General features: G+C 46.1%; 5 protein-coding genes across 8 annotated transcripts; 2 read left to right on the plus strand and 3 right to left on the minus strand.

Moving 5' to 3' along the window:
• Positions 1-8,122: 8,122 nt before the first annotated feature.
• On the minus strand, positions 8,123-14,063 carry MGST1 (microsomal glutathione S-transferase 1). Its single transcript, XM_078863464.1, has 3 exons — positions 13,898-14,063; positions 10,790-10,878; positions 8,123-9,297 (listed from the first exon to the last, which is right to left on the minus strand). Exons 1-3 carry the CDS (start codon positions 14,009-14,011, stop codon positions 9,051-9,053), a joined length of 450 nt encoding a protein of 149 aa, XP_078719590.1. The 5' UTR covers positions 14,012-14,063; the 3' UTR covers positions 8,123-9,050.
• Positions 14,064-17,731: 3,668 nt separating this feature from the next.
• Positions 17,732-35,030, minus strand: DERA (deoxyribose-phosphate aldolase). Its single transcript, XM_078863723.1, has 9 exons — positions 34,885-35,030; positions 32,320-32,417; positions 31,751-31,898; positions 30,423-30,518; positions 29,133-29,267; positions 28,449-28,577; positions 27,661-27,773; positions 26,044-26,193; positions 17,732-20,858 (listed from the first exon to the last, which is right to left on the minus strand). The coding sequence occupies exons 1-9, from the start codon at positions 34,913-34,915 to the stop codon at positions 20,802-20,804; spliced, it is 957 nt and encodes a 318-aa protein (XP_078719849.1). The 5' UTR covers positions 34,916-35,030; the 3' UTR covers positions 17,732-20,801.
• Positions 35,031-35,674: 644 nt separating this feature from the next.
• On the plus strand, positions 35,675-41,021 carry TMEM138 (transmembrane protein 138). 3 transcript variants are annotated; one of them, XM_078863729.1, is made up of 5 exons: positions 35,675-35,736; positions 37,464-37,727; positions 38,488-38,659; positions 40,286-40,361; positions 40,525-41,021. In XM_078863729.1, exons 2-5 carry the CDS (start codon positions 37,600-37,602, stop codon positions 40,629-40,631), a joined length of 483 nt encoding a protein of 160 aa, XP_078719855.1. In that variant the 5' UTR covers positions 35,675-35,736; positions 37,464-37,599; the 3' UTR covers positions 40,632-41,021. The 3 variants fall into 3 exon arrangements, with proteins under 3 accessions (XP_078719855.1, XP_078719852.1, XP_078719853.1); XM_078863726.1 differs by having other exon boundaries at positions 40,522-41,020; XM_078863727.1 differs by having other exon boundaries at positions 35,730-35,743; positions 40,522-41,020.
• A 142-nt stretch (positions 41,022-41,163) lies between these two features.
• On the minus strand, positions 41,164-49,250 carry STRAP (serine/threonine kinase receptor associated protein). 2 transcript variants are annotated; one of them, XM_078863724.1, is made up of 9 exons: positions 49,017-49,250; positions 47,430-47,565; positions 46,687-46,768; positions 45,591-45,663; positions 44,959-45,058; positions 44,176-44,313; positions 43,904-44,040; positions 42,879-43,040; positions 41,164-41,869 (listed from the first exon to the last, which is right to left on the minus strand). In XM_078863724.1, exons 1-9 carry the CDS (start codon positions 49,126-49,128, stop codon positions 41,799-41,801), a joined length of 1,011 nt encoding a protein of 336 aa, XP_078719850.1. In that variant the 5' UTR covers positions 49,129-49,250; the 3' UTR covers positions 41,164-41,798. The 2 variants fall into 2 exon arrangements, with proteins under 2 accessions (XP_078719850.1, XP_078719851.1); XM_078863725.1 differs by having other exon boundaries at positions 41,172-41,869; positions 42,891-43,040.
• Positions 49,251-49,875: 625 nt separating this feature from the next.
• LOC144936540 (transmembrane protein 216-like) lies at positions 49,876-56,176 on the plus strand. Its single transcript, XM_078863730.1, has 6 exons — positions 49,876-50,050; positions 52,137-52,153; positions 52,546-52,639; positions 53,300-53,392; positions 53,744-53,945; positions 55,860-56,176. The coding sequence occupies exons 1-6, from the start codon at positions 50,038-50,040 to the stop codon at positions 55,876-55,878; spliced, it is 438 nt and encodes a 145-aa protein (XP_078719856.1). The 5' UTR covers positions 49,876-50,037; the 3' UTR covers positions 55,879-56,176.
• Positions 56,177-63,125: the final 6,949 nt, after the last annotated feature.

Raw genomic sequence — 63,125 nt, forward strand, 5'->3', positions numbered from 1 at the left:
TACGGGAGATTTTCGTATTTATCTTGTATAGTATGAGTGTGTGTGTGTCAAATACTGTTGGAAAAAATGTAAACTTGCCCGGAAAACTACGAGACTTGTCGACTATGTATGAAATATATTAAGTATGTAGATGTACGTGGCACATTGGAGTCACAGAATGTTAATGAGTTAAGCTTTCTTATCACTTATGATATGTGCATGTATTACCCTTTCATTATGCAATTGCTGCTCCTGTTGTTGTCACCTGTGTATACGAGACAGAGGCTGCTGTTGTCACCTGTGTAGACGAGACAGAGGCTGCTGCTGTTGTGTCACCGGTGTAGACGAGACGGAGGCTGCTACTGCCGCTGCGTGCGATGCGAGCTGCAATGCTCGCAGCTCCGAGCTCGCAGCTCCGAGCGGGGGGGGGGGGGCTCGCAGTCAGGGATGACGCTCACACGCAGACTCGCACGCAAAAACAAAGAACGCCCCCCCTCCCCCCGTGCACTCTTAAAAAAAAGATTGTTGGGGAAAGTGATGTTCGCGAGCAACTATTGTAGATGGAACGGCACACGAGGAGTTATGGGTGGCTAGCACCATTGCCCAACCACCTTTGTCTCCCCAATGGCGATGTATAACCTAGACATCGCACCGGGGAAATAATTTTAAGGCGCCGTTGACCGAGGGGATGCACAAAACCGGTTCAGACACCACTCGCCTCTGATGATAGCGTAGTTGGGATTCACACCGATGTCGACTACTGTTGGTCACGGTGGGGCGGGGGGGGGGGGTGGAGGAGGCGGTGTTTAACCATACTTCACCCCGCTGGTTGTTAGCGCATGGGCCGGTGAAGCTGCGGTGAGCCTCTAGCCCAGGTTCAGACATCACTTCACCACTGATGTTAGCCGTGGCCGGGTAACGTGATTCAAGGAGCTCGGTTCATAGGGGAGACCGCTGCTCACCACAGCGCCGTGGTAATAAAATGCTGCACAATATAATTGGGAGTGGGGGGGTGGAAGGAAATAGATAATTAAGTGACGTTCAAAGGATGTCATGTAACCCGGTGGGAGGCCCTTTAACCCCCACGTGCTCGCTGTGTCTCAGCAACACGAGAGGGGACAACACCGACACGCGCTTTCGTTGCGATAAATTGCCACGCGATAAGCCGCTTCGTTCAGCTATCATTTGTGGTCAGGTCGCTTCTGAAAACGAAGCTAGTATCTCAGTGGGCTTTACCTGGTAAGATAGAAATAGTTTAGTTTTATTGGTATATCTATTTTGTCGGTTATTTGTTTACCTTTCAGCTACTTTGTACTCCTATCGTGGTTTTTGTTTGCATTGTTTGTTGTTGATAACGTTCTAACCCGCCCCTACTGGAGATCTGTGAGAAAAAAAGAGCTTTCTAGCTCATCGGATTATCCTCCAGTCTAAATCAAAATTCTGACCGCGTGTCGGAGCAGCGCCGACACTTCATCATCGACACGAGGATCAGGGGGTGTGTGGGGCGGTGTGCGTGGGAGGGGGGGTGTGTGCGTGGGGGGGGGGTCACATGGTGTCAACGTGGTGTCCTGCTCAAGTGATCAATGATGCGGTGCTCAATATCGACTCCTCGCACCAGGGGATGACATTCCAGGCAAGATGATTTTATCGTAATTATTTCCAGGCAAGCTAAGCGGGGCTTGAGCCTGGATGGTGTGATTCCACGGGGGTGACCGCCATGCGTACAACCACTGGCGGAGCCAGTGGGGGGGGGGGGGGGGGGGTGGCACGTGCCCCCCCCAATGATCCGATCGAAGGGATTTCGATCGAATCATTGGGGTTTATTAGTAATAAATCGGCATTTTGCGACCCCCACTGCCACTGTGTAGCATATTATTACGTGCCAGGGACTCAATGAGATGATAGGACAATAGTCAGAGTCCATAATTGGCAATAAGCAACGGCAAAGCGGTTATAAGTGACTCAGAATTGTGCGCAGTTGCGTATACAGTTCACGACTTCCCTGATGATATTTCACCTTCAGCGAGCGCGATGCCGATCACACATGGTTCGAATTCGACCCTCAATCGATGGCTGCGCCATCGCTGCACACGCGTCTAATAAAAAGCAAGGTCAAGTCCTGACTCACTAACAACTCCTCTATCATTTTTCATTGCTGGAGGGGTTGCCCCCTCCTACCTGAAAATCCTGGCTCCGCCATTGCTACAACGCAGACGGTGTGGGTCGTGCAAGCGGAGTGACGTTGAGACCAGTGCAGCAACATACACGGTTGTGCTGTACCTATGGGGCCGTCCATAAATGACGTCACGCACCTAGGGGTGGGGGACAGACATTTGCGACGATGTGTGACGAGGGGGGGGTGGTTGAGAAATGTGACGACACATCAAAATGCGCAACTTTAACAACACTCGTACAACATCAGAGTGCAGCGCCACATTAAAGCGATTTGAAAATTGTTTTATTTTAAAAATGGAAATATGGTTTTGGGGGGGGGGGGGCAGAACTTTGTGACGTCATATTTGAGGGGGGGGTCTGACTTTTTGTGACCCCGTGTGACGAGGGGGGGGGGTCCAAAATCGTCCAAAATCGCGTGACGTCATTTATGGACGGCCGCTATATGTCCCCACGCCTGTAACGCTCCCCACACTGCACTGACCCCGCCACTCACCAACGTGGTGAATTTCCATATTCTTAGTTCCTTCGGTAAAGTCACGGAGATAGAAAATTAAAATAAATTCCCGTTGAGTAACTCCGCCACGCACACAATCCGCGCGGCGTGGGTTGAAGCCCCCGTCCTCATCCAGCAGTAGATAGACACACACACACACAAATGGGGCCTGTTCATGTTGACAGAGCAATTACGGCGGCGATCGGGTCTCGCGTTGTTTCGGACGGAGCGGATCTTGGCTCCCAATTAAATCTGAATGATGGGTGAAGTCGTGCGGCGCGCGTGGGGGCGTTGGAGGCGACGGTGCTTGTCACATGTCGTGACAATCGACGAGCTAGCCGGCAGATCATCTCGTTGAAAGACGAGGGATACACCGTCTCGCGAGTGCTCTGCCGATGAGACGCTGTCTGTCGAAACCGGTCCACAGTTTTGCTTTGCGCTGCGTGCGTATCAACGCCGCTGGAATTCACGCACCTCCCATTAGCAGGGTTGGCTAGGTACGGTGCGAAAGAAGTTCAACAGACATACGCTCCTCTTTCTGTCTCTCAGTGTAATCCCAAAAGCACGCTTCTCTCGATACCACAATTTGAGGTTTATGTTCCATTTGCTTCGTTAAAAGGCCACGTTTGTGATCATGTAGCAGCCTACTTTAATATTCTGCGTTGTCGTCCCCGCCATAGGAATGTGGAATGCTCATCGCTGACCAACAACAGCGCAGAAGGGCGCCGCCCAATGCTCGTTTGAGTAATGCACATGTTCATTTGACATCGGGGAGGGAGCGATAGCCAGATGTTAACTACCTCGCCTGGTATGCAGGTGGTCGTGGGTTCGATCCAGACCCTGACGCCTCCTGTATATTTGGAGTCTGCGTGTCTCTCTCTCTCTCTTTCTCCCCGTAGTCGCGTGGATTTTTTCTCCGGGTCCTCTGGTTTTCCCCTCCACATTTATGCAACACGCGTTCAGAGTATTTGGATGCTGGAAATTACCACGTGATAAGCCACTTCGTTCAGCTGTCATTTGTGGCCAGGTCGCTTCTGACAAAGAACTACATCGCTCAGTGGGCCTTACCTGGTAAAATACCCAAAAAAATATTTTGTTTTAATATAGTTCAACTCCTTGCAACAGGGTTCCATACCAACCCACGCACGGCCACTGTCCCCGCGTCCCTTTGCGAGTTCACGGGGCAGTGATGTAGCTATCGAGTGAGTGTTTCCAGGCGCAGACGGTGAAAATGAATCGAGGCACACGTGCGGGAGGGGCCCTACGAAGAGTCGAAGGAGAGGAGGCGGCAACGGGGGGGGGGGGGGGGGGTACATTGGACAGAGTCGCGGGGGTAATTTCATTCCTTGCACCAAGGCCAATGCCAACCACGCGTCGGCTCCGAGTAGAAACAAGAAGACTCACATTCGACAACAACACTGCCCTAAAAGTAAAAAGAACAACAACAACATGATTGACGGCGTTTAGGTAATGGTCATTCTGCAGAGCTCTTAGATGATCCATCTTCATAGCAACATAGGTAGTACATGTGATGTGAAAAAGAACCAATGCCCTAAATGTTGCCTTCATATATATTTACTTTAGGGGCAGCATCATTGACGAATGTGCTGAGATGTTGTTACTTGTGCTCGTGCACAACTGCCACCGCATTATCACAACAACAACAACAAACACAATTTCCACAACCGAGTCGAGCCAGTCTAGAACCTGCGCTTCCTCCCTAGTCAGTATCACCTCTGCCCGCCTCCCACCCCTTCCTACCCAGCGTCGAGACGACGGCAGGACATATTTGCATTTCAAAAGGTGCCGCATGAAAGACGCGTCGTGGTCGGAAACCGACAAATTGAGTGCAGCAGCAGCAGCAGCATCGTCAATTAAAGTGTCTAGCAATACACTCTCTTTCTCTCTGTGTTTCTCCATTGCCCCTCCGTAACTATGGAATGGATTAGAATGGACGAGACGAATATATTTGCATGTGAATTGAAGTTTCTCAATCGCCGAATCCATCAGCTACATCGCGATGGCCCACGTGGTCCTCCTAAGTGGACTCAGCCTTGGGGCGTCCAAATAATGCGGCCGTGCGCTGTGGGTCGACCCCGCCAGCCCCTGATCTTCTCCATATATATTATAGGCAAAGTTGTGATTACGTGTGTCTGTTCCAAAATGTTTAGCGTACTTCCCGACATGCAACAAACTGGAAATTTGCCATGTGGGTACTTTCCAGACTGTACACCATGCAAAAATTTAAAAAAATAGACTTTTGTTTTTTGGGGGGTGGGGGGGAGCTCAATAATGCAGAAATTTTTTGCACGGCAAGTCAGCTGTGGCGTCAAATCTGTCACATAACCCGCGCATGTGGAAGCGTCACGCATTGTAGTGTAGTGGTTAGCGCGCTGCGCTACGAACCCGGCGACCCGGGTTCGATTTTCGCTCACGGTCAACACCGTCACGATTATTTTAACCGGTCCTGGGCCTCCCCTAGGTAGACTCAGCCTCAAACGAGTAACTGCTGTGGTGTGTGAAGATCGCCACTGGGGAGACAAAGGCGGCCAGGCGTGGTGGATCCAAGTCTCGGGCGAAGCCGAGTAGTACAGCTACTTAATTATAAGAGGTGCTCGCGAACAGCACTTGCACCAACGGGATGTTAGGGAAATACGGGGGGGTGTGTTGCCTTTGTTTTGAAGTGGTGGTGGTCAGCTATAAGACGTTTCTGTTAAAATGATTACCAAAGCTCGCGGTCTGCTGAACTCAAGGCATTAAACACTCTGCGCCATGAATTACGAAACGTCATCATCATAAGCAGCAGCAGAAGCGACGATCTATTCACATTTGCATGGAGACGTTCCCAAGCCGTCACCTTATCGCGATGCAACTACGTCACTCGTACACACGAGTTCATAATGATTTCATGGCTCCATTAAGAGGTTGACGATTGGCACCGGTGAACATTCTCACGCGATATTTAATTGCCACGTGTTCAGCCACCGGACGTAAGGGTTCCGTGTATCAGGACGAATCGATTTCCTTGCAGACGCTGCTGGTTTTTTTTGTTGTTGACAGAAATAACAAACGAAAGACAACAATGATAAATCTAAGAGTTGACGAGACACGCATTGCTTGATAGAACGTGCCTTACATAACAGGCTCACACAAGTGAACATTGCTATTGATCCCACGCAACCGTGTCTAGACGCAATTGAAATCTGACAGTTGTTATATAGATTCGTGTGTGTGGGGGTGGTGCAGTGGTTACTACTGCCCGGCTCTACGCAGAGGTGTGGACTCGAGTCATGTGACTTGGACTCGAGTCAGACTCGAGTCATGAATTTGATGACTTGCGACTCGACTTGGACTTGCATAACAATGACTTTGTCCCACCTATGAGATGTGGACTCGAGTCATGTGACTTGGACTCGAGTCAGACTCGAGTCATGAATTTGATGACTTGCGACTCGACTTGGACTTGCATAACAATGACTTTGTCCCACCTCTGGCTCTACGTACTCGGCGACCCGAGTTCGATTCCCATTCACGACCATCATCGGTAGCGAATATCTGAACCGGTTATGGGGTTATGGGTCTCCCGTAGGTTGACTCAGCCATAATCAGGGAACCCGGCGTGATGTGTAAACAACAAGAACATGCTGCTGGGGATACAAAGGCGGTCTGGCGTGGTTTCTGGCCACACACCAGGCCCTCGCAGGTGCTACTCGCTAACAGCACTTTCCCCAACAATAAGTTGAAGGCTACACGGGGGATCTTTGTCAGCGCTTTGAGTCTGCGTGAGCACGCAGGAACAAGTCTATGGAGCGCCTTTTCATCAGTCCCAGCAGCGCAAGAACGACCATCTTGCAAATTAAATAAATGTACAATATAATTGCGGACACCTGGACCAAAATTATATTGAAAAAAATACGCCAATTCTACGTGTATATATATCTACACAATATAGCATATCCAGATGTGTTCATATTACGGCCTGGGTGACGGCACCTCTTCGACGCCCACGCGATTGGATCGTCGCAGCGCGCGTGTGTGACCCACCAACCCTCGCTGTCTTTCAAGGCCACGTGTGTACAGCCACCGCCGTCGGGAAACACGGGTTCAGTTTGTGGTTATGAAGAGGAAAAAAAACCTCGATTTCATAATGAGATTCACAATTAGCCCGCTAAAAAGGTTGTGGAGCAGAGGGTCAACCTATAACACACGTTGCCGGTGTCCACGTGTTCGAGGCATGAGGACAATTAGAGAACCCAAATTGTAATTTGAATAATCTCTACATTTACGCTCTAATGGAACGGTAGCGGCTTTTCAAATTGGGTCATCAAATTCCAATTACTCTGTGCTCCCCACGGTCGTAATTTGTATTTGATCCCCCACGTCGATATAGCGCGGGCGATCGAGCGCTACGCTTCATATGCCAGCGTGGGTTGGACAATTGCTCTCGTGCGTCCGTCTTGACAGATTTCGGTGCACGAGACGTGGGGTGGTGTCGTGCCGAGACGGGGAATGCGCCCCCCCCCACCCCCCCACCTCGAAAGACGCCGTGACGATTGAGTAATCTGCCGAGTCGTTTACCGAATCGTGCAAATGTTTGGGCCGTGACGCCGGCGCACGACGGCCTCCTCTCGCGAACGACGTCACGGGGATCTTTAACGTCCGCTGTAAAGCGGGCGGCGCGTCGCTGCTGCGCCGGAAATCGCATGCTGGCGGTGATAATCGTGGTGTGAAGCGAAGGTGGGGGGGGGAACGGGAGGCAGAAACTCAGTTTTAACGCGATTTATCCGAGACACTGGGAGCACGCGCGCCATTAATCAACGAATTTATTCGTAACACGACGAGATGAAACCTCAGAGAGAACGGACTTGTGGGGGGGGGGGGGGTGGGGGGTTGGGTGCAGCCGACGCTTGTAAAACCAAAACACCTCTGTGCACAGGCGTAGACCACGTACGAGGTCACGTGAGCGATATCTGGCAGGTTCCAACATTGCGTGCCGTGGAAAATTAAAATATAAAATGATTGAGGTTGTCCGATTATTTACTGTCACAGCGGTGTTGCCGTCGGTAGAATTTGCACAAGCGCGCAGTAAACCGCGTGAGGGTGGCCCCGTTAACAACACTCGTGGACACGTGCATTCGCCTTCCTTTTGCCAACCCACTGCGAGGGCCTCCCCACGCCAGGTGCATCATTGGGGTTATTTGAACATACCGCACCATGCTGGCTGGCCAGCGCGGGTTGGGAGCATAGAAGAACTATGCAACAATGCATTTTTACTGCACTGCTCTCTTTCGGTAAAGTCACGTAGATAGAAAATAAAAATGATAAAAAATTAAAATAAAAAATTTAATTTTTTATAAAAAATATTTTTAACTTTTATTTTTTATTATTTTTATTTTTATAAAAAAAAATTGTAAAAAAAAAAAATCTACTTTTTTATCTACATGACTTTACCGGAAGAACCAAAGAATATGAATTCATGCAGTCATGAAAGTTTTAAGTAAAAATGTAACTTTTTGTAGTTTAGGTTGTGCCTCAACCCTTTCACGTTCCGAGACATCTGCAAGTTGCAGGGCGGGTCCCGTTTATCTCTGAATCTCGGAACGCGCAAGATAGTTCAGCGTTAATTTTATTCAGATAGCGCCGTTGTTTTTAAAGACACTCACCGCAGAGAACTGAACGCAACACGACCACGCTCTACGATAGCTGGCGCCAAACTGTGCCACACGCCCTCCCGCATGGCCTTGTGGGAGCCTCGGTACTGATAAAGTTATGTTATTTGAGTTTTTTCAACCGGTTTTGCTTTAATGACATACACGTACATCACCTGACTGGAATCGAAAGAAAAACTGATGACGTACACGTACGTCATCGGAATGGGAAAGGCTCAAGATAGTGATGCCCCAGGGAGAGCTTGTGTATAAACCCTGCCACCGGGAACGCCGGAGAGATTTGCACGTGGGTATTTTGCGGGGTATTTTGCAGGGGTTTGGCACCACTAGATCCATCGGCCTCTCAGAGCTGTGAGGGCAACGCTTGAAAAGTGAACGAAACATTTAAGAGGGACCCTGTAAAGCACATGAGGTGGAGTTATGCGTGGAGGTAGCATCATTGAGAGGGCTAGCTCTAGTGGCAGGTTGGCAATTTTGTTAGGATTAAAAGGTAGGGTTATGGTCAGCAAGACGGCAATTGCTCGTTGGTTAGGGAGAGAGATACTACTCGTGGCTGGTGGGCTAGTTATGAGTATTGTGAGAGGGTTAGGACTAGTTTATGATTCGGCTAGTTTGTTATTAATGTTTGGTCATTTAATTGGCTAACCTAAAACCACTCTGCGCCTCCTCCACCATCGCAGTCTTCAACCTGGTGCCCCCAAGCCGAATCGGGGGGACCACCCCAACCGCCGGGCTCAGACGTAGACTCGGAGCCTCATCACCGCCACGGCCATGGAGAAGGTGGAGACGACGCCCAGCAGGTAGGCGATGGCTCGCGTCGGCTGGGGCAGCGGCGCCAGGTACGCGATGGTGTGCACGATGCGCGACGCCAGGAACACGCGGAAGTGGAGCAGCGCGATCCATGGGTCGGGCCCCGACAGCGCGTACAGCAGCCCCACGCCGAGGAAGGGCAGGATGTTCTCAATGTCGTTCTGGTGGCACCTGGTAGACCAGAGACACAGACCCATCAACCTCGCCGTTGTAGCCTTAACAGAATGCGACTGTGAAAACCATTCCAATCTGGCTGAGCGACCACTCAAATCTGCCTGCCAGCGTTCTATACCTTCGATGCTCTACGCCGTACCGACAAATACGGGGTGCTTCGAATCAACAACACCACAGGTAATGTGCCTCCTACGGGCTCTGGGGACCACCTGGAGAAGATTCCGGGTACGTGTCGACATTGATGGCGAACAAGTGAATGTTCTTTGGCTTTTTGAAGCGATTAACAATCATTTGTCATCATGTTATAGTGTATTATTCGTTATTTTTCCATTAAAAACGATAGTCCCATATAAGTGTAAAAATAAATGTTAAGCACCCTGCATCTTATGCAAAGATAAAGATCCTCCGTATAGTCTTAACAGACTGTTGGGGTGAATGCCGTTAGCGATGGCAACTATGAAGGCCCCCACGGCGCCCGAGGGAGTGATGTCGCCAGCACCACTCCCAGCCGCCTTTGTCTCTCCGGTGGAGATATTAACACACCATTTGAGCCGAGCCAGGGGAGGCCCACGGCCGATTCGGTTTTAGCGGCTCACCCCACGCCTGCGCTAAGAGGCCTCTCTTTTGCATGACACTTGAAGAGCGACTGACAAGATATTTTAATGGTGTAGGTTCGGCGATCCATCCTACAGCATCAGAGGTTGATCGATGTGTGGCGTCGGTACCTGCTGTGTAAGTGCATCATGGGCAGTGCTCGGTTGGGTGATGAACAGATTGTAACATCACCTCATTTGCACCTGCCGTGTGTCGTTCGAACGGGGTTAACCATAGCCTATTGCTTTCTTCCATACAGGCTGAAGCCAGCTCATTCCTGTCGGATCTCTGATGAGCTCTGTTAAGGGGTAATGGGAGATCTATGGAGGGTGCAGATGTGTGTGTGTGTGATGTGCGTGGGGAGCCGTATTGCAGCGGTTAGCGCGCTGCGCTACAAACCCAGTAACCCGAGTTTGATTTTTTCTCTTGGGCTTCACCGGTTACGACTGATAACAGTGGAGAATATTTTAACCGGTCCCGAGCCTCCCCCTAGGTCGACTCAGCCTCAAATGAGTACCTGGTGCAGTGTGTAAACATTGCCACAGGGGAAACAAAGGCGGCCGGGCGCGGTGCTGGCTGACCATGCCACCCCCTTGAGCCCATGCTGTCCTTTGTAGGTGCTCGTCAACAGCACTTGCTCCAATGGTCTGTTAAGCCTACATGGGTGATCTTTGTCTTTGTATACATTTCATCTCAAGTAAGTCAACCCATGGCACCTGGGCTTGTCCCGTCACCTCCTTGCCAGCGAGCCTTCGACACTTCACGTGATAGCCTCATAGTGCACCTAGCCTGGCGCAGGCGCATTGGGTCTCGTCGTCACCACTTAGTGGCGAATGGCGGGTGTTTGTTGTTGTGTTGTTGTTGTGGTTGTTGTGTTGTTATTTAGACAGCTCACCTCCTGACGCGCTCCACGCTCGGGTCGGTACGCAGGCTCTTCTTTGCCTCCTCCTTATTGCCCATGCAGTCTTCGGGGTTGGAAAACGCCTGCGTCGTCACAAGGGGTGCAAGGAGCAGAGCGACGGGCGTCGTTAGGGCGCTCGCTGTTGCTGCGTCGGCCCAGGTGCGGCTGGTCCACGATTATCGGGCGCACGTTTAACTTTTTGACGACGTGCGTAACCGCCGGTGTAATCGGGAAGTGGCTTTTTAACGTCGAACCAATGGGTTAATCAACAATTAGGATCGCAATTCGGATATGACGTGTACACGTAAAATAAGTGTTTTTTTTATTCTTCGAATGTTACCAACATCTCCACCCGCCAGCCGTGGTGTTTTGCCCGCTTCACAAACGTGTGGACCTCACCGCAAGTCCAAATTAGGCGCGCGACGATGCATTGATCAGTCGATTAAAACCAATTCTGACCATCGCGACGCAGGTATCGAATCGTCCATACAGGATTCGAGTAAGTTGCAGAACAATCCAATAATTTGAATCACTAACCCACACTGACAAACATGAAGTGTGGTCAAACGACCTTACGCGGTGTGGAAAGGCCCTCATCCAGCAGGCGAGATGCTAACTCCCTCGCCTGGTATGCCGGAGGTCAGGGGTTCGATCCCGACCCTCACGCCTGCTGTATATTTGGAGTTTGCATGTGTCTCTCCCCGTGGTCGCGTGGATTTTTCTCTGGGTCCTCCGGTTTTTCCCTCAACATTTAGAAACGTGCGTTTAGAGTATTTGGCTGTGCTAAATTTCCACGTGACAAGCCACTTCGTCGAGCGATCATTTGTGTCCAGGCTGCTTCTGAAAGAGAGCTCAGTGAGCCTCACACCTGGTAAAATACAAATAATAATTTAGTTTTAAATGGTTTAAAAGGCCCATGTTGTGATTATTTTTTCAGGTGACCGCTGCAGCCACTTGAGGCGTTACATCCACCACACAGTGGAAGGAGAAAAAAACAATTTAAAGCTTTTTCGTGACAACCTCATTCAGACGCTGTCTTTCCGACAGACCTGATCTTCACCTGAGGACGGCTGCTTGCGTTGTGGCCGAAACGTCGTGAGAATTGTATTTTATTATGTTTATTTTTATTATTGTATCATTCCCTTCTACGTGACTTTACCGAAAGAACAAAGAAGAGGAAAAAAAAACAACCAAGAACGGATCCTTGGAATTGAATCGCAAATTCCGAATCGGTCGTCAATCCCGTGCAGGCCTTATCTGAACCTTGGCCGAGCCGCCTCCTAGGTGAGCTCGCCATGACGTGAGTACAGCACGAGCGGGACCAGTGTGGTGCACGTCAGCATTGGGGAGAGAAAGAGTGTGGGGACGTGATTCTGACCGCATCACTCACTCACTCACGCGCGTGCGAGGCGCCTCCTACGATCCTTTAATAATAATCGGTGCTCGCTAATAACCTTTGCACCACAAGTTCATGCAGGGCTGAATGGTGGGTGCTTTTTTCTTTTGCACAACTGCGATATATACACACACACGCCACTTTCAGTCTAATTGAAAACACACGCAGAGTCCAAGTGGACTCCACACGCTCCCAAAAATCACACCACCCTCACCCGTTCATTCCAGTCCACAGTCCACCATATCTCAAACGTGGGTCTTGCTAAAACGTGTTCGCAGCAGCTGGAGCAGCAGCTGATGCACGTGCGAATCTAAAGGTCGCAGCCCGTGCAATTTCTTGCTCAGGCCAACCGCTGGAAAATAGGGCCCCCCTCTGCAGGTGTGAAGTCCAGAATAACCACACTTCACCCCGCCGCGTGCGATCTGCCCTCTGATGAACTCTGTCGCGCCAATTTACATTGCTGGGTAGATAAGAGGTGGCTGTGTGGGATACTGGGGTGAGGATTTAGCCAATTTTTTCTCTCCAAACTACCAACACGAACGAATTGGCGACATCTCGATAGATTCTAAGTCCAGCGTGATAACTACTAACACCACTACACTACACCAGCATGCCTACTACGCTACTTGTGCGTGCGGAACGTGAGAGAAATGTTCCAACACATGACCCAGGAAAAGGATTCACTGACTGCCTCGTAACAAAGGATTTATTTTCGTGAGACTTTGGCGCGGGGAATGTAACGCGTCACTTGTGTATCACCTGACACTGGAGTTCTTCAAGACAGAGAACTTTAATTATTAAAGACAAGAAACACTCAAACCTCGGATCTTTATCGATTGCACACTTCCTTGTGTATACATCTACCCATGGGGGCTGGGCAAGATAGGTTCAGATATTACTCGCCACCGATGGTAGCCGTGGCCAGGAATCGAGCCCAACCCGCTGGTAGATGGTATCGTGATGCAGTGCGCCGATCTGCTCCCATAAACACATGAACATATACGTACACGGACAGAGATCTGATCCCTTCTAGCAGTGGTTCTTAATCTTTACTGCAGCCTTGCATCTCTTTGGTTCTCAATTGTAAAAAAAGTGTATGTTAATAAATACATAGGGTTTGATGAAACAGAGTACTGTAGTTGTAGTTACATGCCCGTGCTTAGTTTGTGTTTCGAAACTTTATTACTTTCTAAAAAAAAATCTGCCATGTCTCCTACCCCCAGAAAGGGCATCTCGCACCTGCTGGGGGTGCATGCAGCCCAGGTTAAGAGCCACTCTGCATTATGGCCTCAGCAGACTTTTGGAGCAAGTGCCGTTTTTGCGAGTAGCACCCATGAACCGTATGCTCACGTTCACGCATTCCTCTGCACACATACGGACGGGAATGCATTGTTGCGTGCACAGGTGAACGTGCAGGCACACACAGACATAACACACGGACATTAACAGACACACCGATACTCTCTGCACCTACACGAACGCACATACAAAGGCAAAGATCCCCCGTATAGCCTTAACAGACTGTTGAGGCAAGTGTTGTTGGTGAGCACGTATTAAGGTCGGCACGGCACACGAACGGGTGGGTGGCCAGCACCACGCCCGGCCGCCTTTGTCTCCCCAGTGGCGATGTTTACACACCGCACCAGGTACTCATTCGTTGCTGAGTCGACACACACAGACACACGCACGTGCGGCGTTATTTATACCTTGCGAGTGAAGCGATAGAACCCCGTGATCGGTCCCATCAGCATCATCTTCAAGAGAACCGCGGTGGCGTGAGTCGCGAAGGACGCGAACACAGCATCGTCGTAGAACACCATTGTGGACCTGTCGAGAGAGAGACAACTGCACAAGTGACAATGGGCACTGCGCGCTCAGCTCCACCTGAAAGAATGAGAGTGTGGTCGTGGGTTTAGCGAGATAGGAGGGGTGGGTGGATGGGAGGGGTGGGTGGCTGTGAAATATGAAAGGGCCTGGGAGAGGGGTGGAGTCATTGCGAAATCTCGCGGTGGAACACAAAAAGAAGTTGCAGGGCAGGATTGGGAGGCGATAGAGAAGCCAACCGGAGTGTACTGGATCGGAGTTGCCTGTTTGTGGCACGCAAGCCAAGGTTAGGCAATCGTAAACTCACAGCAATCCGCCTGTGTCTGTTTTATTTTATTTGTGAAAGTGGGGATTGGCACAGTGGCTTGCGCACTGCGCTACGAACCCGACCACCCGAGTTCGATTCACAGCCACCAACGCCAGTGACGATTATACGAGCGGGTCCTGGACCTCCCCTAGGTCGACTCAGCCTGAAAAGTGTACCTGGTGCGGTGTGTAAACATCGCCACTGGGGAGACAAAGGCGGCCGGGCGTGGTGCTGGCCACCCACCCCCTCGTGCGCCGTTTTCCGGCCTTCATAAGTGCTCGCTAACAGCACTCGCCACTATAGTCTACGGCTACACGGGGAGCTTTGTCTTTGTGTGAAAGTGGAGAGCGATGGGTGGCACGGTGGATAGCGCGCTGCGCTACGAACCCGGCAGGAACGATTAGTTAAACCAGTTCTGGGCCTCCCCTAGGTCGACTCAGCCTCAAATACTTAAGTGCACGGTGCGATATGTCAACATCGCCACGCGCGAGACAAAGGAGGCCGGGCGTGGTGCTTGCCACCAACCCCGTGCTTAAATAGGCGCTCGCTAACAGCACTTGTCCTGACCGTCCGTTGGAGGTTGCCCTCCGCGGTGATCTTTGTCGTGGACGCCAATGGACCTCGTGGCGTTAGGCTGTCGCTTCGGTGGCTGCGTCGCAACTTCGCGTATTTGACGTGTACGGTACTGTGTGTGTGTCCTTTGGCAAGTTTCCATTTTAGTGCAAGTCACTCTAGATCTGTCTGTGCAATGCTTTCTGGAACTACATTGTACGATGATCAGTCTTGGAAAAAATTAACCCGTAAAAACAAAGTTTTTCACTATAAATCCTTTATATGCGTGGTGGCTTGAGATGGCTGCCACCTATGGGTCAGATGATTGCCTGCCACCATTAAGCAATTGGTAATTAAATATAAAAAATTTTCCCTAAAAAGTGTAACATTTTGGAATTTTTTTCACGAAAATACATTGTCACGCACAACGAGTCTGTGTGCAAAATGTCAGCTCGATTGGATCACGGGAAGTGGGTTAAAAAACTACCGAAAGATTTGCACGGTCGTAAGCGCGCAAGCAAGCAAGTGAACTTAATATAAAGGATTTTAAAAAACCGCTGGAAGGAAGGCGATATTTTAACGTTGATTTACGTGCGTGCCGTGTTTTCCATTCTTTACGCGACACGGTTGTTTTTTGTGCTCAATTACACAGCAATTGCTTCATTGATGAGCTTGATTTGTTTGTGATTGTGGTGACCCACGTCACTGTTGCAAATCAGATCAACCTCGGTCCCATGAGTTCTCACCTCGCAAAATAAAATAAACTTTACCGAAAGAACCAAAGAGTAAAATAAACTTCCTGTTCATCATCGTCCATTTTCCCTATGATGGGTCCCACTCAAGCCAACTCGTTTTCTCTGCAATGTTTACACGTCTCCCCCCCAACACTGCAATGGCAATCTGAAGGTTGACTCGGCCTCAAATGACCATGGTGTTGTGCGTGAGCATGTTGGGGAGACAAAGGCGGCCGGGCGTGATGCAGCTATCATCAGTGCAACCTTTGCGTGCTGTGCCGGCCTTAATCAGTGCTTGCCAACAGCAGTTGCGCAACACGTAGCAGTACAGGTTCAAGGTAGCAGGTATATGCGTATGTCTCCAGCGTGTGTGTGTGTGATTGGGGATGTTGGGATGTGCTATGGTTGAGGGCAAAGGGATGTTGTATATATATCGGGAGTTCAACCTCAACTTTACGGTCACAGGATAACGAGGGGGCAAAGTTCCATGCGTCCGCTTATCAGTCACGAAGTCCGTGACATTTGACGGTGACACGGGAGACTTGGCAACAATGACGCCAATATTTACACGAGCTCTGGACAACCTACAACCCGGTTCTTTGGCTTCTAAAATCGGGCCCATTCCGGGTAATTTGGTCGTAAGAAACCCCATGCATGTGTAGTGACGTAAATGAAGTCACTGTAGTGGTTAGCGCCAGCTACTGTCGTAAGAGTGGAATTGTAAGTCTTGAGCTTCTCTCTGGCACCGGAGCAGCTATGGCATGGAAGCAGGCCCTAGAGGGCATGGCTCGGAGAACGGTCAAAAGAGAGGGCATCTGAGGACATGGCAGTCTGGGTGACCCCGAGAGGGCACGTGACCGGTGCGAGGGGGGTCAAAGGGGCCTCGAGGGACACGTCATGCTCGGACGAGAACCTTCTGGTGAGTTCTAGAAGGGGGCATGACCGAGGGCGGGGCGAGGCCGCGCTCGGCAGCGTAAAGGACAGGTCCCGAGAGCAATCGAGGCTGTTTTTAGGAATGGAACCCATCGGTGCTACGTCTCTTCCATCCTCGGTCTTTACGCTCAGCATCGTGGTTCAGGCAGTGTTACTGACTGACCCGGTTATAGTTACCCCGTTGTGGTCTAGTTAACCAGTGCACGTTCATGTAGTTACCCTGTTGGGGTGTGAGAATAAACGTGTTGCCTCCAAGTTCAAGTGTATGCCTCCGTAGAACCCTCTACACGTGTGTAGTGGCATAGTGCTGGCTGCTGGCAAAAAAGGGGATCTGCGGCATACGGCACTTCTGACGTCAGCAGGCCACGATAGACACGAGGGGGGACCTCGGGGAAAGGTCACAGGAGGGGCCCACCAGGAACCCGCTCGTAGGTTCTAGAAAGGGGGCGTGGCCGGAGCGGAGTGAGGCCACGCTGACAGTACAAGAGGGCCCCTGTGGGGGGACCTCGGGGCTGTCGTTGGAGTGGGATCCCCGTCGTGCTGGTCAAGATCGTCGCCATCATCGCTGTCGTCTGCACTCGATATTGCATTGCCAGATAGTTGGCGGTCTCGGTTCAGCGCCGTCAGTGTTAGACGGTTAGAGTTGTGTATAGGCTAGCAACAGTAATAGTGTGTACCCACGTAGGGTATTAATTCTAGATTTGAAGCTTTCGTGACTGCAAGGATTCATACTCGTAGGTTTTTTTTCGGTAAAGTCATTTAAGTAAAAAACAATAGAAATAATAATTATTTATATTACTTTATTATTTACCCACGTAGGGTATGTATTTTACCGATGGTGCTCGTGAAATAAAAGTGCATCCAAGTCTTATCGTCTCCGAGTTAGTCACTACACATGTATATGGGAGGGCACGACTCAAAACTCCGCACAGATAACAGGTCGGGAACCTACTTGCTGCACTACCCCAGACACCACCTTGTTGAGGTGCGAGCCGTTGACCTTAGGCACAGGACAGTTCCATCTTTGCAGGTTACATCGACTCCAATTGGTCAATGGGCTGCTGAAAGATGGAGCGATGAAATCGCCTTGTGTAGCAGGTTAAGCTGGATTAAGGCTTTCATTGAGCAATGGATAGATGGCTGCTGCTGATGCTGCTGCACGGAGTGAACATCCTCATCGAAACGAGCAGAAACCGCATAAAACATTGTTCCCTTACAGATCATAATTTTATTCATAGTTTTATAAATTCACGCGAGCCTTTGATTTGAGATAAAAGGGAACAAATTAAACAGAAGATTACCTTATACCCTCATGCAACATTCAAAAGTATGCCGTGCCAAGCTTCTGATCAATTAAAACACGATTGTTTAATGAGATAGCGATGTGACTCGAATATTGCACGCTTTTGATGTACCACTTGAAATATGCTAATGGGCGTCTTAGGCGACACGTGCAGTTTTGTTGGGCTCGGCGGCTCACGCGCTGTGCTGCAAACGCGGTTAGCCGAGCACGAATCCCGGCCACGGCTAAGGTCGGTGGCGAACTAATGACCGAGGCGATCCTCGATCCTGGCCTCCTTTCCCTCACCAAACTCACATTGCCCGGAGTGGCGAAGTATGTGGTCGAACCACCTTCAATCATCGGCAACGCGCGGGGAGGCGTTCCGCATAGCAGTGGATTGACGAAGGGCTGCAAGCAACCGTGCAATAAGACGCAACAACGTGCAAAACGCCCGCGACCATTCGTGCGTATGCAAAAAAAAAATCGGCGAATTTGAACTTCTTTCGCACCGTTCGTAGCCAACCCGTGCTACTCGTAGGTGCGAAAGCCCGTGTGCATTTTCCACATTGTTCGTGTCTTGTCTGACACTTCTGGTTTTCCAGCGTGGGGTATTAATCTGTTGTGATGGGGCGGGTTTTCGTCGTCATTGACGAGAGCTGATTATCGTGCAATGCTAAGAGTGCCAATCGCGCACAGCGGATGATGAATTCACGCACTCATGGCATGAAAAAAGCCACAACTTCGGGATCAAAGTGTTCTCTTGCAGCCGCTATTATGGCGATTGTGAACTCGTCTGGCGCTGCACCACTGATTGAAACAAATCGTCAACAGGAAGGGGGGGGGGGTCCTGAGTGTGAAGAGGCACGAATCCTCAGCCACAACCCTCCTGCTGCCTTGTGGTGCACCCTTGGTATGCCGCTTATACTTTCTGTACGTACATCTTTATACAGCCCTTGTCAATAAAATGCTGAAGGCTATTCCACGAGGGTAATGTGATACTTCACCACGCTGGTCAGTGTGGGTTGGCAAAGAGCTCATAGACGTTGGAGCATATCATCATGACTATCCCCATGGGCAGATTGCCCAGAGGTGTCGACTGCATATTTTATGTTTCCACTTTCCTGTCCTGTACCAATATGGTCAAGTTGTGCGTCGTCTTTCTGGCACCAATCTCTGACGTCATCGTCGTTAAGCCATTCTCCGTTAGGTCTTCCTCTCTTTCCGGTTCCTTCCATTTTTCCCGAATACACTTTCACTGGTAGGAACCTCCTGGTTACACCAGCCCACAGGGGATTATTGTGTCCGTCCGTCCGTCGTGCAGGGAGGGGCTGGGTGGGGAGGGGCTGGTCACCCCGTGGTGCCCTTATAAAACTCAACGTTTAACCTACTCACGCCGGCTTGTGCCCGCCCTCGCAGTCGGGCATTTTTGCGGAATACACCACGCCGCCGTTGACCCTGGCCATTGACCGAGCAACCCAACGTTCCTACCAGCTCCCTCCGCAGGAATGTGTTAAATTTCCCATTTGGGAGCACATATCCAATGTATTTTGCCGCATTGCCCTCTGCTGACAGGATAGCCCCACATCAGCCCACAGCAGCTCACATCACCTGTTTCAAGCCCGGTGGTCACGCATCCCAATATCCAGGGTCAACCCTGCAGGAGTCACATCGCAGTCGACCATTACAACGCATACAAATAAAAAGAATAACATCCCTTCTTTCCCACGTGGAATTCAATTATCAATATCGTTGAAGCAATACGTAATTACACGCCCCATAGCAATGTCCTGTATTTGTTTACTTATTTTCCTTGCTTCCTCTCACACACGCAGAGAGCCGCAGTCTGTCGAGGCTGGGACTAGAATTGCAGATAACTTCCTCCCGTGACAGTGACAATGGCCTCTCTTGGCTCGGCTCTCTCCGAGTGAATTAAAAAACTCCTGAAGTTACCGCGCGTGTCGCAGGTTTGTGCTGCTCAGTAGTCTGGCACACCAATTATGCAAAAGTTTTGCACAGCCTGGCCCTCAAGAGACTGCAACCACAACACTGCAAATTCGGACACTGCTTTTATGCAGGCACGGACACAGGTTATGTGTTGTTTTGTATGGTTGGCTTGCACCACATTGGGATTTTTGCACAGCGCTTTAATACGTTTTTTGTTTGAATATTTGCTGGTTGATTCCAGGATGTTTCTATTGCGCGTCGTCGCTTTGGGATGTTACGTGTTCATACTTTGTTTGTTGCGGTTGCACCCGACTTAACAGCCGCATGGCTCACAGGGCTAATCCTCATAAATGAAACATGAAAACATGCCTGGTTGAACACTAACATAGCTTAATGGTGGCTCAGATTAGGGGCATCCCTCCCACATCTGCTTTGTCTCGGTTGACACAACCGCCCATCCGAAAAATGCACACTCGTTTATGCTGTGGAATGTACACCTATAAAACCCGCAGACATCAAGAGGTAACAAAGATCAATTAAACAGCTCTCCGATGCGTTCTCTCCAGGGTTGTACCACGCATTGTTCGGCATCATATCGGATATTTAGCTCCAAATATATGGGGAGCTTCTTCTGGGAATGAATTGTTTTTTTTATTGATGTTTACTTCCTAAAGGTCCGAGTACTTAAGAGCGAAACGTCAGACATCATGCCGAATGGCACGCGGTAACAACCCCAAAATGCATTGCAGAGCTGTACAGCAGCAAGACCGCAAACAAAATAACCAGCAGTGACAATTAACAAATTTACGTTTGTTGCCCACATTGGTAATCTTTTTGTTTTCACCTGCATTTAAAATGGAAAAAACCCAGCGTCACATGCTGAAACTTAAATGTCAAAATAAAAGGTTAAATCAGGGCAGAAATTAATAATTGGCGAGGGTGGTAGGACTGGGGAGAATGATGAGTGCGATTGGAATGCTGGTGAAGTTGGCAGGCGAGGATGGGGTTGGAGTCCAAAGTCAAGGGGCCATGGGTCAAGCCATGGGCAGTTCGTGGGCGGCGGCGTAGTGGCCGGTGACGTGGTGGTAGATCTGCAAAGACACAGAACGGGGCCGTGTCAAGCTCACACGGAAAGAACCGGGTCCAGAGACTCTAGAGACCACCAGGACGGCCTCCTTTGCAAGAGTGAGCCGTTTTTGACAAAAAAAAAACAATAGCAAAGCCGAAGGAAACAATGCACAGCAATGAAGCGAACAGAAATCGGAAACAAAAAGAACCGACTCGTATGAGAAGTCGAATATATCGCAGAAACACAAATAAATGTTAAATATGAGTAAAAAAGCAGGTATGTATAAATATAACAAGAAAAAGTATGCATATGCTTGGATTCTGCAACGCTTTCCAACATGGATTTGTTCTTGGAATCGCTTGATAAGAAACAATGTAATAAGGGAGAGTATTGCTACTTTCCCCGCAGTAAGATGACATTGCATGTTATGCGCCACGTGACGCCATCTCATTGTGCGGCTGTGGGGAAGTGGGGGGGAGCTTAGTTAACAAAAGAGGTTGAGGTGCAACACTGCAATTGCTTGCTGATGCCCCTGCTGGGGATGTGGGACTGGACATCTGTGAACAAGAGCTTTATAGCTCATCGGATTCCTCCAGTATAAATACATATTCTGATTCTGATGATTCTATCTTAATTTTAGAACTTTCGTGACTGCAGGAATTATTATTTGGTTCTTTCGGTTAAGTCACGTCTAAAGATAAAATAATAAATTAAATTAAATAATAGAATACGACGTTTTGACTGCAACACAAGCAATCATCATCAGGTAAAATGAAATAGCGACATAAAATCTAACCAGAAAACTATAGACAGACATATTAGCAGACAGATATCACCAAGATACATAGCGGGAGCAACACAGGTAACAGAGAGGGGTGATCGTCTCTGTGGGGTGGCCTTAAATAGACAGAGGGGGGGGCGGAGGCAGAGAGAGGGAGGGGGGTTAGAGAAAAAATTAGCATATCAATGAGTGGTCAACAGACGTGGTGCTGCACGGCAAGTAAGCCTGAAAATCAGGAGGACACACTAAAATTAAATAACCTAGTAAAATATCGAAATGTTTCGGACATCTCTCCCCACTGACATCAGCCACTGCCGGGAATGGAACTTAGGTCGCCGCCAGGTTCATAGCGCAGTGTTCTATCCACTGCGCCACCGCTCCGCACCCTTCGTGAAGAGCACTCGAAAAATATAACTCAAACACAATGATCACTCCATTCGTTTAAAACTTGCGGCTCGGGAGCGCGACTGAAGTGCAAAGCATCGTTTAAAGCATGGCCCGAGTAACGTCCCACGACGCGACACGACATTACAGATGCTGCTTGTTGAGAGTGGGCAGCGTTGTAGAACTCCACAGAGCCGTGTATCTGACTGCAAACAGTTCTGGAAAATAAAACCCATGTGTGTCAATGAAGCTGTCTATAGCCGTGGCAGGAGAAGAGCCTGATCACCACCTTCCACCCGTGCGCTGTCAAGCACCGCTGGGGAAGTCGTGCTATTGTGGGGCGAATGTGTGAAAGTGAAACTTTTCGCGCTTTCCTCAGATTCTTTTGGCATTTGTAATTGCAGAGGCCAGACATTGGGCTCTCGATGTGATTGACTCTAAAATGAAGTTGACGGCAGTGGTTAGGAATTGATTGGTCCCATGCACACTTATCAAATGAAATGAGGCTGTGGAGAGAGTAGATGACATTGTGTATTTAGGTAGTCACGTGCGCGTTAAGAGAAATCATATTGACGTAGAGGAAAGGATAGTGGGATTGGAAAGGACGTGTGTCAGGGAATGATGGCCGATGGTCGGGGCTCATGATGCAGTAGCAGCCAAGGTAAGGAACGTGCCTGAGAGGACGTCTACAGCAGAGATAGAGCAATGAAATTAGCTCGTATGTCTTCTTGGTTCTTTCGGTAAACTCACGTAGAAGGGAAATAATAAAATAATAATAAAACATAATAAAATAATTCTCACAACGTTTCGGCCACAACGCAAGCAGCCGTCCTCAGGTGAAGACCAGGTCTGTCAGGGAGACAGCGTCTGAATGGAGACGCTATCTCCCCGACAGACCTGGCGGCTGCTTGCGTTGTGGCCGAAACGTCGTGATAATTATTTTATTATGTTTTTTATTATTATTGTTTTATTACTTCCCTTCTACGTGACTTTACCGAAAGAACCAAGAAGATGAATCCCTGCAGTCACGAAAGCTTTAAATCGAAATTTAGCTCGTATGTATGAACTTCTTTTGCACCGTACATAGCTCACCGTGCTAATCAGGGCTCGTGTGCAAGACCTGCATGGATTGTTGCATCGCGAGGTTGTGAGAGATGGAGATGGCTTGGGGAGGGGCCTTCATCCAGCAGTAGTGTAGATTTGGACATACTAAATAGACCACGATGTAAAATTAAGGATGTCATCTGTAGTATGAAGAGAGGTGTTTGAGGCAGTAGTAATGTCCATGTTACTGCGTAGGTTAGAGAGCATCTAGAAATAAACTTGTGTTTATGGAGGATCTTATTTCCCTCGCACCTCCGATGAGCACGGTTGGCTACATACGGTGCAAATGAAGTTCAACATCCACACACATTCATTGCGCAGTAAGCAACTTTGAAGTTTGTAGCAGATCACAGCTACAAAGATTAAAGGCGGTTGAGTTTGGTGGGGCACACGTGTAGAAACGAACGAGGGGACAGGTCACCGAGGCAGGCAATGGAGTGGCACCCAGAGGGCTCAGCAACCAAGGAGAAGACCTTCAGCCATATGGTGGTGATGAAGACACCGCAGGAACGGACCTTGATGGCCAGGTATCAACCTCATAACTACAGGATCTAGCACAAGCAAACATGCGACGACGAGGCGTGACGGCACCAGCAGCGCTCCGCCGAGATGACCTCTTCACCTTAACGCTGCCGCATTAGCGAGTTTTGAAAATCGGCAGTCTTTTTTCGGGTTCGCTGCGCAACGAGCGTGCAACACCGGTCACGGCCGCCGGTCTCGCACGCTCCGGCATGAACCCTTCGGCATCACAGTCTTAATCTCAGACGGCCTTCCATGTGCCAAGGGTGAGCTCTCTCTCGTCCTCACTAATCAGCTTCAGGGCACAGCTGCCTATAACCCTTTCACCCAGGAAATGTCGACTGTACGGATGAGAATAAATACACGGTGGTGGCATGGAGACAGAATAATCTTATCTTTGGATGCTTTTGGTGCTTCATGTTGAGATGATGCCATGGCTATCTCTGGGAGCCAGTGTTAATTTAGTGAGCGTTTTATTTAATGAATTAATCTATTAAAGCCACAAACTGAGACTTAACTAAAATTCCACATGTTGTCGTCGGCTATACTGGGACTAACACGCCGAAGAAAAGGTTTTCTATTTGGTATTTGAACATCTTAACACCTGTTTTATTGCCAGAAAGAGTAAAACCTACTCTTATTTTTCATACGCCGATTAAACTAACACCAATGGAAGCCATTACAGCCACGGCCGACCCCACGGACAGCGGGGCTGGCCATGTTGCTCTCGTCACATTTGGCACAAGGTTACTTCAAAGTGACAACCACCGCCAGCACTTTGTAAAAAAAGAAAAAAAGAACAATCTGACACTGACCCATCGCATCTCACACTGGCTCTTCAGTGACCACGCGCCCATCACACCGCACCACGAGGTACTGGTGTACATGGGTTAGGGAACGTGTAGAATACTCATTAACTTTTTTGTTGCATTTAGTTTGTCGTCCTTCCCCCGCACCCTCGATTAGCACGGTTGGCTACGTACGGTGCGAAAGAAGTTCAACGTACACACGTACTTTGCTTAGCCCCAGACAATACACCATACCCTGAACCAGGGAGCCTACGTAGCCTTTGTATAATCAGATTATTTGCAGTGGCTGGTTGATTGGCTGTGCGAGCTGTGTCTATAATCTCATTAATTATGCTTCGTGCAACAATGAGATAATAAGGTAGTGAATTAACCGCAAGGTAATGGCACTGTGGTGGCTTTGTGCCATCGTGATGATTGCTTCACACTGTCAGGGTCTTCGCACGCATTCCCTGCTTGCAAAATGAAAAGGCCAATTCTATTTAACATATCAGACCTGAGATCGATCACAACAGGATATTTGTCATTCATAATTCATCAAATAATTTGAATTCCTACGTAATTATGGTCTTCAGTTTACAATATGTTGCTGTAATTATAATTGACCTCAGGTTTGACAAATACATAATGAATGGACACGAAGTCAACTTCGAATATACAATTAATATCCAGGAAGTCCATTACTCCAGTACAAAAATTGTACTTTTTGGTTGTCAGCGTAGGCAGCTTCGAGACAAGTCTTTCCCAGCAGCGTTTGTTGTCTGAGCTGCAGTTGCTGCAGCAGATGGTGTATGGATGGGAGTACATTATACTGGTAGGAACCTCCTGGTTACACCAGCCCACAGGGGATTATTGTGTCCGTCCGTCGTGCATCCAAAAATGGGTGGGGAGGGGCCGGGTGGGGAGGGGCCGGGTGGGGAGGGGAGGGTGGGGAGGGGCTGGGTGGGGTGGGAGGGGTGGGGCTGGGTGGGGAGGGGCTGGTCACCCCTAGGTGCCCTTATAAAACTCAACATTTAACCTACTCACGCCGGCTTGTGCCCGCCCTCACAGTCAGGCATATTTGCGGAATACACCACGCCGCCGTTGACCCTGGCTATTGACCGAGCAACCCAACGTTCCTACCAGCTCCCTCCTTCGCAGGAATGTGTGAATGAGACACGATGGCTGTATCCAACTGTTATTCACTCAATCACTCTGGCCTCTCTGGGTGCTAAGTGAGAAAGGGGCATTGCTCGAAATGTCACCTATTATGTAAAGCTTGGGTTTTTTTTGTCTCACTTGACAATGACAAGGATGCTTCAGATGATGCATATGTGTTGAACTTCTTTCACACTGCACGTAGCCAACCGTGCTAATCGGAGGTGTGGGGGAAGGACAACAAACTAAACACAAAAAGCAGTTCTAAAGAAATGTTTCAATCTAGATTTAAAAGTGCATAGCTCCAGTGGCTTCCTAATATCGGAAGAAAAAGCGTTCCAGACGGTCACAGAAGCCATTTGAAAGTGCGCGATGCAGTGACCGCCTTTGTTCGATGTTGATGACAGATTTCATACACACATGACCAAAAGCAGTGACGAAGAATGTGGACTCTGTGACGCTATCGCCAAGCCCACCTGTCTCTCGATGTCGGTCAGCAGCGAGCTGGCACCCAGGCGGAACAGCTCAGGACTCAGCCATTCGTTGCCCAGCTCCTCCTTGATCAGCACCAGCCAGGCGAGGGCATCTTTTGCGCTCCGGATGCCACCCGCCGGCTTAAAGCCGACCTGAAAGGGAACGTTTGAACGATGGCGCCACAGATCAAGTCCCTGCAACAGGCCCCATTATTCGCACGATGGCCACTCTCAGTGGTTTTGTTTCTTTTCAATTTGATATCAGAATACCCACAATTACACGGGGAAAACACTGGAACGCATCACACACAGCATCTAAAACCACCTTGCTGGACTGCCTCCAACAAGAAATCTTCTCATCTATACATATTCCCAATGAAGGACCCTCGTGAAAAATAATTTTCAGCCGCACTGAAGCTTTCCAGGGTATATAAAGGACATCGTTTTTAGTCGATGGCGCAGTGCACTGCATTATTAACCCAGAGAGTCGAGTTCAATTCCCATCCACAGATAACATCCGTGGCGAATTCAGAATTCCAAGTCTATTTCCCACGGAGTAGAGCCCACCGAGCAAAGAAGCTCTTTTTCAAGGGCGACTCGACCGGCAGACAAGATCAAAGCCACAATTACGGATGTAACAAGAGCAATCATGCTGTAAAATTACATTCACACTTAAAACTTTTGTGATTTGAATAGTCAGTTTAAATGAGGCCAGAGATAGTAGAATGGAGATGCTAAGAGACGAAACTAGGTGGTTACAAATGTTTTGGGGCAGCTACATTAAATGCTTTTGATAAAAATTGTACGCGACAGCTGGGAACTATTAATGTACAATCAGACGGGCGTCGCAGGTTTTTAGGATTGTCTCATGGTAATAACAGGCTAGACCATGAGAGCCACTCTTTGTCGCATTTTGCAAACAAAATTCTATATATCAAGTGCCACAATGCACGTGAATACAAGACGTTGGTCCTTGATGAATAACGTCACGAAGCAGTCCATGAAGAGCCGCGTGCGGCTCCGGAGCCTCAGGCCGCCGACCCCCCTGGCTTAGACCAAACACATTCCTCCTGCGGAGGGAGCTGGTAGGAACGTTGGGTTGCTCGGTCAAATGCTAAGGGTCAACGGCGGCATGATGTATTCCGTAAATATGCCCGACTGTGAGGGCGGGCACAAGCCGGCGTGAGTAGGTTAAACGTTGAGTTTTATAAGGGCACCACGGGGTGACCAGCCCCTCCCCCCACCCAGCCCCACCCCTCCCACCCCCCACCCAGCCCCACCCTCCCCACCCAGCCCCTCCCCACCCAGCCCCTCCCGAGCCTCCACTCCCCACCCAGCCCCACCCAGCCCCACCCAGCCCCTCCCTCCCCACCCAACCCCTCCCTGCACGACGGACGGACACAATAATCCCCTGTGGGCTGGTGTAACCAGAGGTTCCTACCAGTGTCAAGAGCAAATCTACGGACAATAACCTTGTAGATGAAAATAAAATCCGTGGCGAGGAATATATTTGAACCGCTCCTGGAGCAGCCCCCTCCCGCCCCTCCGGCTCTCTTTACCAAGCCACATGGCGAGGACTACATGCGCGTGTGCTCTGTGGGAGCGAGGTGTGTCGCGTGCCTTGTTCCCAGTGCGGTGGTGGTAGTCGCGGATGGCTCGCACCATCACCAGCGCCACGGGGAACGTCGCGTTAACCCCCTCCTTCCCCGTGGACGTCTTGATGAAATCGGAACCTGTGGCAAAATGAGGGGGATGGGGGGGTTCATTGCTTCGTTCCCGCATGCTGTCTCCAAATGCCTTACCCTACCATTGCCTTTTGTCAGAATTCAGAAGCTCAGCAGGGTTGAGCGTGGATAGGTGTTTGTATATGAAACTGGGTGTTGTTGGCTGCTGCGGGGCTACGTTGTCGGCAGACGGCAGTGCAGAAAAACCCATTGTTGGACTGCACCATGCTCTGACGCCGACACTCCTCGCCTTCGCGAAGCTGCAATGACCAGCAGCGTGCGTGACGTGTGGTCAAACAACCCCCACGGCCCGCACGGCATGGTCGAGGGGCTCTCATCCAGCAGAGGATGTAGGAGAGAGGCTTGTACTTAATTCTAGATTTGAAGCTTTCGTGACTGCAAGGATTCATATTCTTAGGTTTTTTCGGTAAAGTCACGTAGGTACATTTTTTGTATTAATAAAAGTAAAATTAAAATAAAATAAAAATCACGACGTTTCGGAGGCAACACAAGCTTCCGTCTTCGTGCTGTGACGGTTCCACCTGAAGAAGGAAGCTTGTGTTGCCTCCGAAACGTCGTGATTTTAATTTTATTTTAATTTTACTTTTATTAATTACATTTTTTTACCTACGTGACTTTACCGAAAAAACCTAAGAATAGGCTTGTACTTGACCACGTGCATACCGGCCATCATGGCGACGAGGCTGGCCTTGTAGACGTTTGTGAGACTGCCCAGGTCTCCGACGGCGAGGATGGTCTTCATGTGCGCCTCTCCGCACGCCTTGCGGCACGCTCGGATCTCCTCATACAGCGCTGCTCGCACACAAACACACGTGAACGCACGCACGCATGATCTTTTGCGTCTTAACAACGCTGTGCTCTTCTTCGACCGACCAGCCCCTTTAGAGTGGCTGCTGGGTTCCGAAATTCTAGCAGCAGGCAGCAGTTCTCCACTGTTAGTAATCACCATCATAGCCAATCTGTTGCTGATGGTTCCATGTCAAATCTCTGCGTTCTTGTGCCGCCTCCTCCACTCCACCAGTCCATCCTTTTCTTGGTCGTACCCCGTCTTCGTTAAATTTCACCAGCGTTGCCATTGCTGTTTGGTGGCATTATTCTGACATGTCCATGCCATAGCAGTGTGCATTCCCCAATTATTTATATTATTGTTCTTTCCATCTTTAAATTCCTTCTAACTAACCTTGCTACTCCGAGTATTTTTGTTTATAACAATTCATCAGATTATTGGAGCGTGGGTGGTGCGTAATTACATGCCTACTTTCGGAATTTCACATTTTGCCCACATTGGCCATCCAGTCAAAACGCCACATCCCATTTTCTGATTGGCCAGCCTGACGCGGCAACTACCTTTCCATTGGCCAGTCAGGGCGAGCGCCCGACTGATGACGATGTCAATCTCCTTAGCTCCGTCGGCGACTGCCAATCGGATTTCTTCGAGCCGGGTCTTGAGCGGAGTCTGCCCGGCAGGAAACCCCGTAGCCACTGCAAGAGATTAAAGGACTTAATAGGACTTTCAATTACCTTTGGCGGACAACCGCACATTAGAACAAACATCAGTATTAACCAATTATAATGGGAAAAATAATTAGGGCTCAAAACCAATTACTGGGCGTGTTAAAATGAGTAAGAGAGTGTTACCATGTTGGAAATGTTCCTCTCCATTATCCAATTAGTGCTGCTAAGATAAGATGTTCGCAATGATGAATACATATCGTTTGCGAGCCGTTTCCACCGGTAAAAACCGAAATGAACACTTGTGCAGCAGCAACATAAGTTCGCACACGCACGCGTGTTCGATTGCGACAGAACGTGTACATTCTCACTAACCATGAACATAATCTAATTCTAGATTTGAAGCTTTCGTGACGGCAAGGATTCATACTCTTTGTTTTTTTCGGTAAAGTCACGTTGCTAAAAAAATAAAATGAAAACAACTAAATTAAATCACGACAGGTGATGACGGACGCTTGTGTTGCGCCTAAAACGTCGTGATTTAATTTAGTTGTTTTGCATTTTTTTTTTTTACCTACATGACTTTACCGAAAAAAACAAAGAGTATGAACATAACCGCTGGGGGGGAGGAATTAATCACAGTGCGGCAGTTCACTTTGTGCGCACTGCTTGTTGAGTGTCGTGTTATGCGAAACCTGTTGGAGCAAATAATAAGGGAAAATGTGCCGAAACCAACAACGCGTTTGAATCGCATAAAAGTGTGAACGCCGGCAAAAGGCCAATTATCCTCGCGGCAGATTTGTTCCTGGAAGGCCGAGCGGCACGCATATGAAGGTCAGGTCAGACAGGGCTAGGGACTGTACAGTGAGTGGAGTGGGAAGCTGGCGAGTACAAGTGAAGCGATCGTGTATGGCGAGAGTGAGACAGCGTGGTGAGAGTGTGGCGAGTGTGGTGTGCGTGGCTGAGTTTGTGACACCGGCGAGCGTGCTGTGAGAGTGTGGGAAACGTGGCGAGTGTGGTGAGCGTGGCTGAGTTTGTGACAGAACAGCAGGTGCGTAGTGAGTGTGGTGAGCACAGCGAGAGTGCGTGTGCGTGGTGCGAGCGTGGTGGGTGTGGTTTGTGGCACACTGGCGAGTGCATGGTGAGCGTGCGGTGAGCGCGATGGGTGGCGAGTAATCTAAATACCGGATGCCACTGGGATGTCGCACCCGGCGGACTTGAGAGCTTTGACAGCGTCGGACACGCGAGACGGATAAACACACACGGCCCCCACCGTGATCCCTGCAGGAATACAAAGTGGGCAGATGCAAACCTCACGCACGCACGACATCATCACATGCACACGTACAGCCTTCTTTGTGGATCCACAAGCCGTGTGGGTGATGAGGGTTGCTTGACCAAACTCCGCCACGCTGGCAGTGCAGGTTGGTGAAGGTGGGGAGCATAGACGCGGGGAGTACGTTTTTTGTTTGCATTCTGACCACAAGTATTGTGGTTAATGCAGACATGATTCCTTGTAAAAGGTTTCAGTTTGGTGTTTTAACATCTTAACACCTGTTTTGTTGGCAGAAAAAAGGGGAAAACCTATTCTCAAATCCAATGTATTTGCAAGATAAACACTTACAACTTGGGCACATGGAAAATACGGTTTACACAGCTCACCGAGGTCATGTGACCCATACTGCCGCCCTCCTTTAAAGACAAGTATTCCCTGACACATTCCTTCAATGGGGTCAATGTCCCAACGTTAATGTGAAAATGTGGGCAGTGGTTATGTCCACTGGCAGAGCTAATTGGTGCAAACTCCACATTAATATTACAGGGACCAGTTTTTGTGTAGGAAACCACGACTAAAATTATGACACAATGATACTCATTTTATTGATCTTATTGCGACGTCGGGCTGATTAAAGAATCCAATTCATACAACAAATGGATCAACACATTTGTGAATCATGATTCCATAGTTCTCACTCAGATTGCAGTAAATTAAAAAGGTTGCCAAAGATGGAAAAAAATCCCTTTATTTTATTTTATTCACCCCACTATATTCTTAGATGATAATCATCATCATCATTTAACTCACCATCATGATTTATATACATAACGTTTATTATATGACTCAGATTGCATCATTGATGGATATCACTTACATCATTGATGATGATGACATCCTTAGAGTTAGTTATAATCTATCATTCAAAAGTGATTAAACATGTTAGACATAATGATGCATTCATTGGTCCATTGACTAAAATTGATATGCATAGAATAATGCATATGTGAATGGAATATTTTAGTATGTATGCAAATGGTATGCGGATGTTATAATAAGTTAAGAAAACAAACGCTTTTTGATCGAATCATAACCACAAATGAGAAAAATGTAATCGTGGGGGCAGTGACTCATTAACTGCCTAGTAGTGAACATGTACAAAAAAGCATGCACACGTTTAAGAAAAAACATTCGTCTTTAAATCCAGAGCCACACACACAACCCACCACAGACCCACCTTTATCCTGCATGCCAACGGCCTTCAGGAGGTCCTCGCGGATCGGCCACTTGGCCTTGAAGCACAGCCTGTGCACGTTGGCCGCCGTGTCGTCGCCAGAGAGGGTCGTCAGGTCGATGCAGGTGACGGCCTTCAGCAGCCATGCTGCCTGGGAGGTCACCAAATGCTCGGGTCAGCAGCTTCGCCAACCAACTTCACAGGACGAGGGGTTATTCACCGTGAAGGGGGGGGAGGGGGTTAACTCGAGAATGAAAGTGATTCTAAACCTGGAATTTAGCCAAATTGAGCGCAGCAACTAATTCTATATGCAGTCATCGGTGACCAGGCTGAGACCATCAACTTACTTACACTTGAGAACCTAATTTAATCACAGGCAGCTGCCTGGATTCAAACTCAGGCTCTCAGTTGTGCCAGATCAGCACTCCACTGAACCGAGCCACTGAAGCACCTTAGGGCGAGCACGTCTTGACGAAGGTTAGCTAAACCCAAGTTCTCAGTGGCGCTGGCTCAGGGGCACTGATATGGCCATCCTGAACCCCCGCTGCACACCTCACCGCTGCACACCTCACCTGCCACTGCTTCTTGACGGTACGTCGGGCTTGTAGCTGCTCGGCACGCAGCTTTACGGCCGGCAGGTTGACCTGCACGCGGGACACCCAGTCCAGGTCTGCAGGCAGTGAGCACACACACACAAATCCTTCCCGTTACATCAGTTTCGTTCATTTAACCAGTGTTGTTTGCAAATTATACTTTACGCTCTTTTTATGAATGTGTGTTTCCACGAATTGTATTCCAACTGAGCTGTTGGTGTCATGTCATGAAGAATCCATTCAGATCTCGAGTGGAGGCAAACATCACAGAGCTACTTCTGAAATCTATTCATGCTTAGGTTACACTATATTTATCTAACATTTAAATGCAAAAATATCTCAACGTGCTCAACAGCAAAAGTTTATTGAGATGTGGAGTAAAATAAGCGCAATAATGCAATGGACATTCAATGACAATTATCGCTCATGGGACCTTGTCACTGTCTTAAGTGTGGCAGTGCAGTTTGGTGGGGATTGGTGGTGGTGATCGTGTGTAGTGTGGGTTGGTGGTTGTTTGATGATTACGGATGGCTACGTGCGGTGTGGGTTTGCTGGGGATTGGTGGTGGTGAAGGGGGTGTTGGCTACGTGCGGTGTGGGTTTGCTGAGGATTGGTGGTGGTGAAGGGGGTGTTCTGGAATTGTGGCCATGTTTTTTTGCGATCATGTTGCTGGACTTTCACTTGTGGACTCTGCCGATGTTTCTCAGTGGCCATCTGTTAACTGTGCACGGACCGGTTGGAGTTGATCTCTGTGCTTGTACAGTAAAAACCCGGTTTACCTCCGGGATGCATTCCTGAAAACTGCGACGGATATCGAAACGACGTAAATCAAAGCAATTTTTCCCAATCACCAAAATACTGCACGTAAATTTTATATCGTCTTCTGCAGAACAGTCCATTTCTTTATGCGCGACGTAAAGTAGTTTGTGTGCGGGGTAGGTGGAGGCGAAGGCTGAGAGGCGACAGATACGAGAAAGGACGGACGATGCTGTCAGCAAGTGTAGGTTTAGTGGGCGCAAATCAGGTAGCGACGTTAATAAAGTGACGCCGTATTTGCGAAATAAAAGGGGGGAGCCCTAAACCAGGGGTATTACAGTGATGCCATTTACCTCTTGTTCTTATTTCCCACCTCTTTCCCCTTAGCGATGCTACGTTTTCTTCATTTATTTTGTAAGCCACTTTGAATACATGTTTATTAATCAGAGGGACCGCTGTTTCAAAGGTAAACAAGCACACCGTAGCTCACCACATTCATCATGAACAATGCATTATAACACGATGAATATATAACAGGCTGACGTTTCAAGCAATGGCCCTTCTACAGAACAGAGAGAGTGATCTACCCACCAAGGAAAAACTAGCGTACGATACATCTCAAAGGTTAAATTTTGATTTAAAGCTTTCGTGACTGCAGGGATTCATATTCTTGGTTCTTTCAGTAAAGTCACGTAGAAGGGAAACAATAAAATAATCTAAAGAAATTGTTTTATTATTTTATATATATTTTTTATTTCCCTTTTAGGTGACTTTACCGAAAGAACCAAGCCTATATATCTCAAAGGTTGATTAATTATATACAAATTTCCCATTTGGTACATTGCTTGTTGTGAAATGAGACATTAAATGCTCGGAAGGTCGTTGAAAGGGGGGTTATCACTCAGTGTAAATGTTATCCGTGGTCGAGAATCAAACCCAGGTTGCTGGACTCGTTGCAAAATGCGCTAACCACTCTACCACTGCTCCATATATATAGTTCTTGAAAGCACAATTCCTCTGCACATGCCATGCATGTTAGAACTGATTGACGAATCACCGAGGTCTCTCTTGAAAGCGAGATGTTTAATCTCAACGGACTCTCACCTGGTTCAAAAGTCTCCTACCACAAAGCGCCTATGACCCAGTTGACCACGTAGCAGACTTTCGCGACTAATATTATCCATGATAGAGGTCTGTTTGCGTTAGTTTGCGCCAATATAAATCCGCCACAATGCCGCACATGGTCACTGCGCCCACCTCGCCATCGCTTCCTTCCTTCTGCCAGATATCGTAACCACGGTGGTGGGAGCGGTGGCGCAGCAGTTAGCGCATTATGCTACGACACCCGGCGGCCCAAGTTTGATTCGGGGCCACGGCTAATATCGGTGGGCGCATGACAATCAGAACTGGTCCCACCCTCCAAATATTATTGACTAACCGGCGTTGACCATCGTGGTGAAGTATGGTCAAACAAGCCCCACGACCGACACGATGTGGGGAGGCCTTTATCCAGAGCAGTGGCTCAAAGGCTGTTGCATGATGATTATTATTACGAGCTACTGTTCGCACACAGTAGCCCACTGCTTAAATCGCGGTTGTTCGGCAAAGGCCGAAATTGCCAAAAACGCCAGGAGCCCAGCACCAAAACAACAGCACCGTGAAAGTTGTAAGTCTGTCAGGTAGAACGAACAAAAACCTGCAGCAGCAGCTGTTGGTGAAGCGTCAATGCGCGCCGAGACGGACGACTGATTGTACCGATTTATATCGGGGAGAAAGTGAAGTTCCTACCGAGTTCCAGTCCCAAGTTGCGAGCCGCCATCGCCTCGACCGCTCGCCACTTGACACGGCCGCCTGACTCCGGAGCATCTTCCAGAAGCGGCAGAGGTCTACCGTGGGGCCATTAAAACATTAAGACATCTACCGGTAGAGGCAGAGTCTTCCAGAAGAGATCTACCGGTAGACACAGAGTCTTCCAGAAGAGATCTACCGGTAGAGATAGGGCTCTTCCAGAATACATCTACCGGCAGGAATATACTCTACCGGAAGACATCTACCGGAACAGGTAGAGAGAGAGAGCGAGATCTAGATTTGAAGCTTTCGTGACTGCATGAATCCATACTCTTTGGTTATTTCGGTAAAGTCACGTAGGTATAAAATAATTATTGTATTTGAAACTGGAAGACGTCTACCGGTAAAGGAAGACGTCTACCGGTAAAGGAAGACACATCTAACCGGTCTCTTCCGGAAGATACCTTCCATGCACAAGAAGCGATGTTCGATCGCATCCCCTGCTTCCAGAACCGGTAGCCACAGGGGAAAAAAAACGGACGGTAGAGAAAGTGTCAAAGTGTCAACCAATCGCGTTGCGGTATGAAGGGGGTGGGGGGGGCGTGGATCGTTCCTACGTCTCTGCGCATGCGCGGTAGCCACGGCAACGGCGGTGACGTCACGTAAACTGCTTAGCTTGGCGACGCGAGATTTCATAAAGCGTATAGGCGCAACCCTCGAGTACGGCGCAGTTTGATTGGTCCAAGCTCTTCACGTGACGGTGCCAGTCGTGGATCCCATTGGTTGTATTTGTGAAGCGTGATTTGTGTTGACTACAAAGTGTAAAGTGTCCAACGTGGGATCTACGCTGAGGTATTTGGTAATGATTTGATGTTTTATCATTATATTATTGGATATGAATACGGATAACGCTGCGGCGTAATGATGTGGTGTTGTGTGCTTGCGTTAACGTAATTGTAAGCTTTGATAGCTTTAGGAGCTTCCAGAGAACCGCATCCTTGAAGTACCGCCGCTCCGCGGGCTCCGAGGCGAGGTTCCCGGCAAGGCGCTTAGGAAAAGCGGGAGGCTTCGGCCTACGAGGGTCGGGGTTCTGCGAAACTTTAATGAATCGGTGTTTTAATTTGCTTCTGCGTAACGGACTTCAATAAAACTGGTGAACATTAATTCACGTGTATTTTTTTAATATATACTACGTTTAGCTACAGGTAGTATTATATAGATATCCAGTACTCTATAGCTTTGATACACTTTATATCGTAATGCGTTCATTCCTCCAAATCAAATTTTTCGGAAAATATTTTTTTGCCGCTGTGACTTTAACTTTTTCGAAAGCGTGTCACCTTATCCGACTCCACTTCTAATCTATATTTAGATTATGCATGCAGTCTTATTGTAGCGGTTTAATTTGTGTCATTCACTATCATAATCTTTATTTAGACTACAGGAGGAATCCGATGATCTATGAAGCTCTTTTTCACAGATTTCCAAGTTACAAAAATACGAATGTTCTGGTCTCTCTCTGTGTTATGAACAAGGACCATTGTCCGAAACGTCGCCTATTATTACTGTATCTTCTTTTTAGGGCAGTGTTATTGGCGAATGTGTTGAGTTGTTTCTTATCTTTGCTTGTACACCACTGCCAACGCAGTACTATATCACGAAATATTTTTTTGTAATGCTTAAATATAATGTATATTTCAATATAAGTATTTTTTAATATGTACATTCTGCCAGAGGAGTATTGTTTTTACAATACTTACGCAGGGTTGCCAACATAGAGATAAATGTATTCCGCAAAAAAAGCCACATACGGCGATCAAAATAATTACCGTCGCAGTCATCGCATTCACCGTGTCACTCGCGTGTGCAACAATAGGTTATCTTTAACACTGAGGCTTTCGCGACCAATATTATTCATAATAAATGTTTTTGGTTTAGATCGCGTTATTTATAAATGTGTCGTAATCCTCCACCACCCGACACGGCCAATCAGCAAAAAAGTGTCACGTTGACAAAAGACAAATAGTTCACTACTTTAGCCCACCGGTGTGTTGAAGAGTGAATCCACAACATTTACAGTTTTGTGTTTTTTGTGGATTCACTCTTCAACACACCGGTGGGCTAAAGTAGTGAACGATTCGTCTTTTGTCAACGTGACACTTTGTTGCTGATTGGCCGTGTCGGGTGGTGGAGGGTTACGACACAATGTTATCTTGTCAAATGACCACGAGACGGCGCTGCCATTAAGCTGTGTGCCCCGCCACTGGTATGGGACTTAGGATTGTGTAAGGGAATTAAGGGTACTTAGCCAAAGATGCGCGCCATGGCTCTACAGCCTATATTTAGCCCGTGTCAGCGGAGCGCGTTACTGTTGCATGCACGAACATGGCTTCACTTAGTTAAGTGTTTAGTTAATGCAGTGTGCGCCAGCTTAGCCTTAGCCACGAATGTTACATCGCCAGATGAGTACACGAATGGATGTGCACGGGTAGGCGCGGGTTGTGTGCTTGGAGGTGCCGTTATTAATGGTGTTATTTGAAGAAAGTCAAGAGAGTACCACCTGCCCACTGTCGTTGCAGATTTTTCATATCAAGAGGGATGAACTGTGGCCGATCGAGCCGTGTTGGGAAGCACAGGACTCGCGCGAAGAACGATTAGATCGAGCGGTGGGGGTTAACGTCAGACAACCGTCCGCCCGCGTAGAGCGCAGGGACAATGCTGCAGGTTACGAACTATAGCCTGGTCCTGACCGTGCAGTTCCTTCTGATCATTTACGACCTGGTGGTGAATTCCTTCTCGGAGCTGCTCTACAAAGAGAAAGTCATTCAGCTCGTGCTCTTCATGTGAGTGCCGCGATGTGCAGTGGTTCACCCGCGTTTTATTGTTTGCTGCAATTTCGTTGTTTGATGCCAAATGGTGTTGTGCAAAACGATTTAAAAGTGTGTGTTAAACGTTGAATTTAAAAAAAACGACAGATTGTATTTAATCGATGCAAATATTATGAAAGTACCTCATGCTGTTAGCATAGTTAGTATATATAATCTGTGTTCTCACTAAGTATGAAGTGCTTATGACCAGGTCACCCACAACATAAGCAGATTTGAGCCTGGATTGTGATTGTATGGGAGACCACCATGCATGAAATAGGTGTCCACTGCTAGGGAGCTACCTTGTTTGGAGAGGACAGTGTAGCAACATACATAGCTGTACTGTAGAGTACTTTGTATGTTCCAATGTTGTCCCCGTCTTCACCACCCACGCTGACCAGCATGGTGAAGATAAGAAATCCTCCAAAGATCTGCACGGAGTGAGCAGGTCCTTATCCATCGGTGGATTTACAAAAGGACTGTGCACATATATTGAGTGGTCATGAAGACAAAAATGTAATGCAATAGGGACCTGGGATAAAAACTAAAACGTAATTGTGCAACATTTCAGTGCAAAAAACAAGCATAAATGAACAAAAAAGTATACGAAAATTTTCCTTTAAAATAATAATTGATGTGATATTAGCTGTGTATTAAATGTTTTCTGTTTTGTAATGTATGGAATTGTGCTGTCAATGTTAACGTAACATAGTTATGTTTGTGTTCTGCATTGCAGTATTCAGGATGCTGGAATCCTCTTTAACGTCATCATCATCTTCCTGATGTTCTTCAACACGTTCGTTTTTCAAGCCGGGCTCGTGAGCGTGCTCATACAAAAGTTCAAGGCCACCATCCTCGCGTCGGCCCTGTACTTAACCCTCAGCATTGCCTTCCACGTCTGGGTCATGGTGCGTTGAAGCTCATGATTGATTTTACAAGCAACAACAACAAAGTCAATGGATATGCTTAGTTTATAAATGCACTCGTATCACCGGACAAAAAATATGATGGTAAACGAAAAGTGCGGAGGGGTGCGGTCAGGGCAGGGACCATGGGAGAGCGCAACACTTGAGTCGCAGTGTGGAACAAAGCAACTGGGGCCCAGCACTAACAACAATTGGACAGCAAGGGCAACAATCATCACATTTTAGGGCATCCTCGGGGTGGCTGGGGCCCATTCGGGAATGAGCCCCACAAACACCCACGTGCTGAAGAGTAGTGACAATGCATCGATAAATGTTTTTAATTGCTTAAGAATCAATGTGTTTTTTACGTGCAAGTTTTAAAGGGTTCACATAGCCACTAGCGACCTCTATATTGTGAATGACATTGTCAAAAGAAATATTCAACCGAATAACAAAAGTTCATCAAATCACCGAGAGTGAATCATCAAACCTCCACTGGGCTTTATCAGATTTTTTTAATGGTGTAAATCCTATTGTATTGAGATATTCATCCACACGTGGAGTAATATCCACGTGAGTAGCCTGTACCAGGGTTCTCAGGTTGGAAAAAAAAAACATTTCAAATTATTCTGGCCTAGACCCTTCACGATGCATGCGGCAGCTGTGGTCATTAGTCTTGTAATGATTCTCCAACCTCACGTTTGAAAGAATTTACGATTCAGGGGTCATAAATCATGAACCGATTCTCTTTGCCATTGTGGTGAGTGGAGCACAGGGTTAGGCAACTAATGTAACAAGAGACATCTAACTATTATAAGACCCACAATGCATGTGAATACAAGAGCCTCATGCAGAGGATGTATTTGAACTACTGTATTATGTATGTGCATTAAAATTAAGATTTTTGCTTTTATAATTGGATGCATGTATCAAGAATTGATGTTACGAGTCCATAGATCGTTATATGCCTTGAAAGACAAATGTAGCCTCTCATGGTGTGTACTCTTAATTGCTTATTGATGTATTATACAATGGTAAAACAATCTCTGATGAGATGCCATGCAATTTATCCCTGTGACTTGTAGAATAAAATAGTTTATGGGATAGGCCAATGAAAGTGGTTGAGGAAGAAGTATGCGGGGCAAGTGAAGGAGGCCGGGAGTTGTCGTAAAACAAGGATAGAAGACAGACAAGGATATAAGAAGCCAAATGTAAAAGTTGTATACCGATACACATGGAGACACACGCATACAAATTGACGCACTGCTCTGCTGATAATATAATGGACTGTTTACTTCCTATTTTAGGGGGGAGCACTGCCATGCATTTTTATTTAGCGGGCAGGATTTGGCCACGAATGCCATTGGTGCCATCACCTCTCCCATGCCTTTTTGACTCCTAAACCTCTTGTTATTGCCCTTTCCACATTACCTGAGAGGTTTATACTTAACCCCGGAATACCCTTCCATTTTATTTAGCTTGTAAAACGTATTTTTCGGAGTTTTAGAATGAAGTCACAGAACCTTAAATAACAAAAATGACTGCATATGCTGTTTCTGTGCAGCATCTTGAGATGTATTTGTGTGCTATGTAAATCAAACTTGAATGGCATTTTGTTCTCACCTCAAGCATGTGCGTTGGCCTCCATCAAGTGTTTTCCAGTGGACTGATGGACTGCTAGCACTCTTCGTCTTTCAAAGACTTGGTGAGTCGAGCTAGCTAACTTTCAGTAAGCGCAAAATGAGATTCCGTATAGTTCAAGATAAACACTTTTATATTTTATCCCTTGCCGGTCTGCTGCGGCCTCGTCAATGACCATTAAAACATTGGTTAAAACAACCATCTGTATCCCTTTGCACGTGCAGCAGCGGTATTTTATTACTACTTTTACAAGCGGACAGCACTCAGACTGGGCGATCCCCGGCTCTACGAGGATTCCCTCTGGCTCCGCAAGGCCTTCTCAAGGACCAACTAAAGCCACCCCACCATCACTGAACACATTCTTCCCATCATCAAAAAGAACAAAAGCTTGCATGGCGTTTTTTCATTGCCAGTTGCGAGCCGACAGATTTTAAATAACTTTTCAGAAGGTATGTGATGGAGACATTTTTATAAAGTGTAATTATATTCTGCAATGTCGGCTTTTTAAAAAATCACGTTGATTTATGTTCCAGGGTTATGGGTCATGGATTTTAAGTGTAATTGACATCTGAACTGTTTGTATTTAAACACTGCTAATTGTCCATTTCAACCACTAAATGTATTTTCTTTAACATTTTTGGAAGTTACATAGTGTATAGTGTCAATAATTTAATGTAAGAAGTGCTAGTTTATTTTTTACATATTTGCCAAATATCCTTAATTTTTGTATTTTGCATATTGCTGAATAAATGTGATTTGTATTATTCTATTGACCAGATCGTGAAGGTTATTTGATTACTTCATGCTGTCTGCTGTGGCGAGGCCTGCACCCAGTAGTGGATTGATAAAACGGCTGCACATTATATTCATTTGATGCAAACGGTTTCAGAGATGCCGTAAGTGATTTATTGATGTTGTTGTACATAAATTCCAGATGGCTTACAAAGGCAGACTTGTGCACTGTGTACACCATGATTATATTGTGAACAGAAAAGTGCCATTTTCCCTGTCCAGTGACAGTTGCACTTAGCAAAATATCTGTGCGTGGGCAACATGTTGCTCTCATTTATAAAAGGTCACTGCATATTGACAATACGTGTCAATACAGGAAACAAATGTGACCTATTCTTGCTTTACACCACTGGACTTCAAATCGATGTCCAACACTTACATAAGAAAAATTGAATTCAAATTAACGTTCTTAAATGTTGCTCGACCAATGCACACTGGTCGGCCTTCCGGACCAATATTTTGCACAGCGAGCGCCTGCGGTTTCTTTATTTTTTTCCTTTTTGTAGACTGCTCGAGTATTGCACAGTCTCTCATCGCACTCGTTTACAACCGATAGCAAACAGGCGAGTGTTTAGTGCCCCTGATTTTGCAAGATGTTTTTTTTTTATCTTCTTGCACCCTTGTTCTTTGCTGCCGCCTCCGCCCCTGCTGTTGCTCCAGTCGTGAGCAGCTGTGTACTGAGATGCAGGTTTACACCAGCTTGTGTCGCTCAGGCTTTCATTTCTGGAGTGCCATCGGGGCCACCAATCACCGTCTCACCGTTATCTGCAGTGAGCTCCTCTGTGGGAACATGGGGCGGTAAGAGTGCAGAGGAGCAGAAAACCGGCTTTGCTTGGGCGATGTGTAACGTACAGTGTGCGGAAAAGCATATGCAATGTCATCAAGTTGGTGTATAAGTTTCAAAATAATTATGCAGGCGCTAACATTGCACTTTAACGTTCAAAAGGTGCATATACAGTCACGGCTATAAAATCATTGCCAAATAAAATGGTCAATGTGATGTACAATTTTCCTTTAAATAGACCAACAAAAATTAGCTTCGTGTTTTAATATCCCTCCTTTTACAAGTGATTATTAACTGCAGACAGCAGCTGTTATGGGACCATTCTTGTAGGTGAGATGCAGCATTAGATATTATGAATACACATGGTACATTGTATTGTACTACATGTGTTTCTACCAGAGGCCAATAGGTATCTGGTGAGCACAGAGTTGCATCTTTACGAATTTACTTAAACATCATTGCCCATGGAAGAGGGTTCCAGACTGCCGCAGAAGCGCATCTAAAAGCGCGCGATTCGGTGACCGTCTTTGTTCGATGGCTAGCCAAAATCCGCTGCGAGGGTGACCTGAGTTCGCGTGATGGTTTATGCTCCTTGACGAGATCAAGTATTGTGGTTCATTTGTGGCAAGCGCTTTGTGTGTAATGAGTATGCGGTGGAGGTGATCTGGTGGCTCACAGGGCAGGGTGCTGAGCTGGCATCGTTGAGATGCTGGGTTTGAATCTGTGTTCCAGCCGTCCGTGATTATACCGCGTCCTCGATCAAGTGCAGTGAGTTTAACCAACTTAACTGTTATTTTACCAGGTAAAGCCCAGAAATATTATATTAGCTCACTCTATTACAACTGATATAACATGGGCAAGTGTTCAGTATCTGCCTGCTGTGCCTCACCATTGATGTAGGAAACATCGGCATATTTTCACCAAACGGTGGATAAAAAGGCAAATGTTTGCAACACGTTAAGTGGTCGTCCCGTAGAGTTGTGTTGACATGTGTGTATATAACACCTGTCTGCTCACCAGGCAGCAAACACTTCCACAGGCCGTACGTCTTCCCCACGGCCGTTTGCCACAGTCGCAGCGTCCCGTCCTCCGAGCCGCTGGCGTATAGTTCGCCGTCGGGGCTAAACCGCACGCAGTGCACCGGTCCAAAGTGGCCCTTGTACGACTCTGCACGCACATTGACAATGCGAGATGGCCACAAAAAGACAAGTTGAGAAACACCGATATAAACAGCAACACAACTGTCAGAATGACCTTATTCTGTGCAGCAGGTGTACTTGCAAAAAAGCAGATTTTCTGCCATTTCAAAGGTGTTTACTTTGGTACATACTATAAAATGTCTAAAATGTCATGGTTTACGACCCTCCCAATGACTTTTTTCCCTGCAGATTCACTTACGTGTTTACAAAACACGAATATCCCCCGTATAGCCATTCGGACTGTGAAGGCAAGTGCCGTTAGGGAGCATCTGTTCAGGCCCTAATGATGCAGGAGGGGGTGGTATGACCAGCGTCACACCCGGCTGCAATTATCACCAAAGTGGTTATTTATACACAGCAGCAGGTAATAATTTAAGCCTGCAGGTGAACTAGGGTAGGCCCTGGACTGGTTCAGATATCACTTGGTACTAATGCTATCCATGTTCGGGAATCAAACTGGGGTTGCTTATGTTCATAGCGAGGTGCTTCACCACCAACATCAACAGTCACCTACACTACCACAGTGGTGAAGCTCATACAGGAGGTAAACCGGTTATTTTTTTTTTCTTGTTCTGTGACTCATAGTACATCGTCACTTGACAATCTGAACATCCCTTGTAAATTAAACAAACGTGTACTGGACAGGCCTTGGCATGGCAAATGTCATATTCCCTGTGCCCCCAACAGCTTTGTACTCTGGGTAGCTGCCCCTGACTGCATACCCCTTAAGACCACGCCTATCCATATTATTAGGCCAATTGCGATGTATACAGGAGGGCTATATGATGCGGAATCAACTCAACTGATGCAACTGAAATGACAATCACCTACCGAGTTCCTCTCCAGTGGTGTAATCAAACTTGTACAACTTGAAATCTTCTCCGCCGGCTATGAAGCACTCCTTTTCCGGATGAAGCGAAGCTGAATTTATTGACGCCGAAGCCTCGAATTGCTTGATCAGTTCCAAGCTGGAAGAATCAAATGAAGGTACAATTTTTTTTTACAAACTGCTGGCTGTTGAGCAAAAGTCAAAGCAAGAAAGTGTATGCAAACACAAGCCAAAAACAACACGCAGACGTTGGCGGGATATGTGGAACCCTTACGTGAGCGCATTGTAGAAGGCGATGGTGCGTGAGTAGGTTATCACCACAATCTCATCGCTTGGGAGGTACTCCATGCTGCTTGCTGACATGGGCAGTGTCACAGACTTTACCTCCGTGCCCGTGGCTCGGTCCCACAGCCTGGAAAGAGGTTCACATGCCGATTACCTTTCAGCCTGATGTCATTGTAAACAGAAAAATACACCAGGATATGTTGCACACGCTGTTTGGTTAAGTCGAGCTAAGTGTGGTGTTAAGTCAGGCTTCAAAGATGTGTCTTTTAAGTGCTTTTAAACATGAATATGACCCTGCAAAATGGTTCATGCACTGCACTATGAACACTTCAAACCGAGTTCGATTCCCGGACAAGAATGGTAAGTTATACTTCAACTGGTTCTGGGGGAGACTTCACCAACCCACACTGACCAGCATAGAGTAACATGGTATGAAGAGGCCTTCATTCAGCAGTGACTGTACAAAGAGCTGTGGTTTATTGACTTTAAGCCCATTTTATAAACATGGTCGAATGCAGTTTTGGGTGAATATGCATCAGTAGTGCGATGTGGATGATGTATCGATGGTGCGTGCCACTGTAAAATATCCTGTTTCTTTTCAAAAAAAGACATCATGTACATTATGCATATAACTATTTATACCCCCGCCCTCGGTTTAGTGAACTAAAGACATCATGCCAGGTGTTCCCTTGGAAGCTGGAGTTGCATGCAAGGGTGAACTGCATGTCACGTAGGAAATGCATTGGCACTTCACCGGAGGTTTCGTTCTCACCGGATGGTTTTGTCGTCAGCGACAGAGATGATGAGCTTCTCCCCCGTGCACCACGCGGTGCGCCTGATGCCCGACGTGTGACCGCTCAACAACTGGGGCTCTGAACCAACACAAGACAAAGTCCCGTCGCACCTATGGTCAATGACACCTGTAAATTGTGCCACTTTTAATCAAGTGCATTCTCAGTTTCAGTCTAAATTAAGTTCACAATGGTGCTGTAATGGTCATAAAAATTGACTACTTATTCAAGCCCACGTGAAAACATGTTACTACGTATAGCTCTTTTGTCAATCCACTGCTGGATGACAAGCTTCTTCCCATGCAGCGTGGTGGGTCCTAGAGGTTATTTGAAAGTGAAGGGGGCATAGACGTGGGAGGTCAGAAGTACAGAAAATTGATTTTGCTGCACTCCAAAGTAGTTTGGTATATTGACCACTTCTCGTGCATGAGCTGTGTAGTGTCTTGGAACGTTTTATATTTTTATCTGAAACCCCCAGCTGAAAGATGTGCAGACCATTTCTGGTGGTGAGGAGGCATATTGGTTTAAGAAATTAAATGTGTTTAATACAACATCGTAACCTCATTGCATGTAAGATCAATGCTTTCCAACACAGCTGGGTGTGCAATCCCACCTGCGTCTGTTTTCTCCAAATCATAGATCCTCAGCATCTTGTCCTGTCCTCCTGTGAGCAAGTGGACACTGTCCTGCAAGGAAACACCCCATCGAGTTCAGCACAGATGTGTGTGCCTGCACCTTAAATCAAGCACAGCCTCTGGACTTTACTGCACTATTACTACAGTACTGTCACTCCATTGCTTGATTTTACCATCACATTCACATTGTTTAAAATTTTCTGCATTACTTTTTATATTATTTACTAAAGCAGCATCATATCCTATGCATGTGATCTATCGCAACACATCAAATCTTCTTGGTTCTTTCGGTAAAGTCACGTAGAAGGAAAAGAATAAAAATAAAACATAATAAAATACAATTCTCACGACGTTCCGGCCACAACGCAAGAAGCCGTCCTCAAGGGAAGAATAGGTCTGTCGGAAAGACAGCGTCTGAATGAACACCACCAAGCTTGGCAGCGTATATTTAAGCTGGGTTAGAGGAGGAAGGGCGCCTTGACCAAGGAATTTGCATATCAACAGAGGAATTCAGCATATTTATGGAAAATGCAGATATGGAGGTGGGGGGGGGGTCTCAAAGTCATATTATGCCCGTACATTATGTAGGATTAGCAGCAACAAAGGGAGGAAGTAGGGTTAGCAGTAATAAAGGGAAGGAATTTTTATAGTAAGGAGCTGCAGCAGCCCAAACCACCATGTAAAAAACTAAAAAAAGCTTTAAATCGAAACACATCAAATATTATATGTGTGATTTAATACATGTACCCAAGCCTTAAAATTTACTCAACTCGACGCAACTTTACACCCCTACTTTCTAGTCTTGTGGGGACGATTTCTAGTAAAAATAAACACATCGTGTACTTACGATCTGTTTCTCAATAAAAGTATAATGATGCATTGAATAAAATGCACACGATTCATACATAGTATTGTGTGCGTGACAATTTTTTTTATTCCTGCATTAGTTTGCGTGACCGCTGCAGCAACTACAGGCACTACAACGCACCAAAGTAGAAAACATTAATTTAATAATTCATCGAATAACAAGCTGTAGAGACGTTAAATATGCTGCAGTGAGAATTACACCATTACCTCGGTGAAGTCGACAGTTTTAACGATGTGCTTGTGTGTGAAGCTGACAACCTCGTCACCGGATATGGCGTCCCACACTTTACTGTGGACAAGAAGAAAAGGTGGAGAAGTTGAGATTTCACACTCGAGTCTCAATGTGTCCGTTAAAAGTGTTCATCAACGTGGAATTTACCATTTTGTATCCGACACCATCCATGCAGTATTAATATGGGCTTTGTACATATCCAGTGGGTAATATGAAACGATTAAATATTCGCTTCTTTAGGCAAATGGTATGTGGCTTTTCATTATTACGTTCAGTTATCCAAAAGGAAGTTATGTCAAAAATAGCCTAACTTCTAATACCGTATTCCAATTGTCAAAACTTTTAAAGAAGGTATTTCATTCACATTTTTGTAATATCGCCAAACTATGTGTTCTTAAACATTAACTGCATGCTGGCCTTGTAACTCATCACTGTAAGGAATAAATGATATGGAGGCATTAAGATGCATATTGCACTTTAAAATACAATTACACGGTGCCAACGGAGGTGTTCAAAGCCAACAAACACGCAACTTTACTTCTTCATGATGGCCGAGAGGCAAGGCAAGCTCTTTTTGTCACACGTCCTACGAATACTGACTCACTCAAGGGAGCCAAACGTTTGCCGAGTTCAACAAAATAAATCCATCGGTCGCGTGAAGCTACTGCAACAAATGTCTGCCACTGGGGCGACAACAATGACATTACAAGACCCTTACGCGGTGAAATCCGCGGCAGCGGTGGCGGCTTTGGTGGCATCGCGGTTGAGCGTGGCACCCCACACCGCTCCTTTGTGGCCCAGGAAGGTGCCGACCCAGTCTCCCGTGTCTCCCTGCCTCAGCATTGGTTTCCCGTCTACGTCCAAAGTCGGCAAAATCACAAAGGTAGTTAATTTACACCATTGGAACCTCATTTGCCAGTAAAAATATGATAATTGGTTGTGCGCCTTTTGGCGTCATCTGGTCCAACCCATGTGAAACTAGGCTCTAAGGAAAGCTGTCTCGGGTGTGGACCAATCAACTTCAAGGACAGTGCACATTATCAGAGTCATGTTTTTTGTTTGCATTATGACTGCAGGTATTGTGGTCTATGCAAACATGACTCCTTGTAAAAAGGTGTCAGTTTTGTTGCCAGATAGAAGGGTAAAAAAACAATTATCAAGGTAGTAAATGTTACAGGTTTTAGCGACATATTCATCTTCCTGGCTCGGTTCCTTGCTGGAAGATTCAAGAACACACACATTCACGAAAAGCACCAGAGGTTTTGTCTGCAATGCAAAACAGACTTGAAAATACTTGCTTCATCTGCAAATAATTATCTGTAATGTGATATTCATAGATCCGAATTCGCAGTCGTTATAATGGATTATAAATGTTGGCGTTATAGTACGTGACTTAACATAGCATATAAGTGGTGTACCACCAAATAGTCAACAGATCCCTACTTTATTTAAAGCTTTCGTGACTGCAGGGATTCATATTCTTGGTCTTTTCGGTAAAGTCACGTAGAAGGGAACTAATACAATAAAAAATATATAAAATTATCGCTGTGGATTTCACACCTGATGATTGCTTGTGTTGCAGTCGAAACGTCGTGAGAATTGTATTGTTTATTATTTTTATTATGTTATTATTTCCCTTCTACGTGACTTTACCGAAAGAACCAAGAATATAGATTCCTACTTCTTTTCACAGCACTGGATTTTACAGATTAACATCACAGTACTATAAATAAACACTACTCCAGTCGCATCCCATTGTACTCTACAGATTCACATCACGATAAAGATTCACATCACTAGTCTATAAATTCACACCACTCTATTCCATAGATTCCACACACATCACTAATTTAATACATTCACATCACTGTAAATTGATGATATTCTCACTAATTTCTAAAGTCACACAGCCACCCCACTGAAGATGTTATATTCATACCAATAGATTCGATACAATCACATCAATACATCCCCTATAAATGAACACTACAGACGATATAATTATATATGTGCACCACTGTAAATGTCATACAATCTTATCATTAATGGCCTATATCCTGTACATTTTAGTTTAAAACCAATATGTATTCTATACTCTTACCATAAAAACCCTCTATACATTCAAACCACTGTATATTTAACAAAGTAACACCACTGTCGTCAATACAACCACACCATTCTAACCTTATTACACGAGTATCCACCACCATTCATTCCCCTCACTTGCACACATGGCCACGCCGCGGCCTAGCTCCACGATAGAGCCTACGGCCTGTCCTAGCGCCTCCCGCGGGCGGCCTCGCACCTTTGCAGGCGCTGATCATGAAGTAGCCGTAAGGGGTGATGGTACTGAACGCCAGATCCACGACCGGCCTCGTGTGGCCGCTGCAGGTCAAGGGAGTCTGTCTCAGGGCCATGGCGAGAGAGATGTTGGCACCGTTAACGTCCTTACAACTTAAAAGATGACAACTTTAAGAGAACAAATTCTTGAGCGATGTTAACGCGAATATGACCCGAGACTGGCGGACGGGGCAGAAGAATCGATTCGACACGGAAGCAAATCGATTAAAATTTGTTCGATTCAACGTGCGAGACAAGGGAAAGACGAATCGATTCCTACACTTTACTGTGTGTAAAGGGAATCGAATCGATTTGGATTTAACGGTTCTGATAGTCTGTTTCTTGTAAAATGTAACTCGAATTGAATCAACGAGTCGACGGTGATGATGGGGTTTACGATCTTTTTTTCCCACCCTAAAGCAAACGTCAAGGGGTGCGTCTCATAATATGATCAGATCGGATGTGTATAATCAGAATCCGATTAGCTGTAAAGCGCTTTGTCACAGATGTCCAGGAGTTTACGTTCTTGCCACCGCCGCAAAATTTCGGGGTACGTCTTTTAATATGGAGACTACGGTGATTGAGCGAGGGGGGGAGGGCTCTTAGACTTATATTGCTGAGAAATTGCTGTGGTCTAACATTGAGTCATTTGTCTGAAGCAACTTTTATTTACTGGAATATATTTTAATAAATAATTTAGTGTATCGTCTTTTCGAATTTGTTTCTAAAACGCGATTGTGCTAATTGTTTATTTTCTTCTTCTAATTTTGGTGCCCCAGGTGACTAATCTAACCTCTTAAAGTTCTCACTTTTGGGCTAAATAAAATGAACTTAAAACTCCAGTTACTGTTGCAATCGATCCACGGCTCAAGAGAATCGAATTGTCAACAATCGATTATTCGATTCTCGCCCCGTTGCCCTGGGGCGGAAGTGAGTCACGGTCACGTGATGCGGTCGCTGCCACGAGGAACTCTGGGAGGAGCAACATGGCCGCGAGGGGTGAGCAGCTTCTACGTCGCTATGGCAACGCGGCTGTGTCGCGTTTAGAGTTAATACATCGACAATGTTAGAAAATGTTATAACATTTAATATTTATTCCTGCCTTAGCAGTCCGCGTGCTGTATGTTTTCACCTGAAGATGATTGCTTGTGTTGCGATCGTAACGTCGTGATTTGTTATTATTTGAATTTGTATTTATTTATTTTTATATCGACGTGACTTTACCGAAAGACCCAAAGAGAATGTTAGAAAATATTAAACGTTTTGTTATTAATCAACCGAGTTAGTTAAACGAGTAAGAACTTGATGGCGTAGTTAAGCTGTCTGAATTCAATGCACGGTTGCTTCTAAAGCAGTTTTTGTGTGCCTTGTGTTACTGTGTATGGCCTCGATTAATGCTTATTGTGGTTCTGGGATGTATAGCTGAATGTGGGATTTATAACTTAATTTGGGATGTATAACTGAATTTGGGTTGATAACTGAATTAGGGATTATAACTAAATGTGGGGTGTATAATTGCATTTGGGATGTATAGCTAAATTTGAGATTTATAGCTGAATCTGGAATGTATAGCTGGATCTTGGGTTTACGACTGAATCTGGGATTTATAAACTATATCTAAAGTTCATTGTCAGACAACCAGCCAGGCAGTGGACACACAGAGGGATGTAACTCGCTCGAGACGGTTACCACCGTGGAGACGGAGCGACGAAATGTGTTAATGTTGGGGTGCTAGGTGGCTTATTCACATTGCAGGATTGTGAGAGGTAACGGCGGCTTAGGGAGGGCATTCATCCAGCAGTGGATTGACCACGGCTGCCGATGATGAAATTGTTGCTAAATGTAATACACGTGTTCAAAAGTAGGAACCGTAAAAAGTAAGGTTGAAAACTTAAGTCGATGCATCTGTGCGGTCAACACACCCAGCAGTGGATTGATCATGCCTGATAATACCCCTCTAATGGGGGCTAAGCGATACTCATCTCGATCAAATCATTCGTCGGTGATGGAAATTCCACGGTATTATGGCAGAGGCGGGTATACCCATAATAACCGTTCACTTGACGAAACGCTAAAACATTTCAACTCTTGTCTGTCCACTGCGTGGCGCAGTCTGTCCGCTGGTGATTCAAATTATAGCGGTGACGGTGTGCTCAGTTTACAGTAACCAGGATGTTATGTCCCTAATGTTGTGATCATGAGCCCAATGTCCCGCAGAGTTATCTATATTAGCCCTATTAACTGTCCAATAGTCATTTCGTTATATTTAACCTGGTTGTTGACGGTTAAGTTACATTGCTTATGGCTTTATTTTGGTGATTTCGAAAAGTTTTTGGTTTTGCCATGTTTTGTTTGTTGTAGTACGGAGTCAGACTGATGGCTTTAATCTAAGTTGTCTTGTGGTTGTTGTTGTTGTTGTTTAACTTGCACCCCATTGGGATTTTTGCACACAGCGTTGGTGTACGGTGCTTTTTCTGGAAGACTTTGCATTTTTTTCCTGGATTTTTCTGTTTGCGCATAGTCACTTTAAGATGGTTTCTTGTTCATGTTTTTGTTTTTAGTTTTGTTGCGGTTGCACCCGATTCAAGAGCCGAATGGCTCACAGGGCTATACCAAATACTGTAAACTGAAAACTGAAAGTGGTGGTGCAGTGGTTAAGAGTGGTGGTGCAGTGGTTAAGAGTGGTGGTGCAGTGGTTAGTGCACTGAACTCTGACCCTGACGACCGAAGTTTGACTCCCAGCCACTGCTAATAACAGTGGCGAGTGATGTCTGAACCGGTCCAGGGGGAATCACATTCACCAACCCACTCTGACCAGTGTGGTCAAGTATGGTCAAACAATCCTCATGACAGACACATAATGGGGAGGCCTTCTTCCAGAAGTGGATTGCCAAAGGGATATATATTGGTATGACGACTGTTTGCAAATATCTCGTTCCTTTGCATTAATAACTTTGGATATGGTGAATGTCTAACCAATAACACAAGTTGGTATGAAGACTGCTGCAAATATCAGATTTCTTTGCTTTAATAGCTATGGATATGGTGAATGATTAACCAATACAATTTCGTCTTTTTCTTTCAGGGAGAGCGAATATGATCGTATCCTTTGATGTCAGATGATGAGCACGCTAAACACAATATACACGTGGCAGTGATTAAACATTTTAAGAATATTCTACAGTAAAATATTAAATGTTGCAAATTAATTATATATGAATGCTGTGTTTAATCAGATCCTATTTAGAACTCGTAATTTGTTGAGATATATGTTCTAATCATAAATACAAGCGATTGCATGCAAAGTAATGATAAGAGGGCAGTTATTTTCCCAAGTCATCATTTGGGTATTTTACTGTTATATGGCAGTGTTAATGATTAACGTGGTGATTTTTTTTTCAGAATTTGTACCGTCAGTTCTAACTTCCGATTGCGCCTGTGACTTTGTTTTCTTTTAATATGAATTGTAAATTTCCTTAATTGAAACACTCCAGCTTTCTTCAGTACCCTTGCAATTTTTACTCTTTTTGAATGGCTGGTATCTTGGCTTTTTTTTCATCGCAGAGGCATTGATTTTTATTTACAAAGGTAAGGCCTGTCACTTTTCTTCAAATAATTTATAACATAGAATAATATATATTGCATCAAATCGTAAATATATTTTTTCTTTGGAGCTGTGTATAAGATGTGTTTATGAGTACATCATACTGGACTTTGATTTTTTGTGGCCAATGAGCAACTATTCAAGATTCAGTTCAAATTGATCTAGCCGTTCATTTGTTTTGACAGTTGGTGAATTGCACATACACCGACTTTAAAATTATATTTCGGGCAGTGTGAAGTTATATGATTCATTGTTTTTTATTAGCACTTACAAACAGGAGACTCTTATGTTTCCACTTGTGCATTAGGTGTCTTCATTGTCTGGTTTTGGACAATCTGGTTAAGCATTGCCTATTGTTTCCATGGAAGATGAAAGCCAGGCAGTGGGGTGGTGTGGTCACTAAGCAGGTGTTTGTTGGGCATGTTCTTGAATCCCATTAATTGCCGTTTGCCGTTTTGATGCCAACATTCTCATCACAAAGTACTGGATATCGGTGTATGTTCTCTATACGAGTGTGTATGTAGGTATGGATAGTAACGTTTCGTGTACTATGCTGTGAACCTGGCAAACCTGAGTTCTGTTTCTACTTGCAAGAACTGGAGTCTAGTAACACTGACTTCGAGGTCATGTGCTGTCATCTGCAGGTCAAGTGCTGCCCTACCCCTCTTCCAACCTGGCCCTCGACATCATCCTGCTCTTTGTGCTCACACTTATCGAGATTTTCCGCATCTTCTTCTGTGAGCAAATCCTTCCCTTTAAACCCTCCCTTTGAGCTCAGCAGGCTAATGTTACAACATAATAATAATATACCTTTAGTGGCGTATTTGTGTTACATATACATATGAAATGTTGGTATAAACATTATATAGTTCTTGCACATAATGTGCACCTACAGCCCTTTCAATTTGATTGCTAGGTGAGGGTCTCCCCAGGCTGTGCGTGTCATTGGGGTTATCTGACCGTACTTCAAGCTGGTCAGTACGAGTTGGTTAAGGTGTGCTGCCTCGTAGACATGGGGGCGTACAAGCGCAGCAACAACATCGTATTAGCGAACGAAACGCGTTTGTCTTGTGTGTCGCACCTGGTAGGCAGCAAGGGGAACTTGACGGAGCGGAAGGTTCCTCTGAGCGTGGGCGTGGGGCTCACAGTGCCGGCCGTGGTGCTCTCCGTCTACCTGCTGCTGTTGCAGACGTACGTTCTGCGCGTCGAGGTCATCATCAACGGAATCCTCCTCGCGCTGCACGGTGCAGAGCTCATCCTGAGCATCGTCGCCATCGGCACATTTGCAAGGTTGGGCCCCGTGCGGAGTCGATACTCGCTAGACGGGAGACGTTAGCTACCTCGCTTGGTGTACAGGAGGACGTGGGTTCCATCCCCACCCTGACGCCTGTATATTTCTCCCCGCGCAGATTTTTTTCTCCATTTAGAATATTTGGCTGTTATTAATTTCTACACGATAAGCCACTTCAGTCAGCTATCATTTGTGGCCATGTCGCTTCTGAAAAAAAGCTAGAGAGGTCAGTGGGCCTTACCTGGTAAAAACAAGCTTATATTGGTTTTTAAATTGTGGAGTACGAGGAAGGGAGTTCGCCCAGAGGGCTCGGGGTTCAGCATAGAGCTGGGATGTCCAATAAATAAAGTAATCGATTACTCGATTGTCAGTTCAATTACTTGACTTATTATATGACGTAAAATTGTTTGGGACAAAAGTCTGTTCCCACGTGCGCTGTTGGATATGATGTGGTGGGCAGGGCTTCAAGGGGTTTCCTGCCTTTGCAAGGGTGTCATTTGGCCTGAGTAATTTCCTACAACAAGGTAGTTGATCACAAGTTTTCGTTAATTAATCAACCAATTGTGCCGGCTCTAGTTCAGAAAGCTAAACTAGCACCGCCAAGGTACCGGAGTCAACGTTTCAGCCAACCATGATTAAATTGCATCGTCAAGTCTAGTGAGTTGATGGTCTCATCCTGGTAACTAATTAATATGTAAAGTAGAATTATTAACGCCATTTCTGAGATTGAGATGCTCTTGTACATTTTCATACATCGGTGCAATACTGGAGTGTAGTGTTACTGTCGTGTCAATTTGAGTGATTTTCTTCATTGGTGGACTTTCAGACTTGTTTTAGATAACCCAGCACACACAACCTGTGTGTGTGTATCCTTACGATATGAGCTGTTTGAGTCAAGGAACATCCAACCCTAAAAACAGATTAGTCAATGGCAATTGTGAGAACGTTTGTGAGCTTTTCACATGGTGCTCTTGCCACTGCAAAGGGTCTTTCTATTCAGTGGGTAGAGGTACCCACTGAAATCAACTGATGACGTATCTAATGCATAACATGTGTATGTTTAAATTTCAAGTCAAAATAGGTTCCTTGCTAAGCGGCATGCCGCAAGTTACTCCCTCGACAATTCTGGCTTAAAATTCGAATTGAGAAACAATTATACTGGTAGGAGCCACCTGGTTCCACCAGCCCACAGGGGATTATTGTGTCCGTCCGTCGTGCATCCACAAATGGGATGGGTGGGACTGGGTGGAGAGTGGAGGGCTGGGTGGGGAGGGGCTGGGTGGGGAGGGGTTGAGTGGGGAGGGTGGGGGGTGGGGCTGGGTGGGGAGGGGCTGGTCACCCCGTGGTGCCCTTATAAAACTCAACGTTTAACCTACTCACGCCGGCTTGTGCCCGCCCTCACTCACAGTCGGCCATATTTGCGGAATACACCACGCCGCCGTTGACCCTGGCCATTGACCGAACAACCCAACGTTCCTACTAGCTCCCTACGCAGGAATGTGTTTTTGGTGTGCTTTAAGTCTAATCCACTGGAAATATTGCCATGAACCTGTAGGTTTTCATGAACGAATCGCATACAGTATGCATTAACTAGAAAAACATTATCTGTACATGCACAATTGCATAAACTGAAATTTTTTTTATCTTTATACACGCATAAGTGTGTATTGCATTGTCTAATACAATTGTCTTGCAAACATGAGAGTTGGTTATAATCAGTTAATTGGTACATCCTTGTTTTTTTTTCTAGTCAGATGGTTAAAATGGACTGATACCTGAGTTAAAGCTGGACATATTTTAAGTAAATTAATTTAGCAGCAATTTTGTTTGCTGATGCTCTGAACTGCTACTTTTTTTATTTCACTTTACACTCTTATATCCTATTTAATTGTGTTATTTTTTTTCTACAACAGGGCCAACACACTCGGCTGAATGGAAGAAAACAAAAATCCTGCATCCCAGCCATGCTGACAGTTGGAGGTGTCTACTGTGTCGACTGTAAATCTGTTAAATAGGGGTGATCTTGAGCTGTGTACATATTATTCAGTGTTTCAGAGATTCAATGATTGAAGTTATTTTTTCATCTTCTCTATTCATATGGTGTTTGCCATGCTGGTGTGCATTTGCATTGAGTAAACGTGCCATCTCCACTTGTAATAATAAAGCATATGTCTATATAATTGTCAGATTGTTTCCACTATTACATAGCTGTGTTATTAAAAAAATGAAGCCGAACATGCATATGTTTTTCTACCTGTTTATTAATATTACACGTGTTAATGTTTACAGGAAGCTAATTGTACTCTGGACATTGTCCAAAATTAATTGGTTTACAGTAGTCATGTTTATTTTCCATGCACGTCCAAGTTTACAATTTTGGATAGATATATTAAACATGCCAATTTATATCGCAAAATAGCAGTTAAAGGGTGTGTTATATTGCACATTGGAAATTACAATCCATAATCTCATGAGCCACCCAGATTGATCCCAGTTTTGTTTGTTTAATCAGTCCAAAGTTGAACTGGTAACAACTTTGGACTTACATCAGGGCATCCATTGGCACCGATTTGTCAGGCCACCTACAGTATCGCCGTTTATATTGCATTGAAGATCGTCCAAGGTTAGGTGTCTAAACAAATGCCGTTGGGGAAACTATCTGGGAAAATCAGTGTGAGGTTTAAGGTGTCGCATTAAACAATATAAACTCTGCACTTTGCAGGATGTTAAAAAACACTGAAATCTCCCAGACCAGCGTGTATAGCTATGCATAGCTTCAAAGAAGCAGTATCACTGGAATTGTCAGAAAAGCTGGCCCAGCTATTTAAACTAAATTAGTGGAGTTTTATACGAACTTAATACTCAATATTATAAACCTGAATCATAGAAGAGGCCCGATTCTATAAAAATGTACGATACAACTGATTATAAGAATTAAATGCATTACTCGCCTATCGCACATATATAGATTGTTCACGAACATCAAATGGAACGTAATAATGGACAATTTAGATACCAACCACATGAGCAGGCAGGAATTAAAAAAATATTTTTCGACCATTGACCACAAATAGGATAATAGAAACGAGATCTTTTTAAAATATATTACCTGGTTTGGTAGACTAATCGGTGAAAACAGATGTCATCCGATCTTTCACAAGTATTAGACATTGTCTAAACCCTTCATGATTATGGGACAGCTACGCAGATTTCCAGAAGAAAACTACATATAAATGAAGCAAGGAGTCGGGCACGGAGATGCACTTTCGCGATGACTATTCGCGGTGACAGAAGATGCTTTCTGAAAATTCAAATTGACTAAGGTTAGTGATGGAATGGCAGTCGAAGGAGTGAAAACGCCATAAAGCAATGTGAAGATTTGTCGAACTTCTGCACCGTACGTAGCCAACCAGGTGAAGCAGACGGCGTTCATTGCTTAGCGCGTCACGTGGGACGTGTTTAACAATCATCGGGCGCGTGCAGCGTGGAACGAGTTCCTGTTATTTGAATGGTGGAGTAAATTGATAAACGCGGAGAGACGGAGGGGGCCGTCCATAAATGACGTCACGCACCGGGGGGTCGGGGGTCAGACATTTGTGACGATGTGTGACGAGGGGGGGGGGTTAGAAATGTGACGTCACATCAAAATGCGCAACTTTAAATAAATATAGACAACACGTTCTACTTAATTAAATAGACTTTTTAATAAATGTTTCTCCTACAACATAAGATTGCAGCGCCACATCAAATACGCACTACAATGACAATAGTTTAAAGCGATTTGAAGAATGTTTGATTTTTTTGGGTGGGGGGGGCAGAGCTTTGTGACGTCATATTTGAGGGGGGGTCTGACTTTTTGTGACGCCGTGTAATGAAGGGGGGGGGGGGAATCGTCCAAAATCGCGTGACGTCATATATGGACGGCCCCCAGCGTGGTGAGTTCCGAGGATTGAAGTTTAGAAAACCCTGCCTCGTTGATTTGCATGAACATTGTATGATCAATAAACGAATGTGATTAGTTTTTACAGTATCCTATTCATAATAGGGAGCGGTAGTTTTCACCACCGTGTGAACCACGTGGCTTTCTGACGCTCGATTTCGTGTCGGTTTCCCGTTGGCTTTTGTTTGCGAGTTACAGTAGTACTCTATGGACTCCCGTGTTGGCATGCCATTTCTTAATCCTCAATCCGAGAAAGGGGTGCAAAGTTCCACAGCGCCCACCCGCTGTACCCGCTATCGGATGCGTCTAGGTAAGCACGAAGTTATCTCGCATCGACGACCCGGGCACCCTCTTGCCCTGCTCAAGCGAGCACAGTCCCCATGCTGGCAGCAGCGTAATTCAGAATCAGAAATGTGTGTGTGTATACGGGAGGAATCCGATGAGCTATGAAGCTCTTTTTCACCGATGTCCCGTCGGGGAGGGTATGAACTTTCCAGCTACAAACGGTACAAAAAGCACGATAGGAGTGCAAAGTGCAACAAAGTTAGACACATCACTCAAAAACATGCAAATTACACTACACCATCCCCAGCCTACCAGGCAAAACCCACTGAGTTATTCATTTATTTTCAGAACGCGGGGGTCAAAACTACAAGTTGGGACCTCCTTGACAACCACCAGGATCTTTTCAACAACAGTGTAAAATAACTAAAACTTGTTTATAACGCGGTTTAAATAAAAACAATAAATACGAAAATGCTTTCATTTACTTTCCACGTTTAATTCCTATTGACAGCAGTACTGTAATAATGCAACTACGGATCTGTCGTGGCTGAATTTTGCGTAGACGGAGGGCCCCAACAGCGTTAAGTGTTCGAGACCGTGAGCGCAACGACGGTGTGATTAGGTCAGAGGAGCCGCGATATGAAATCGCGTCGAGGTACGTGCGTGCGAGACAAATCAAATATTGGGGTCCCACCTGCCAGATTGCCACTCCCCCTGAGCTGATAATGTAGTTACAACGCAACTGATAGTGACGTTCCTACGCCACTGATGATGTAGTTACTACGCCACTGATAATGTAATTTACTACGCCACTGATGATGTAGTTACTACGCCACTGATAATGTAATTACTACGCCACTGATGATGTAGTTACTACGCCACTGATAATGTAATTACTACGCCACTGATGATGTAGTTACTACGCCACTGATGATGTAGCTACTACGCCACTGGTAATGTAAGTACTACGCCACTGATAATGTAATTACTACGCCACTGATGATGTAGTTACTACGCCACTGATGATGTAGTTACTACGCCACTGATAATGTAATTACTACGCCACTGATGATGTAGTTACTACGCCACTGATGATGTAGTTACTACGCCACTGGTAATGTAATTACTACGCCACTGATAATGTAGTTACTACGCCACTGATGATGTAGTTACTACGCCACTGATGATGTAGTTACTACGCCACTGATGATGTAGTTACTACGCCACTGGTAATGTAATTACTACGCCACTGATGATGTAGTTACTACGCCACTGGTAATGTAATTACTACGCCACTGATGATGTAGTTACTACGCCACTGGTAATGTAATTACTACGCCACTGATAATGTAATTACTACGCCACTGATGATGTAGCTACTACGCCACTGGTAATGTAATTACTGCGCCACTGATGATGTAGTTACTACACCACTGATGATGTAGTTCCTACGCCACTGATAATGTAATTACTACGCCACTGATGATATAGTTACTACGCCACTGATAATGTAGTTACTACGCCACTGATGATATAGTTACTACGCCACTGATAATGTAGTTACTACGCCATTGATGATGTAGTTCCTACGCCACTGATAATATAATTACTACACTACTGATGTCGTTCCTACGCCACTGCCTGCAGGGAATTAAGTTAGTTAATTATATTTACTTTTTTAATTTTGCGTCATTCGTTAATAATATCGCAACCATACAATCGGAGAATATCAGTAACGTGCGCAATATGCTGTCGTGTTTGTTTACTCTCCAGTTCACATTGAAGCGGTCCAGCATCTGTTGGCGGAAACAAATTAGTGGTTGACAACATACAACCTGGACTTACCCTTCATGATAGACCCATCAGTGGTCTAATACCTTAAACAACCACCAGATGAATCTTGAGCTGCAGGGAAATTGAATCGTGTTGTGATTCACTGCTGCGAATGGGCACATTCGACACTCGTAGTTGGGCTTATGTCTCATGAAGTACAAACCCGAATTGTTAAGATGTGCATCTAAATGAATGTGTCACTGTTGGTACCATTAACTCGATGCCATGTTGAGAATCTGGGTGAATATTAGGTAACTGATTATGGGTAGGTTCCTTTTAAGCCGAGCTAAGTCACCTCAGCTTAGCGTGATTGGCTACGTACTGCACGAAAGAGATTCAACATAAGTGACCTTGCCTTTCACGACCTTCGTGTACTCTCTGACTCGGAGGGTTATCAGCAACCTTTAAGGGGCTCTGCCTGGAGTGACGAGGCGTTTGTTATTGGCTGGCCAGGAGGGTGCCTTTGTCAGGTGACCACAAGCTGCACTTGATATGCAAATAGCAAGAACAGGTCTCGTACTCGGTTCAGTGGGGAAATGTCACGTACAGCAGCCCGGAGAGGGTAGCACGGCATACCGTGTGAACCCATCACGGTTCATACCCCGTGCTCTTGTACAGGGAAATTTAGTTTTCAGGTCCACACGGCGTACAGCCGTTTCAATGCGGGCAAAACAAATGTTTTGTCTGTGTTTCTCCCTTGTGATGGGATTTTCTACGATGAACGTTGAGATTTAAAGGGCACTGGGTGACCAATACGGTCTGAATTGAAGTGTAATAAGGTAGGGGTTGACAGGTGTGGCAAGGTCGGCTACGTACTATGTGAAATAAATTGAACATTTCGTACAGATCCATGGCATTGCCCATGTGAAGGTGAAGAGTGCCTCTCTGCGTAACCAGCAGTACCTTACGCTTTGGTTCTTTCGGTAAAGTCACGTAGGTATAAAATAAAATAAATCACGACGTTTCGGGCGCAACACAAGCGTCCATCATAAGGTGAGAAAGCATGGTTAGCAGCAGACCATGCTTTCCCATCTGATGATGGACGAAACGTCGTGATTTATTTTATTTTATACCTACGTGACTTTACCGAAAGAACCAACGAGTGTGGATTCATGCAGTCACGAAAGCTTCAAATCAAGATTCAGCAGTTCCTTCTTTCTACTTTTCAACACCGAGGCTTTGGTTTCACCAAAAAGTAATCCGTGTAAAAAATTGTGCCCATACACTGGTTAGTGTCGGCTGTCAAACGGCGGGCGGGCGGAGTGCGCAGGACTGGTTCAGGACTCGTTCAGGACTCGTTTAGGACTGGTTCAGGTATCACCGCCGCTCACCGCATGGCAGGAAGTGAAAATCAGTTCACCCGGCTTCGCACAAATAAAATCAAACTATTTTTACCTGGTTAGAAAAAAAAGTATGCGTTAGTTTTATTTGTACTCTATATATATTTTAAGTGATTTATTTACCTTTCATATACTTTGCGCTCGTGTTGTGTTTTTGCAATGTTTGTTGTTGTAACGACCCGCCCCTACTGAACATTTGTAAAAAAATATCTTTATAGCTCATCGGATTCCTTCAGTATGAATAAATACTCTGATTCACACAGTGTTGCAAACTCTCATTTATAGATGTACTTTCATATTTAAGTGTGACTTCTGACACCACCTGTTCGGAATACAATATTAAGAGCCGGGTCGTTTAATAAGAGGAAATGCTGGCTCATTTTTATGGATTGCGAGTCCAATGGGCGTATGTCTGTATGTATGTTGAATTTCTTTCGCACCGTACGTAGCCAAACCGTGCTGACAGTAGGTGCGAGCGAAGGACGACATTCCAATTTGGCAGCTCCCTTCGTTTTCACAGTTAAAGCGGGTGACAATGTTAAGTTTAATGCCAGACATTTACGGTACAGTAGTATATGTATGGGGGGCAAACTGGTAACTGATTTTTATTTTACCATTTTTTTCCATTCGGTAAATTGGCAATGCAAAAAAAAACAATGTTTAACAACCCTTAGTTGTCGCCTGTTAACGGAACTTTAGTCCCCTCCCCTTCCAGCCGGTCTGGACACGCTGAGTGCCCCTTGAAACTGGGAGGCTATCCAATGATTGTAGCAGCGGTGGTGGTAAAGTGGCCGAGTGTAATTCTGCGCAGCTTCTGCTTATCTTCATTCATAGCGGTACGTCTATTGCGCTAAAATAATTTGAAAGTATGCCAGCGTTGCTCATCTTCGGCGGGGCGGTGTGTCTGTTACACCATCGGTAGTGCTGTTTGTTCGTTGGCCGATTGTCCCTTTGCACCGTCCGACTTGTGTTCAGCATCTGTGATAGAAAAAAAGTAAATAATTATTCATGCCAAAAAAAACCCCCAACTAACATTCAAATTGTGCTATCGCCATCGTGTCGAGTGAGGTGACTTTAGGTGAGAAAATCACGCTGTGCCAAAGAATGGCCCTGTAGCACAAGTTAATTGGTGGCCTCCCTGAGGAGACCCATCAGCTCGGTACACTTGAGGACGTGAGTTAATGGCAGGGGGCTTCAACCCTGCTTTAAACTCCCAAGATCTCAGCGGTGCAAGCTCAACGCGAGGACGCCCGTGCCGTGTTGAACGTGCACCGAGCGAATGCAACAGGAATCCGCCCGATGAACTCTCACGGCGGCAGTGGAGGACTCTCAGCATCCCACTTGGCCCAATGGCTCGCTATTGATTTCACGATCCGTGCTTTGTCAACTGCTTCACACACCAACAACGATTTAAAAAAAAAAACAGTGCCAGCCGTCGCTCGAGTTCCTTCGGCTCACGTGAAATAGAAAAGAAACAAACAAAAAGAGCCGTTTTGAAATCTAATCGACTTTACATTTAAAATTGCTGACGTAAATAAAACGTTTGCTCACTCGCTGATACGCGTCACCAGCGCAGGGTGGGTTCGTAGCCCTCCACGTCAGCTGATCTGCGTCAAACGTCAAAGTTCTAGACTTGAAGCTTTCATGACTGCAAGGATTCATACTCTTAGTTTCTTTCGGTAAAGTCACGTAGGTAAAAAAATGAAATTAAAAATAAAACCATAAAATCACGACGTTTCGGAGGCAACACAAGTCTCCGTCATCAGGTGGGACCGTCACAG

The sequence above is a fragment of the Lampetra fluviatilis genome, chromosome 16 (genome assembly GCF_964198595.1).
Source record: "Lampetra fluviatilis chromosome 16, kcLamFluv1.1, whole genome shotgun sequence".
In the NCBI taxonomy this organism is placed as follows: domain Eukaryota; kingdom Metazoa; phylum Chordata; class Hyperoartia; order Petromyzontiformes; family Petromyzontidae; genus Lampetra; species Lampetra fluviatilis.

What these genes read in the sequence shown, in the direction of transcription:
- MGST1 (XM_078863464.1), bottom strand. Translation starts at nt 14,011, where the DNA reads ATGGTGTTCTACGACGATGCTGTGTTCGCGTCCTTCGCGACTCACGCC. An exon ending in TCTATCGCTTCACTCGCAAG is followed by an intron (nt 10,879 to 13,897) that starts GTATAAATAACG and finishes GTGACGACGCAG; the next exon opens with GCGTTTTCCAACCCCGAAGA. An exon ending in AGCGTGGAGCGCGTCAGGAG is followed by an intron (nt 9,298 to 10,789) that starts GTGAGCTGTCTA and finishes CTGGTCTACCAG; the next exon opens with GTGCCACCAGAACGACATTG.
- DERA (XM_078863723.1), bottom strand. Translation starts at nt 34,915, where the DNA reads ATGGCGGCTCGCAACTTGGGACTGGAACTCG. An exon ending in CCGTCAAGAAGCAGTGGCAG is followed by an intron (nt 31,899 to 32,319) that starts GTGAGGTGTGCA and finishes GTGACCTCCCAG; the next exon opens with GCAGCATGGCTGCTGAAGGC. An exon ending in CGTTGGCATGCAGGATAAAG is followed by an intron (nt 30,519 to 31,750) that starts GTGGGTCTGTGG and finishes GTATTCCTGCAG; the next exon opens with GGATCACGGTGGGGGCCGTG.
- TMEM138 (XM_078863726.1), top strand. Translation starts at nt 37,600, where the DNA reads ATGCTGCAGGTTACGAACTATAGCCTGGTCCTGACCGTGCAGTTCCTT. An exon ending in ATTCAGCTCGTGCTCTTCAT is followed by an intron (nt 37,728 to 38,487) that starts GTGAGTGCCGCG and finishes TCTGCATTGCAG; the next exon opens with TATTCAGGATGCTGGAATCC. An exon ending in CCTTCCACGTCTGGGTCATG is followed by an intron (nt 38,660 to 40,285) that starts GTGCGTTGAAGC and finishes TCTCACCTCAAG; the next exon opens with CATGTGCGTTGGCCTCCATC.
- STRAP (XM_078863724.1), bottom strand. Translation starts at nt 49,128, where the DNA reads ATGGCCCTGAGACAGACTCCCTTGACCTGCAGCGGCCACACGAGGCCG. An exon ending in TTTGGAGAAAACAGACGCAG is followed by an intron (nt 45,059 to 45,590) that starts GTGGGATTGCAC and finishes GTGTTGGTTCAG; the next exon opens with AGCCCCAGTTGTTGAGCGGT. An exon ending in GCCTTCTACAATGCGCTCAC is followed by an intron (nt 44,041 to 44,175) that starts GTAAGGGTTCCA and finishes TGATTCTTCCAG; the next exon opens with CTTGGAACTGATCAAGCAAT.
- LOC144936540 (XM_078863730.1), top strand. An exon ending in ATTGATTTTTATTTACAAAG is followed by an intron (nt 52,640 to 53,299) that starts GTAAGGCCTGTC and finishes TGTCATCTGCAG; the next exon opens with GTCAAGTGCTGCCCTACCCC. An exon ending in GATTTTCCGCATCTTCTTCT is followed by an intron (nt 53,393 to 53,743) that starts GTGAGCAAATCC and finishes CGCACCTGGTAG; the next exon opens with GCAGCAAGGGGAACTTGACG.